The following is a 72,089-nucleotide window of genomic DNA, read 5'->3' as shown; positions in this document are numbered from 1 at the left end:
AGAGAGAGAGAGAGAGAGAGAGAGAGAAGGAGAGAGAGAGAAGGAGAGAGAGAGAGAGAGAGAGAGAGAGAGAGAGAGAGAGAGAGAGAGAGAAGGAGAGAGAGAGAGAGAGAGAGAGAGAGAGAGAGAGAGAGATAATTGCATTGTACTTTATTGACTGAAATGCTGTACCACTACACTGCTTTGGCAAAATCTACAAATTGTATTTCATGCCAATAAAGCAATCTGAATTTGAGAGAGGGAAGCTTAGCCCTTTCTACCCTATACCCAGTATGCCCTACCTTACCCACAGAGAGAGACTACACCAGACTATTTGGCCCTACCTATCCCAGAGACTAACCCAGTCCAGTCCACCCTAGCTCACCCAGAGAGAGAGCAATTTTTCCCTCAACAGTCACTTTCGACGAAATGTGTGCTACACACCTTTGTGTGTTTGGTGACAGTGAAGTTGTCACAACGTACTGCCAACAACCACCTTTTTCTGAGCTCTACATCGACTGGGAAACGACGGAAGCTCACAATACCATTACATTTTGAAGAAACTGAACACAGAGGCACTGAACAATGTTCATTAGCACCTCTTTTGCGGGGCTGTAATTTAAACGTAGTCATTTCAAACTATTTCAGTCAGAAATGCAAGGTTAGAAAGATGAATGAATGAGACAACATATACCATGTAAACTAGAGCAACCATTTCAGTAACAGGTGCAATAGATTGGATTAGTTTAGTTTTTCATGATAATGAGAAGCTTGGTTTTGCAGACCTCTCGGTCACTGGCATAGCACACCCCCTACGAGCTTTGGCCTTGTGTTTTAGGTTATAGTCCTGTTGAAAGGTGAATTCATCTCCCAGTGTCTGGTGCTTAGCTCCATTCCTTTACTTTTTTCCTGAAAAACTCCCCAGTCCTTAACGATTACAAGCACACCCATAACATGATCAAATCAAATGACATTGGTCACATACACATGGTTAGCAGATGTTATTGCGAGTGTAGCGAAATGCTGATGCTTGTAGTTCTGACAGTACAGTAATATCGAACAGGTAATATCTAACAAATTCCACAACAAATCCTAATACACACAATCTAGTAAAGGAATGGGATAAGAATATATAAATATAAAATATATGGATGAGCAGTGACAGAGCGGCTAAGATGCAATAGATAGTGTAGTATACAGTATATACTGTACATATGAGATAAGTCATGCGAGATATGTAAACATTCTTAACGTGGCATTATTAACGTGGCATTAAGTGAATAGTGTTCCGTTTATGGCCAATGATATCAAGTCTGCAGGTAGGCAGCCGCCTCTCTGGGGCAACAATCTGATGGCCTTGAGATAGAAGCTGTTTGTCAATCTCTCTGTGCCAGCTTTGTTGCACCTGTACTGACCTCACCTTCTGGATGGACGCAGGGCAAACAGGCAGTGACTCGGGTGGTTGTTGTCCTTGATTATCTTTTTTGCCTTCCTGTAACATTGGGTGGTGTAGGTGTCCTAAAGGGCAGGTAGTTGGCCCCCAGTGATGCGTTGTGCAGACCTCACTACCCTCTGGAGAGCCCTGCGGTTGTGGGCGGTGCAGTTGCCGTACCAGGCGGTGATAAAGCCCGACAGGATGCTCTCGATTGTGCATCTGTAGAAGTTAGTGAGGGTTTTCAGTGACAAGCACTGCTGCTCCTTCTTCACCACACTGTCTGTGTGCGTGGACCATTTCACCTTCCACTGCTGTTCCTTCGATGTGGATAGGGGGGTGCCCCCTTTGCTGTTTCCACGATCATCTCTATTGTTTTGCTGACATTGAGTGAGAGGTTGTTTTCCTGATACCACACTCCGAGGGCCCTCACCTCCTCCCTGTAGGCTGTCTCGTCGCTGTTGGTAATCAAGCCTACCACTGTTGTGTCATCTGCAAACTTGATGATTGAGTTGGAGGTGTGCATGGCCACGTAGTCGTGGGTGAACAGAGAGTACAGGAGAGGGCTGAGAATGCACCCTCGTGGGGCCCCAGTGTTGAGTATCAGCGGAGTGGAGATACATTCACCACCTGGGGGCGGCCCATCAAGAAGTCCAGGACCCAGTTGCACAGGGCAGGGTCAAGACCCAGGGACTCAAGCTTAACTTCTTATGGGCAGGTTGTACGGTAGCGTCCCACCTGGCCAACATCCGGTGAAATTGCTGAGCGCGAAACTACAGAATTATAAATATTTAACTTTCATAAAATCACAAGTGTAATACATCAAAATAAAGCTTAACTTCTTGTTAATCCAGCCACTGTGTCAGATTTCAAAAAGGCTTTACGGCGAAAGCACACCATGCGATTATGTGAGGACAGCACACCGCATACAAAACCATTAAAAACATATTTCAACCAGGCAGGTGCGACATGAAAGTCAGAAATAGCGATATAATAAATGCCTTACCTTTGATGATCTTCTTCTGTTGGCACTCCAAAAGGTCCCAGTTACATCACAAATGATCCTTTTCTTCGATAATGTTCTTCTTTATATCCATAAAAACTCAGTTTAGCTGGCGCGCTTCTGTCAGTAATCCACCCAGTGTCCCTCCATCAAAATGCATACAAAATGAATCCCAAATGTTACGAATACACTTTTCCAAACAAGTCAAACAACATTTATAATCAAACCTTAGGTACCCTAATACGTAAATAAATGCAACAATTTAAGACGGAGAATAGTTATTGTCTTTACCGGAGAAAAATACCAAAGAACGCGTTCTTATTCACGAGCTTAGAAACACTACAGCCAAAATGAGAGCCACCTAGATAAACTACCATTTCTGGCTCATTGTTCCAAAAACCAGCCTGAAACTCTTTCTAAAGACTGTTGACATCTAGTGGAAGCCCTAGGAACTGCAATCTGGGAGGACTTCGCCTTATAATAAAAGTGACAGCCATTGAAAATAGTGGTAGGCTGAATTTTTTTGTTGTTGGGGGGGGTGTTTTGTCCTTGTGTTTTCGCCTGCCAGTTCTGTTATACTCACAGACATTATTTTAACAGTTTTAGAAACTTTAGAGTTTTTTATCCAAATCTACCAATTAGCTTCTGTGGCTGAGTAACACTTTGCGCACGCTTTTCATCCGGACGTGAAAATACTGCCCCCTACCCAAGAGAGGTTAATGATAAGTTTGGAGGGTACTATGGTGTTTAACGCTGAGCTGTAAATGAACAGCATTCTTATATGTACATAGGTATTCCTCTTGTCCAGATGGGATAGGGCAGTGTGCAGTGTGATGGCGATTGCATCGTCTGTGGACCTATTGGGATGGTAAGCAAATTGAAGTGGGTCTAAGGTGACAGGTAGGGTGGAGTGGATTTGATCCTTGACTAGTCTCTCAAAGCACTTCATGATGATTGAAGTGAGTGCTACGGGTGCGATAGCCATTTAGTTAAGTTACCTTAGCTTTCTTGGGAACAGAAACAATGGTTGCCATCTTGCAGCATGTGGGGACAGCAGACTGGGATAGGGATTGATTGAATATGTCCGTAAAAACACAGAAGCCAGCTGATCTGCGCATGCTCTGAGGATGTGGCTAAGGATGTCGTCTGGGCCGGCAGCCTTGCGGGGGTTAACACGTTTAAATATTTTACTCACATTGGACATGGAGAAGGAGAGTCCACAGTCTTTGGTAGCGGTTCGAGTCGGTGGCACTGTATTGTTCTCAAAGCGCGCAAAGAAGATGTTTAATTTGTCTAGAAGCAAGACGTCGATGCCCTCGACTGGGCTGGTTTTCTTTTTGTAATCCGTGATTATCTGTAGATAATGTTTGAGCCGTTGGATACTGACACTTTGATGTTTGATTGCCTTACGGATGGAATTCTACACTGTTTGTATTTGGCCATATTCCCAATTGCCTTATCATGATTAAATGCGGTGGTACGTGCTTTCAGTTTTGTGCAAAACCTGCCATAAATCCATGGTTACTGGCTAGGGAATGTTTTAATAGTCACAGTGGGTACAACATCTCCTATACACTTCTTTATAAACTCGCTCACCGAGTCAGCTTATGTTGTTATCTGAGGCTACCTGGAACATATCCCAGTCCACGTGATCGAAGCAATTTTGAAGCGTGGAATCCGATTGGTAAGACCAGCGTTGGATAGACTTAAGCACCGACGTTTCCTGTTTTAGTTTCTGTCTTTAGGAGGAAAGCATCTAGACGGAGTCATGGTCAGATTTGCCAAAAGGAGGGCGGGGGAGGGCCTTGTATGCATTGCAGAAGTTAGAGTAGCAATTGTCGAGAGTGTTACTCGCTCATGTACTGCAATCGATAAGCTAATAGAATTTAGGTAGCCTTGTTCACAAATTAGCTTTGTTAAAATCCCCAGCTACAATAAATAAAGTATCAGGATATATGGTTTCTAGTTTGCACAAAGTCCAGTGAAGTTCCTTGATGGCCGTCTTGGTATCCGCTTGCGGGGGGATATTCACGGCTGTGACAATAACTGAGAAGAGCTCTCTTGGGAGATAATACGGTTGGCAATTGATTGTGAGAAATTCTAGGTCAGGTGAACAAAAGGACTTGAGTTCCTGTACATTGTTACAATTCCAATTGTCCCATTCAAAAAATGTAGAACCAGGAACAGATATAGCCCTTGGTTCAATCCAGACCTGACTGCCCTTGACCAGCACAAAAACATCCTGTGGCATACTGCATTAGCATCGAATAGCCCCCGCGATATACAACTTTTCAGGGAAGTTAGGAACCAATATACACAGGCAGTTAGAAAAGCAAAGGTTAGCTTTTTAAAACAGAAATTTGCATCCTCTAGCACAAACTCCAAAAAGTTCTAATTGATCATTTCAATAATCATTTCTCTACGGCTGGCCATGCTTTCCACCTGGCTACCCCTACCCTGGTCAACAGCTCTGCACCCCCTGCAGCAACTTGCCCAAGCCTCCCCATTTCTCTTTCACCCAAATCCAGATGGCTGCTAAATCTGGCCCCTTACAAATCAGCTAGGCTAGACAATCTGGACCCTCTCTTTCTAAAATTATCTGCCGAAATTTTGCAACCCCTACTACTAGCCTGTTCAAACTCTCTTTCATATCGTCTGAGATCCCCAAAGAATGGAAAGCTGCCGCAGTCATCCTCTTCAAAGGGGGAGACACTCTAGGACCAAACTGTTACAGACCTATATTAATCCTACCCTGCCTTTCTAAGGTATTCGAAAGCCAAGTTAACAAACAGATCACCGACCATTTCGAAACCCACCGTACCTTCTCCACTACGCAATCTGGTTTCCGAGCTGGTCATGGGTGCACCTCAGCCACGCTCAAGGTCCTAAATGATATCATAACCTCCATCGATAAAAGACAATACTGTGCAGCCGTATTCATCGACCTGGCCAAGGCTTTCGACTCTGTCAATCACCACATTCTTATTGGCAGACTCAACAGCCTTGGTTTCTCAAATGACTGCCTCGCCTGTTTCACCAACTACTTCTCAGACAGAGTTCAGTGTGTCAAATCAGAGGGCCTGTTGTCCGGACCTCTGGCAGTCTCTATGGGGGTGCCATAGGGTTCAATTCTCAGGCCGACTCTTTTCTCTGTATACATCAATGATATCGCTCTTGCTTCTGGTGATTCTCTGATCCACCTCTACGCAGACGACACCATTCTGTATACTTCTGGCCCTTCTTTGAACACTGTGTTAACTAACCTCCAGACGAGCTTCAATGCCATACAACTCTCCTTCCGTTGCCTCCAACTGCTCTTAAATGCAAGTAAAACTAAATGCATGATCTTCAACCGATCGCTGCACGCACCTGCCCTCCCTTCTAGCATCACTACTCTGGATGGTTCTGACTTAGAATACGTGGACAACTACAAATACCTAGGTGTCTGGTTAGACTGTAAACTCTCCTTCCAGACTCACAATAAGCATCTCCAATCCAAAATTATATTTAGAATCGGCTTCCTATTTCGCAAAAACAAATCATCCTTCACTCATGCTGCCAAACATACCCATGTAAAATTGACTATCCTACCGATCCTTGACTTCAGCGATGTCATTTACAAAACGGCCTCCAACACTCTACTCAGCAAATTGGATGCAGTCTATCACAGTGCCATCTGTTTTGTCAGCAAAGCCCCATATACTATCCACCACTGCCACCTGTATGCTCTCGTTGGATTGCCCTCACTTCATATTTGTCGCCAAACCCACTGGCTCCAGGTCATCTATAAGTCTTTGCTAGGTAAAGCCCTGCCTTATCTCAGCTCACTGGTCACCATAGCAGCACCCGTAGCATGCGCTCCAGCAGGTATATTTCATTGGTCACCCCCAAGTCCAATTCCTGCTTTGGCTGCCTTTCCTTCCAGTTCTCTGCTGCCAATGACTGGAACGAATTGCAAAAATCACTGAAGCTGGAGACTCATATCTCCCTCACTAACTTTAAGCATCAGCTGTCAGAGCAGCTTACAGGTCATTGCACCTGTACATAGCCCACCTGTAAATAACCCATCCAACTACCTCATCCCCATGTTATTTTTTCTCTCCTTTGCCCCCCAGTATTTCTACTTGCACAGTGTTTAATTTCTAAATTGTAAATACTTCACCAATACGGCCTATTTATTGCCTTACCTCCCTAATCTTACCTCATTTGCACACAATGTATGTAGACTTTTCTATTGTGTTATTGACTGTACGTTTGTTTATTCCATGTGTAACTCTGTGTTGTTGTTTGTGTCTCACTGCTTTGCTTTATCTTGGCCAGGTCACAGTTGTAAATGAGAACTTGTTCTCAACTGACCTTCCTAGTTAAATAAAGGTTATTAAAAACACCATGAGTCGTGAAACATACACCCCTGCCCTTCTTCTTACCGGAGAGATGTTTATTCCTGTCGGCGCGATGCACTCAAAATCGCATTGACTGTACTGACTCTGACAGCATGTCCCCAGCTAGCCATGTTTCTGTGAAACAGAGTATGTTAAAATCCCGGATATCTCTTTGGAATTTTGTCAACTTTGTTAACTAGGGACTGGACATTAGCGAGTAATATACTCTGAAGCGGTGGGTGGTGTGTGCATAACCAAAGCCTTATTAGAAGACCGCTCCGGCACCCTGTCCTCCGGCGGCGTTGTTTTGGGTCAGCCTCTGGCATCAGTTCGAATGCTCTAGGAGGTGCAGATGAAGGATCCTCTTTGGGAAAGTCGTATTCCTGGTCTTAGAGCTGGTAAGTTGATGTCTCTTTGATATCAAATAGTTATTCCCGGCTGTATGTAATAACGCTTAAGGTTTTCTGGGCTAACAATGTAAGAAATAATACATAAAAAACAAAATACTGCACAGTTTCCTAAGGACTAGAAGAGAAGCTGCCATCTCTATCGGCGCCGTCTTTGTTAAGTGATGCAACCACCACTGTGCTTGAAAATATGGAGAGTGGTACTCAGTAATAGTGTTGGATTGGATTTGCCCCGAACATAACACTGTATTCAGAACAAAAGTTAATTGCTTTGCCACCTTTTTTGTAGTGTTACTTTAGTGCCTTTCTGCAAAAAGGATGCATGTTTTGGAATATTTTTTATTCTGTACAGGCTTCCTTTTCACTCTGTCAATTAGGTTAGTGTTGTGCAGTAACTACAATGTTGATCCCTCCTCAATTTTCTCCTATCACAGCCATTAAACTCTGTAACTGGTTTAAAGTCACCTTTGGCCTCACTGTGAAATCCCGGAGTGCTTTCCTTCCTTTCCAGCAACTGAGTTTGGAAAGACACCTGTATCGTTGTAGTGACTGGGTGTATTGATACACCAAAGTGTAATTAATAACTTCACCATGCTCAAAGGGATATTCAATGTCTGCTCTGTTTTTTTTTTGCCATCTACCAATACTGTAGGTGCCCTTGTTTGTGAGGAACCAGATAATTGTATGTGTGTGGCACAGAGATGTAGGCATAAAAAATAAAGTTAAACACTATTATTGCACACAGTGAGTCTATGCAATTTATTACGTGACTTATAATGGCAAAATGTAGATTTCCACCTAAATAGACATACTTCAAAGTAAGTGCTATTCGTGTGTAATACATGATTCTGACATGCAAAAACATGGAACATTTGGAAAGAAAACATCTGGGAGATGAGGAAATGATCTGACAATAGTTTAGAATACACAAGATCAAGCACACACAAAAGTTACCTTTCATTGACAAGTTATTGGTGACTAGAGCTGGAAACACACAAGATGGCTTCCACAACATGTGAACAATATCAGAAAAAAATGGGATTGTTAGACCTAACAACTGGAAACGGGTAGATGTTTTAGGAAGTGGTGTCAGGCGTGGTCACGGGATGTTTCCAAGTGTCCCTTGGAAACAAGTGGCATATGTCTGTAAATTAGATCCTTCTAGTGCTATTACATATTTGCAATCCCTAACTCTTATTTGTTCAGTATTAAAAAAACAATTTATACCATATTAACCTCACTCAAACATTGTGGTGGTGTTATGGGGAATCCAGGGTACATTCAAGTGTCCTTTCAACATCTCCAGTTTTGCACACTGGATGTGCCTAAAAGTTATTATTCACTATAAAAACTAAATTCCTACAACACCAACCTCTCTCAAACATGCGGTGGTGTCGGAGGACATACAGGGGATATCCAAGTGTTTTTTCAACCTCTCCAAAGTGCCTGAAAGTTTAGCCTATGCATATCCAATATATTGGTCCCACAAACAAATAAACTGTTTCCAAAAACAATACAAAAGCAACAGAAATACAGTACCAGTCAAAGGTTTGGACACCTACTCAATCAAGGGTTTTTAACTATTTTCTACATTGTAGAATAACAGTTAAGACATCAAAACTATGAAAACACATATCATGTAGTAACCAAAAGTGTTTAAATGTATTTTTGATTTTTGATTCTTCAAAGTTGCCACTCTTTGCCTTGATGACAGCTTTGCACACTTTGGCATTCTCTTAACCAGCTTCACCTGGAATGGTCAGAATAGTTATGTATATGTAATATACATTTGCAAAATTTTCTAAACCTGTTTTTGCTTCGTCATTATGGGGTATTGTGTGTCAATTGATTAGGGGAAAAAAACAACTTAATACATTTTAGAATACGGCTGTAACGTAACAAAACGTGGAAAAAGTCAAGGGGTCTGAATACTTTCCAAATGCACTGTATTGTGTAGACCTGTGCTGGATTCATGACATTTTTTAATCATTCCTTTTTTCTATTTTACTTCAGGAACGAACCTTGAACCCCTGCTCGGATGAAACCTCTCTCCTGGATGAAACAATTGATCAGTCACTCTCCCAGTGGTGGAAAAGTACACAATTGTCAAAAGTAAAGATGCCTTAATAGAAAAAGACTAAAGTAAAAATGAAAGTCACCCAGTAAAATACTACTTGAGTAAAAGTCAAAAATGATTTAGTTTTAAATATACTTAAATAACAAATGTACATGTACAGTGGGGCAAAAAAGTATATAGTCAGCCACCAATTGTGCAAGTCCAGAAAATCACATTGTAGGATTTTTAATGAATTTATTTGCAAATTATGGTGGAAAATAAGTATTTGGTCACCTACAAACAAGCAAGATTTCTGGCTCTCACAGACCTGTAACTTCTTCTTTAAGAGGCTCCTCTGTCCTCCACTCGTTACCTGTATTAACGGCACCTGTTTGAACTTGTTATAAGTATAAAAAGACACCCGTCCACAACCTCAAACAGTCACCCTCCAAACTCCACTATGGCCAAGACCAAAGAGCTGTCAAAGGACACCAGAAACTAAATTGTAGACCTGCACCAGGCTGGGAAGACTGAATCTGCAATAGGTAAGCAGCTTGATTTGAAGAAATCAACTGTGGGAGCAATTATTAGGAAATGGAAGACATACAAGACCACTGATAATCTCCCTCGATCTGGGGCTCCACGCAAGATCTCACCCCGTGGGTTCAAAATGATCACAAGAACGGTGAGCAAAAATCCCTGCAGAAAGCTGGGACCAAAGTAACAAAGCCTACCATCAGTAACACACTACGCCGCCAGAGACTCAAATCCTGCAGTGCCAGACGTGTCCCCCTGCTTAAGCCAGTACATGTCCAGGCCCGTCTGAAGTTTGCTAGAGAGCATTTGGATGATCCAGAAGAAGATTGGGAGAATGTCATATGGTCAGATGAAACCAAAATATAACTTTTTGGTAAAAACTCAACTCGTCGTGTTTGGAGGACAAAGGATGCTGAGTTGCATCCAAAGAACACCATACCTACTGTGAAGCATGTGGGTGGAAACATCATGCTTTGGGGCTGTTTGTCTGCAAAGGGACCAGGACAACTGATCCGTGTAAAGGAAAGAATGAATGGGGCCATGTATCATGAGATTTTGAGTGAAAACCTCCTTCCATCAGCAAGGGCATTGAAGATGAAACGTGGCTGGGTCTTTCAGCATGACAATGATCCCAAACACACTGCCCGGGCAACGAAGGAGTGGCTTCGTAAGAAGCATTTCAAGGTCCTGGAGTGGCCTAGCCAGTCTTCAGATCTCAACCCCATAGAAAATCTTTGGAGGGAGTTGAAAGTACGTGTTGACCAGCAACAGCCCCAAAACATGCTCTAGAGGAGATCTGCATGGAGGAATGGGCCAAAATACCAGCAACCGTGTGTGAAAACCTTGTGAAGACTTACAGAAAACATTTGACCTCTGTCATTGCCAACAAAGGGCATATAACAAGTATTGAGATAAACTTTTGTTATTGACCCAATACTTATTTTCCACCATAATTTGCAAATAAATTCATTCTGGATATTTTTTTGTCATTTTGTCTTGTCATAGTTGAAGTGTACCTATGATGAAAATTACAGGCCTCTCATCTTTTTAAGTGGGAAAACTTGCACAATTGGTGGCTGACTAAATACTTTCTTGCCCCACTGTAATTTCCAAAATACACTTAAGTGTCAAAAGTAAAAAGTATAAATCATTTCAAATTCTTTGTATTACGCAAATCAGATGGCACCATTTTTTTATATATATTTTTTAAATGTATGGATATCCAGGAGCTCACTCCAACACTCCACCACTCCAACACTCCACCACTCCAACACTCCACCACTCCAACACTCCAACACTCCACCACTCCACCACTCCAACACTCCACCACTCCACCACTCCAACACTCCAACACTCCAACACTCCAACACTCCACCACTCCACCACTCCAACACTCCAACACTCCACCACTCCACCACTCCAACACTCCAACACTCCAACACTCCAACACTCCAACACTCCAACACTCCAACACTCCAACACTCCAACACTCCACCACTCCACCACTCCAACACTCCAACACTCCAACACTCCACCACTCCAACACTCCAACACTCCACCACTCCAACACTCCACCACTCCACCACTCCACCACTCCACCACTCCACCACTCCACCACTCCACCACTCCACCACTCCAACACTCCACCACTCCAACACTCCAACACTCCAACACTCCAACACTCCACCACTCCAACACTCCAACACTCCACCACTCCAACACTCCACCACTCCACCACTCCAACACTCCAACACTCCACCACTCCAACACTCCACCACTCCAACACTCCACCACTCCAACACTCCACCACTCCAACACTCCAACACTCCACCACTCCACCACTCCAACACTCCAACACTCCAACACTCCACCACTCCACCACTCCACCACTCCAACACTCCACCACTCCAACACTCCAACACTCCAACACTCCAACACTCCAACACCCAGACATCATTTACAAACAAAGCATGTGTGTTTACTGAGTCCACCAGATCAGAGGCAGTAGGGATGACCAGGGATGTTCTCTTGATAAGTGTGAATGGACCATTTTTCTGTCCTGCTAAGCATTCAATATGTAATGAGTAGTTTTGGGTGTCATGGAAAATGTATGGAGTAAAAAGTACATTATTTTATTAAGGAATGTAAGTGAAGTAAAAATAAGTCAAATATAAATAGTAAAGTACAGATACCCACCGCCCCGAAAACTACTTGAAAGTACAACTTAAGTACTTTACACCGCTGTACTCTTCCCCCATCCTCACCTCCATGAATTCCTGGCTGACCATGTTAGTGCTGCATAACCTATTGGAGCCAATGCAAACACAACACTATTTAGGATATCTAGTTTATTCAATTGGTATACTGACTTCCTTTTTGAAAGAAATCTTTAACATATTGCAAAGCAATTGTTGTCCCACAGGTACCCTGTTTATAGTGTCTGGAGGCTATCCAAGGCTTTAAAAGAACTCAAGACAACTACTAGACATTTACACAATTGTATTTATTTCACCTTTCATGCTACACAAAGATAAATAGAATAGATTTTTTCAAAACAAATTAAATCTGTTAGTTGGACTTATTGCATCCGTTACTGAAATGGTTGTTCTAATTTGGATGTTTTATGTAGTCTAATGTATTAATCTTTCTAACCCTGGCAGTCATTGTGAATGCAGATTGTGGGTGAATTAAAGTTATAATATTCAGATATCCCCAGTCAGGGTGGATTGCAATTGGAATCAGATATCACTTTGAAGGCCTGCATAATGTGACTTGATGCTGGTTTTGCAGGTAACCAGCATATATTGGTATGCTGGTGACTAGTTTGTGTGTCCAAAACACAGCGAAGGCTGGCCACCTGCAAAAATCCAACAAAGTCTGGCCACCAGCGAAAACACAACAAAGTCTGGCCACCTGCAAAAATCCAACAAAGTCTGGCCACCAGCAAAAACACAACAAAGTCTGGCCACCAGAGAAAACACAACAAAGTCTGGCCACCAGAGAAAACACAACAAAGTCTGGCCACCAGAGAAAACACAACAAAGTCTGGCCACCAGCGAAAACACAACAAAGTCTGGCCACCAGCGAAAACACAACAAAGTCTGGCCACCAGCGAAAACACAACAAAGTCTGGCCACCTGCAAAAATCCAACAAAGTCTGGCCACCAGCAAAAACACAACAAAGTCTGGCCACCAGCGAAACACAACAAAGTCTGGCCACCAGAGAAAACACAACAAAGTCTGGCCACCAGAGAAAACACAACAAAGTCTGGCCACCAGAGAAAACACAACAAAGTCTGGCCACCAGAGAAAACACAACAAAGTCTGGCCACCAGAGAAAACACAACAAAGTCTGGCCACCAGAGAAAACACAACAAAGTCTGGCCACCAGCGAAAACACAACAAAGTCTGGCCACCAGCGAAAACACAACAAAGTCTGGCCACCAGTGAAAACACAACAGTCTGGCCACCAGCGAAAACACAACAAAGTCTGGCCACCAGCGAAAACACAACAAAGTCTGGCCACCAGCGAAAACACAACAAAGTCTGGCCACCTGCAAAAATCCAACAAAGTCTGGCCACCAGCAAAAACACAACAAAGTCTGGCCACCAGCGAAACACAACAAAGTCTGGCCACCAGAGAAAACACAACAAAGTCTGGCCACCAGAGAAAACACAACAAAGTCTGGCCACCAGCGAAACACAACAAAGTCTGGCCACCAGAGAAAACACAACAAAGTCTGGCCACCAGAGAAAACACAACAAAGTCTGGCCACCAGAGAAAACACAACAAAGTCTGGCCACCAGAGAAAACACAACAAAGTCTGGCCACCAGCGAAAACACAACAAAGTCTGGCCACCAGTGAAAACACAACAGTCTGGCCACCAGCGAAAACACAACAAAGTCTGGCCACCAGCGAAAACACAAAAGGCTAGCCACAAGTGTAAACAATGAAAAAAACACAACAATGGCTGGCCACTAGCAAAAACACAAGAGCGAAAATACAACAAAGGCTGGTCACCAACAAAAACGCAACAAAGGCTGGCCACCATTGGAAACGCAACAAAGACTGGCCACCATTGAAAACGCAACAATGGCTGGCCACCAGCGAAAATGCAACAATGGCTGGCCACCAGCGAAAATGTAACAGAGGCTGGTCACCAGCGAAAAACGCAACAGAGGCTGGTCACCAGCGAAAAACGCAACAGAGGCTGGTCACCAGCGAAAAACGCAACAGAGGCTGGTCACCAGCGAAAAACGCAACAGAGGCTGGTCACCAGCGAAAAACGCAACAGAGGCTGGTCACCAGCGAAAAACGCAACAGAGGCTGGTCACCAGCGAAAAACGCAACAGAGGCTGGTCACCAGCGAAAAACGCAACAGAGGCTGGTCACCAGCAAAAAACGCAACAGAGGCTGGTCACCAGCAAAAAACGCAACAGAGGCTGGTCCCCAGCGAAAAACGCAACAGAGGCTGGTCACCAGCGAAAAACGCAACAGAGGCTGGTCACCAGCGAAAAACGCAACAGAGGCTGGTCACCAGCGAAAAACGCAACAGAGGCTGGTCACCAGCGAAAAACGCAACAGAGGCTGGTCACCAGCGAAAAACGCAACAGAGGCTGGTCACCAGCGAAAAACGCAACAGAGGCTGGTCACCAGCGAAAAACGCAACAAAGGCTGGTCACCAGCGAAAAACGCAACAGAGGCTGGTCACCAGCGAAAAACGCAACAGAGGCTGGTCACCAGCGAAAAACGCAACAGAGGCTGGTCACTAGCGAAAACGCAACAGAGGCTGGTCACTAGCGAAAACGCAACAGAGGCTGGTCACTAGCGAAAACGCAACAGAGGCTGGTCACTAGCGAAAACGCAACAGAGGCTGGTCACCAGCGAAAACGCAACAGAGGCTGGTCACCAGCGAAAACATAACAAAGGCCTGCGAAAACACAATGAAGGCTGGTCACCAGCGAAGACACACCAGCGAAAACACGACAACGGCTGGTCACCAGCAAAAGCACAACAAAGGCTGGTCACCAGCAAAAGCACAACAAAGGCTGGTCACCAGCAAAAGCACAACAAAGACTGGTCACCAGCGAAAACACAACAAAGGCTGGTCACCAGCAAAAACACAACAAAGGCTGGTCACCAGCGAAAACACAACAAAGGCTGGTCACCAGCAAAAGCACAACAAAGGCTGGTCACCAGCAAAAGCACAACAAAGACTGGTCACCAGCGAAAACACAACAAAGGCTGGTCACCAGCGAAAACACAACAAAGGCTGGTCACCAGCGAAAACACAATTAAGGCTAGTCACCAGCCTAGGCTGCTCTATGCTTTCCCCCCCAGCATGGTTATAGCCAAATCAAACACTAAGAGGAGATGTTACAGTAAGATGTTGATAGAGCACCCTCTCCTGGTAGTTCTGCTACAGTACACTGGAAATAATACTCTAACCCAGAGGTTCTTAAGCTTTTTCAGCTCGAGACTCAAATGAGAAATGTACCGTCTCCACACGACCCTAATTAAGAAACATAAATATTTACTCATAACTCAACCCACTTCTCACATGCTCAGGGCACACTTCGGGTCCCAAAACATAGTTTAAGAAACCCTGCTCTCAATTACAAATTATGCAAATATCCCACTTCTGATTTCTTATATTATCCCATGGGATCACATTTTCCTCAATTCCCAAACCCTTTCAGATTATATCATACAGACTAACTATCATATCATGTTTCAGCACATTCTATATATGAGCGGTCTTCTTCTAGCCTGGGTATCAATCTGTTGGTTGCATCAGGCTAAGGGAGTTAGGGAGTTGGAACGATAGCAAACAGGTCTGGGACCAGGCTACTCTTGTTCTACTTTCATCTAAATTCTGACCATTCTGAATGGGACAACCAGGAACATTTATTAATGGACCAGGTGGGTGTTGTTGTTTGGCTTATAGCCTACCTCCAGCGAGGTGAGAGCAGCTGTGATCTTTATGTTCTCAATGATAAATAAGGTTGTCTTCTGCTGTGAAGCCATGCTTAATTAACCCAGGTCCCTTCCTAGCGACATGGCTAATCTGTATCACAGCAGGCAGCAACTCAGTATGTAATCTGTGTGACAGCAGGCAGGAACTCAGTATGTAATCTGTGTCACAGCAGGCAGAAACTCAGTATGTAATCTGTGTCACAGCAGGCAGAAACTCAGTATGTAATCTGTGTCACAGCAGGCAGGAACTCAGTATGTAATCTGTGTCACAGCAGACAGCAACTGTATTCTCCCACCCTCAAGAAAACCAAGTCGATATATAGCACAAAATAATGGTTCACAGTGGCAGCTCATGGGTCTCCCAGTGTTGTCTGTCTGCACCCGAACCTGTCTGAGTGTCTGACGGCCTCGGTAATGGTGAAAGAGAAATCACCTTTAGATGGGATCTTTCTCAGCATGGACCACCTTCAACTCAACCATTTCTTAATAAGTCAACAGTCGTGGCAATAAAGATTTTATTCTGACCACGAAAACTACACAAGATCTTGACAAGGATTACATATCACTGGTATTTTTTACTTTTTTCATTGGTGTCAAAATGTACATTCTTTTATCATGTATACACATTCAGTAGCAGCAGCTTTTTCAATGGAAAAAGCCACGCAATGAAACTAGATGGCACATTTTTACATATCGTAAAGAAGTTTCAAATACAGTACATATACAACGAAGAAAATATATATATATTTTGAGGGCTCAGTCAATGCAAATGCAGATCTAAAAGGCAATTCTCCACAACTGTTACAATAAGTGTTCCAAAAGCATCCAAATCCAACATCCACCAGAGTCCAACCATTCAATAACACCTGCTTTGAGACACCATCCCATCATGTGCTTATGCTGTACAGTCTATCGAGCTCAGAGCAGCCATCGGAAAGAAAACAGACCTTTTCAGAAGATAGGCCTTTATTTTCCTTTTTTCTATTTTTGAAATTAAATTCATCCCAGCATAATAGTTCCTGAAAGTGTGCAGCACTGAATGAAGGAGCCTCCACCCCTCTGCTCTCCTCTCTCCGAGATGTGACAGAGCTGGCTTCCTGTGGACTGAACAGTAGCACTGTAGACGGAGAGAATGTGCTTATAAAATGGCATCCTATTACTTAGAACGTAGGCAGAGGCTTAGCATCTAGGACGCCTCGCACCCTTGGACGCCTTTTCCCCATATTCTAAATGTCCAATATAAGTGCACAACTTTTGCCCAGGGCCCATAGGGATCTAAGTGTACTATACTGGGAATAGTGCGCCATCTAAAAACAGCTAAGGTTCTGTAAATGCCCTCCACAGATAGATGAGCCTATCACTGTCTGAACACCAGCCACAGGCCATTGTCTGTGTCTCTCCTGAGTTCTCTCCCTCCTGAGGGACTAAACAGCAGCATCAGACTGAATCAGTACATGAAGCACTACCAGCTCTTACAGCTGGTGGGCGCTGTCCTGTGCTTTGAGTGGACTGGAGGGAGCAGTTCTGAACTGGGGGAGGTAGAGGGGGACACTCCTCATCCCTACCACCGACCCCTCGTCACTGTACTCACTAAACATAGAGTCCTGACTCCCGAGCAAAGGGATGGACTCAACGGACGAGCCCCCTCTCCCCAGAACCATCACCTCTTTGAGAAGCATAGCCCTTGTGTCTTCCTCCTCCTCCTCCTCCTCACTCTCCTCCTGACAGTCCATCCCCAGGTAATACAGGTCCTTCTCCTCAATTACCTCTATCCCCCCATCCCTCTCTCCTCCAATTGCCTCATCCTCCTGCTCTGAAGTCTCGGAAAACTCCTCGACAGAGTTGTAAGAGCAGGAACGCCGTGGGTCCAGGTCCGACTCTCCGGCTCCGGAATGGGAGATCTCCAGCTCCCACAGGCCTCCGGGGAAAGAGCCCGAGATGTCGGAGTTGTTGCCTGAGAAGTTGCCCTCGTCGCTGGAACTGCTGAGGCTGCCCTCTTGCTTGTAGAGGTGGTGGGGGTTGTCAGAGAGAAGCACGGTGGCGTAGGTCACTGATGGCTGGGCTGAGCTCTCCAAACTCCTGGGGAGATCTGGGAGTTGGAGGCTCTGCTCCTCCTCCTCTGGGAGCCCAGGCACCTCTGAGTCCACACAGAGAGCTGGGGAGGAGGCTGGGATCAGATCCTTGTCTGAGCCTGACGTAGGGGGCCCAGTCTTCTCCATGATGGTGGCCTGGGAGATGGTCTCTGAGACGAGGAGTAGTGGCCAGGCTGGTAGGCCCTCTGGGTGGCGGAACAACTGCTCCATAGTGTCAGCCTGGACAAGAAGATAGGAGAGTTAGGACTACAGCAAGGTGAACAAGCCTATGGATTAGATATTACTTTTTCAATACTGTGGCAAGCTGTCCTACACAGCACATGCATTTTTTGGTCTCTATGGTCTCTCACCGTTTTAGTAGCCTGCTATATCTTTAAGTGTGTTTTCATGGCTAAGTGTGTGTGGAGTAGGATTCCTATACACCTCACCTTCCCGAAGTCAATCCCCTGAGCCCAAGAACAGTTGTTGGGGTTGGGAACATCTTTCCACATAAACTTCTTCATGCTGGGATTCAGACAGAATAGAATTTAACAACAAGGTATGGAGCCTTTCAGTCTCCAATCCAACACTCTCACTCATATACATTTACAAAGCGTAGTGTGTTTGTGTATGGATGTGTGCTTCGGTGTAGCTAGGACTGAGGGCAGCATGTGTATGTGAAGTGAGCGCCTCACTCACTCACTCTCACCCCCTTTCTCCCTCGTTCTCAGAACACAGTCAGCCAATCACCATAGTAATTGAGCCCTGAGGACATTCTGTACATTGTTGAAATGTCACGTATAATCGAATTCCATTCCTAATCAATGTGTCTGACTGTGTTCCTCAGATCAATAACTACCTGGAATCACCATTTTAGTCTTAACCACCTGCACTGAGGCAAAAAACATTGATCCTCTCTTTCTAATGTCAGACACAGTCCAAAAGTACTTTCTGTAAATACACCACTGGTATAGAACAGAATACACCACTGGTATAGAACACACCACTGGTATAGAACAGAACACACCACTAGTATAGAACAGAATGCAACACTGCTATTGAATGTCTACAACTGAGCAAAAATCTGTTAGCAGTACATACAGTTCATTGTCAAATGATTAAACTTTAAATTATATTCAATAATGATGTGAAATATAATCTTACTGGTTTTGAGATATGACCAAGGTGACGAAGAGGACAATGGAGAGGAAGGCGATGATCATCAGAAGCATGTAGGCAGCAGGCCCAGCATCACTCCCCCTAAAGACTGGAGGACAGGACAACACCCTGTGTAAGTCTATCAGTCAATCAATCAATCCACATTGGATCATATTCCTATTGACAAGATGGCACCAGAGATCAACCAATTTTTTTTGTGTTAATTTCTTTGCGTTGTTTGTAACTTCTTTTTCAACTTATTTTGTACATAATGTTGCTGCTTACCGTCTCTTATGACCAAAAATAACTTCTGGGCATCAGAACTGCGATTACTCACCACGGACTGACAGAATACTTTTTTTCTTTTAATGAGTCCGATGTGAATGATATACTGCTTCCCGGGAACAGGCCCAGATCCCCGTCATTTGTGTGAAGAGAAGGCGGAGAAAAAGGGGCTAGATGGCGGGCTGCCTTCTGAGAATTCGTAGGCAAAGTGTCAACACAGGACTAAGATTGAATCGTACTACACCAGCTCTGACACTCGTTGGATGTGGCAGGGCTTGCAAACTATTACAGACTACAAAGGGAAGCACGAGAGCTGCCCAGTGACACAAGCCAACCAGACGAGCTAAAGTACTTCTGCGCTCGCTTCGAGGCAAATAACACTGAAACATGCATGAGAGCACCAGCTGTTCCGGAAGACTGTGATCACGCTCTCCACAGCTGATGTGAGTAAGACCTTTAGACAGGTCAACATTCACAAGGCCGCAGGGCCAGGCGGATTACCAGGATGTGTACTGTGAGCATGCGCTGACAAACTGGCAGGTGTCTTCACTGACATTTTCAACCTCTCCCTGTCTGAGTCTGTAATACAAACATATTTTAAGCAGACCACCAGAGTCCCTGTGCCCAAGAACACTAATGTACCCTGCCTAAATGACTACCGACACGTAGCACTCACGTCTGTAGCCATGAAGTGCTTTGAAAGGCTGGTCATGGCTCACATCAACACTATTATCCGAGAAACCCTAGACACACTACAATTTGCATACCGCCCTAACCGATCCACAGATGATGCAATCTCTATTGCACTCCACACTGCCCTTTCCCACATGGACAAAAGAAACACCTATGTGAGAATGCTATTCATTAACTACAGCTCAGTATTCAACACCATAGTGCCCTCAAAGCTCATCAATAAGCTAAGGACTAAACACCTCCCTCTGCAACTGGATTCTGGACTTCCTGGCGGGCCGCCCCCAGGTGGTGAGGGTAGGTAAGAACACATCCGCCATTCTGATCCTCAATTCAGGCGTGCGTGCTCAGTCCCCTCCTGTTCTCCCTTTTCACTCATGACTGCACGGCCAGGCATGACTCCAACATCATCATTAAGTTTGCCGATGACACAACAGTAGTAGGCCTGATCACCGACAAGACAGCGTATAGGGAGGAGGTCGGAGACCTGGCCGTGTGGTGCCAGGACAACAACCTCTCCCTCAACATGATCAAGACAAAGGAGAGGATTGTGGATTATAGGAAAAAGAGGACCGAGCATGCCCCCCCCCTCCCCATTCTCATCAACGGGGCTGTAGTGGACCAGGTTGAGAGCTTCAAGTTCCTTGGTGTCCACATCACCCACAAACTAACATGGTCCAAGCACACCATGAGTCGTGAAGCGGGCATGACAAAACCTATTCCCCCTCAGGAGACTGAAAAGATGGATCCTCAGATCCTCAAAAGGTTCTACAGCTGCACCATCGAGAGCATCTAGACTGGTTACATCACCAGGCGCCTGCTCGCATTCGACTGCAAGGCACTACAGAGAGTAGTGCATAAGGCCCAGTACATCACTGGGGCAAAGCTTCCTGCCATCCAGGACCTCTGGATGGCATATGAAGGAAGACCCTAAAAATTGTCAAAGACTCCAGCCACCCTAGTCGTAGACGGTTCTCTCTGCTACCGCACGGCAAGCTGTACCGGAGCACCAATTCTAGGTCCAAGAGGCTTCTAAACAGCTTCCACCTCAAGCCATGACTCCTGAACATCAAATCAAATGGATACCCAGACTATTTGCATTGCACCCCCCCTATTTTATACCACTGCTACTCTGTTATCATCTATGCATAGTCACTTTAATAACTCTACCTACATGTACATATTACCTCAACTAACCAGCACATGGACTCTGTACCAGTACCCCCTGTATATAGTCTCGCTATTGTTATTTTACTGCTGCTCTTTAATTACTTGTTACTTTTATTTCTTATTCTCACTCGTATTTTTTTTAAAACTGCATTGTGGTTTAGAGGCTCATAAGTAACCTGTTGTATTCGGTGCATGTGACTAATAACATTTGATTTGATGCCAATACATAACCTTAGAGGAACTGTGTTAAAACACTTCTAGAATTGACACTAAATGTAACATATGACTTACATTATAGATGCATCCATTTCAGTGCTTTAATATACAAAATAAACACAATCCATACTCATGTCAAATACATAGGCTGCGTTTACACAGTCAGCCCAATTTTGATCATTTGTCCAATTATTGTAGAAAGATCTGATTGGTCAAAAGATCCAAATTGGGCTACCAGTGTAAATGCGGCCATTGAGACACATTTTTGGCCTGTTGTATTGTATGTTCCTATCTTGAGGGAGGGCTTACCTTTAGTATACACTGGCTCTCCTTCTCCATCCGCGAACACTGGATACAAAATAAACTCGTACTCATCAGTGTCATAGAAATGACCTGGGAAATATAGTCAGAGGACAGAGAGCGGTTCAGATTAAAACAGATTGAACCATATAGTCACAGAGAACAGAGGCTCAGATTAGAATAGACTGAACCATATAGTCACAGAGAACAGAGGCTCAGATTAGAATAGACTGAACCATATAGTCACAGAGAACAGAGGCTCAGATTAGAATAGACTGAACCATATAGTCACAGAGAACAGAGGCTCAGATTAGAATAGACTGAACCATTTAGTCACAGAGAACAGAGGCTCAGATTAGAATAGACTGAACCATATAGTCACAGAGAACAGAGGCTCAGATTAGAATAGACTGAACCATTTAGTCAGAGAACAGAGGCTCAGATTAGAATAGACTGAACCATATAGTCACAGAGAACAGAGGCTCAGATTAGAATAGATTGAACCATTTAGTCAGAGAACAGAGGCTCAGATTAGAATAGACTGAACCATATAGTCACAGAGAACAGAGGCTCAGATTAGAATAGATTGAACCATATATAGTAACAGAGTAAAGAGAGGCAGTTTAGAACAGATTCAACCATTTCTATAAAAACTCACTAGAGGGCGCCAGAAGCTCACAGCCAACAACCTCTCAAACTGGAACTCCAAACGAATCAAAGTGCCACAGTTTGACCTAGACTTGAAGTGCCACTCTTGGACCTAGACTTGGTGCTCTGGAACCGCTTGCTGTGCAGTAGTAGAGAGAACAGTCTATGACTAGGGTGGCTGGTGTCTTAACATTTGTAGGGCCTTCCTCTGACACCACCTGGTATAGAAGTCCTGGATGACAGAAAGCTTGGCTGCAGTGATATAGTGCACCGTACGCACTACCCTCTGTAGCACTTTGTGGTCAGATGTCAAGCAGTTTCCATACCAAGCGGTGCAACCATGCAACCATGCTCTCGATGGTGTGGCTGTAGAACTTTTTGAGGATTTGAGGTCCCATGCCAAATCTTTTCAGTCTCCTGAGGGGGAATAGGCATTGTCGTGCCCTCTTCACGACTGTATTGGTGCGTTTGGACCTTGATGGTTTGTTAGTGATGTGGACGCAAAGGAACTTGAAGTGAATGGGGGTATGCTCAGCCCCACTTTTCCTGTTGTCCACAATCAGCTCTTTGTCTTGCTTACATTGAGGGAGAGGTTGTTGTCCTGGCACCACACTGCCAGGTCTCTGACCTCCTCCCTATAGGCTGTCTCGTTGTTGTTGGTGATCAGGCCTACCACCGTTGGGTTGTCAGCAAACTCAATGATGGTGTTGGAGTCGTGCTTGGCCATGCAGTCATGGGTGAATAGGGAGTACAAGAGGGAACTATTTTTAACTTGATTTCACCTTTATTTAACCAGGTAGGCTAGTTGAGAACAAGTTTTCATTTACAACTGTGACCTGGCCAAGATAAAGCAAAGCAGTGCAACAAACAACAACAGAGTTACACATGGAATAAAAAAGCTAAGAACGCACCCGAGGGCTCCCACGTTGAGGATCAGAGTGGCAGATGTTTTGTTGCCTACCCTTACCACCGGGGGGAGGCCTGTCAGGAAGTTCAGAATCCAGTTGCAGAGGGAGGTGTTTAGTTGCAGGGTCCTTAGCTTAGTGATGAGTTTTGTGGGCACAATGGTGTTGAACACTGACCTGTAGTGAACGAACAGCATTCTCACATAGGTGTTTATTTTGTCCAGGTGGGAAAGGGCAGTGTGGAGTACAATAGAGTTAGCATCATCTGTGGATCTGTTGGGGCGGTTTGCATATTGGAGTGGGTCTAGGGTTTCTGGGATGATGGTGTTGATGTGTGCCATGACAAGCCTTTCAAAGCACTTCATGGCTACAGACGTGAGTGCTACGGGTCAGTAGTCATGTAGACAGGCTACCTTGCGGATCTTGGGAACCGGGACTATGGTGGTCTGCTTGAAAATGTAGGTATTACAAACTCGGTCAGGGAAAGGTTGAAAATGTCAGTGAAGACACTTGCCAGTTGGTGAGCACATGCTCTGAGTATGCATCCTAGTAATCTGTCTGAATGTTGACCTGTTTAAAGGTCTTGCTCACAGCGGCTACGGAGAGTGTGATCACACAGTCATCTGGAACAGCTGGTGCTCTCATGCATGGTTTAGTGGGGCTTGCCTTGAAGCGAGCATAGAAGGCATTTAGCTCGTCTGGTAGGCTTGAGTCACTGGGCTGCTCACGGCTGCGTTTCCCTTTCTAACCCGTAGTAGTAACCCGTCAGAGCCGGTAAAGTAGGATTCGATCTTAGTTATGTATTGACGCTTTGCCTGTTTGATGGTTCGTCGGAGGGCACAGGGCAATTTCTTATTAGGGATTTTCTTGTCTAGCTCCTTGAAAGCGGCACCTCTAGCCTTTAGGTCAGTGCAGATGTTGCCTGTAATCCCCAGCTTCTGGTAGGGATATGTACGGTCACTTTAGGAATGATGTTATCGATGCATTTATTGATGAAGCCAGTGACTGATGTGGTATACTCCTTAATGCCATCGGATGAATCCTGGAACACATTCTGTAGTAGCAAAACAGTCCTGTAGCTTAGCATCCACATCATCAGACCACTTCCGTATTGAGAGAGTCATTGGTACTTCCTGCTTTAGTTTTTACTTGTAAGCAGGAATCAGGAGGATAGAATTATGGTCAGATTTGTCAAATGGAGGGTGAGGGAGAGCTTTGTATGCTTCTCTGTTTGTGAAGTAAAGTTGGACCAGAGTTTATCCTCTGGTTGCACATGTGACATGCTGGTAAAAATTAGGTAAAACAGATAAGTTTCCCCGCATTAAAGTCCCCGGCCACTAGGAGCACCGCTTCTGGGTGTGCATACTCTATATTGCTTATGGCCGTATGTTGAGTGTGGCCTTAGTGCCTGCATCGGTTTGTGGTGGTAAATATTGATGGAAACTCTCTTGGTAAATAGTTTATCATGGGGTACTCTACCTCAGACATACAAAACCGAAACTTCCTTAATATTAGAGATTGCGCATGAGCCGGACACAGACCACCACCCCTCATCTTACCGGAGGTAGCTGTTATCTTGCTGATGCACGGAAAACACAGCCAACTCTATATTATCCATTTCCTCGTTCAAACACGACTCGGTGAAACATAATATATTACAGTTCTAATGTCCAGCTGGTAAGATGGTCTCGAACAGATCTCTACCAGTTTATTCTCCAGTGATTGCACGTTCGCCAGTAGGACGGATGGTAAAGGAGGATTATCCAGTAGTCGACAAATTCTCACAAAGCACCCTGATCTGTGCCCGCTGTATCGGCGTCTCCTCTTTATGCGAATGACAGGGATTTGTGCCTGGTCCGAGAGGAGCCGTACATTTTTGGCCTTCAATTTGTTAAAGAAAGAGAATGAAAGAGAGAGAAAGAAAGAATGAGAGGGGAAATGAGACAGCAAGGTACAGGAAGTAAATGTACATACCATATAGGTAGAGGAGCTTGTCAGTAGGGGGAAACCTGGTCCACCTTTCCCTGCTCTCTGGGGTCTGGTCCGGCCTGTCCTGGTGGTTCTGACCCGACCACTCTACAACCAGGGACCACGGTACACTGCTGTTGGGCTGCAGAGACCACAACAGGACCACACAACTACTGTTCACACGGGACGCACTGAACGAACGCACACACTGACCTGGAGAGGGAGGGGCAGAAAAGGGAGGAAGAGAGAAAGTGGGGGAAGGAAAGGACAAGAGAGAGAAATAAAAATGAAGTTTATATTTTCTCTTCATGAAAAAACAGTTGGCCGGCATGCCCTCACGCGTGCGTCTGAGCGGTCGGCTGTGAATGCCCTCATCCGCTAGTATGATGACTGTGATTTGAGCTCTGACCCTCTACTGGATGTCCAGTAGGAACAATGCCGATACTCCTCCTTTCTGGGTTTTAATTTCCCTTTTCTCTTCATCATCAACACACACACACACACACACACACACTTAAGTGTAACTGTCACTAAGGAAGAGGGATAAATGCCCTCGAAGCCGGTGGTTGGAGGATATATTGGCACGGTTTGCCAGCCCACAACTTTTTCGGGCCTAACAACTCCCATGCCAATATATCCTCCAACCACCGGCTTCGAGGGCATTTATCCCTCTTTTATCACTTTTATCCAACGGGTTACCAACATATTCAAATAATGATCTACATATTTTAATTAAAAACATTATTTTTATTAATTCATTCGTAGTATTTCATCATTCCACAAGATATCGTCCCGACACAAATCTAGAGACACGACCCAGTCGTTCATTCTTTTGTTCTGTATCTATGGACGTGACCCAGTCTTTTTGTTCGTTCTAAATGCTCCATTGCCATACTGACTGGCAATGTTCTAATCCCTTGCTTGCTAGCCAACCAACTACGGCTAATTTACAGTCACGTGCAAAAAGTGCAGCCAGACTAACAGCATTTGCATTTGTTTAAGCTGTTTTCTAGTTTGATTTATTTGGATACATCCATAACAATGACATTATGATGCCTGGCAGAGAAAATGTTCTCTCATCAGGACACTGTTCAGACAAAAGAAAGAATCTATGACATTCATTTCAGCTGATTTTAATAAATGAAACCATACATTCTCTTTGTTACCCACCCCAGCTGACATAGCTATAGCTACTGATTGTATGTACCATTTATCTGTACATTCTCCTGGATTGTGCATTGGTTGAAATATCCATCTCAGTCCATGCTACTACTTCTGCTGCCTTGCTTCAGCCTTTAAGGTGTTGATGGTGCTGCAGTGTTCACTTTGTTTTGGGCCAGGATGTTGCTCCAGAGTTTACTGTTGGTTAGTGACGGACGCTAGTAGCTATGGAGCGAACCTTCGCACCCATGTCCACTCACTGACAATCTCCCTCGCTTCTAAACGAGCATTGGCCAGTTTCTGGACTGTCGTTGACCTGATGCTGTGATTAGTGTATGAAGTTGTTCCAGCTGCCCTACAGATCTTGGGTAAAAGTGCTGCCAGATACCTCACGCCCATCGGCTCTGACATGTACCAGATCGAGTCCCCGATACACTCTACTCTCCTTGGGTGGAGATAAAATGCAAGGGCGTTCTCCGGGCATTTCGATAGATATTGCCCTGGCTGCTCAAACATGAATCCCCTCTTGGACTTCCTGCCCCTCTCCCTTGGGTGCAAATGATTCTTTGTGGCCTTGTTATATGCGAGAGTGGCGTGTCTGAGTGAGAGAGAACGCATTGTTTTAATATTGTTGCCTAATTACGAGTGCAACTTGTAAAAAAATTTAAAAAAAGACATACCGTAGACCATTCTCGTCTGTTTTTACGAGGAATGAGTTGGGCTTTAGTTGTCTGTTCCCCTCTTTTCCTCTTTGTAACCAGATGTAACTAGAGGTTGAAGTAGACTTTCTGGACCAGACCCCTTGGTGTACCAGGATTCAGAGCCTGGGAGTTTGAGCTTTGGCCATTGTCCTCATCGGTGGATGTTTGTGATATATTTTCCTTGCCGCCTTAGCTGTTTGATGTTGCCCAGAAATACATGATTAGAGGTGGTAAATTCGGTGTCCTTCATATGGCACCAGCTGCGACCCGTGGGTGGATCATTTAGAAACCGGTTGAGCTCACTACAGAGTGCCAGGTAGCTACATATGCTGTATTGCTCCCCCTTTCCATTTCATACACATGTTGGAGAAGGATGTTAAACTCTTCCTTAGTGACAGTTGTCGTGTCTTTGGCTGTCGGATTAAGTGATATGACATGCTATTCTATAAAATAATTTCTCCGTAATTAATATTACCTGATTGAGCTAATCATGTAAATGTAATTAACTAGCGACTCGGGCACCACAAAATAATATTTATAGAGCTGTTATCTTCTGAATAAACTCTTGAAGACCTAGTAATATTTTACATCAATAGCAGTCGATATTAATCGTCATCTTAATTCAGTCTCATCTGAAAGTTGTAAATTATTTTAACTGCACAAACCCTGAATCAGCAATACAAAATTGGGTTTAATTATTTATTTACTAAATACCTAACTAATCACACATAATTACACATACACATAATTAAATCATAACTTGATTACAAATTACTTCATAAAGGAAAACGTCCCTAGCGGGCGGAACAGATATGACAGCTGGTTACACTAAAGAAAAGGGCTGGGTTTGAGTGAAAGAGCGGGAAGACTGAGGGACAAAGGGCGAAGCTGTGCTATCGTAAATACACTATCTTATGCATTCTAAATTACCGGCCATTTGGAAAAGGAAAATGCAATATTTACTCTGAGCTGCGCTTCGGTAGGTTGGTGGGAGATGGAAGGCCGTGTTGCCCAACCGAGTCCTTTGAAGTATGTCTCTGCTTGGAAATTGGATACGTTGTAGTAACGTCGGTGTGGTAGACGGGATACTCTGTCTGTTCCTTCCTAACCTGCGCTTGCAGCTGCTGTTGCTAACTCAAAGGCTAGGAAGTATCACTTCTGTAGTGAATAAGAGTTCAAAGTTCATACCATTCTCAACCAAAGCTCACGCTGATGTTGGCTTCGTTCTGTAGTTATTATCTGAACCATTCTAACATCGGACAGTCGTCCTCACACCCTCGGAACATGAGGTTATATTGTCGTCAAGGCTTTATATAGGAAGGGAGAGGAGGGCGTGTTTGAAAAGTTTTATAGCCCATGTCCCTTCACAGGGGCGGGCCACTGATTGAGCAGAGCCCTACCTTATGAAAACCCAAATCTCACATTTTAGAAGCTAAAATCCCATTTCATCCCATCACGAATAATTTAATATTCAAACATTTAAATTGAACAACAATTCCATGTGAATCTGATAACTCTGATGTGTAGACTTTCCACTGTAGAGTTTGTGTCATCTTGTCTCAGATGACAACCGAACTGACATCATATTCATTAAGTACCACCGCATATGTTCAATTGGTCAGATTTCCAGAATATAGACAATTTCCCCCCACCTTCTGATGTTCCCTGAATCTCTATGTTAACCAAGGGGTTTGCAAATGTAACATCAGTAGGGTAGAGAGGGGAAAAAGGGGGAAAGAGGAATTTATGACTGTCATAGACCTACCCCCAGGCCAACGTCATGACACAGTTTTGAAGTCAACAATTGTTTAATTCTCTGCAAGTCAACCCTTGAAGCAACGCACAGCCCAGTTTGTATTCTTAACAATGCAGTATCCCCCAAATCTGCATGCCTGGGGATTATTACCATCTCTTTTCCCCATTCATCCATTGGCATGCCGCCAAAAAGATAAAAATAAATGTTCCACTCATCCATTTTAGTTTTTCGCAACAAAGTATCGATTTGCCAGTCAACTGAAAAAAGTGTGTTGCTATGACAACCAGCTCAATTTGCTGCTTTACATGGGACGGTGAAGATCCCAATTCAATATCGAAAAAGGTCTGAGAGACAGACAGCAAAGTTTATACAAATCTCTGCTGTTGAAAACCAAATGCTAGTCTAAAAGAGATGGGAGATGATGTCTAAATGCTTTTTACAGTGGAGATCAAGATTTAGCAGGTGGTAACTTGTGAAATTGACACCAGCTGGAATGTGAATTTAACCAATCAGCATTCAGGATTAGACCCACCCATTGTATAAACACACTTCATTTATATACCATGGATCTTGACTGGGAACGGACCTTGATGGAATAATACAATTCCGAATGAATTGTGTTTCTATAACGCAAGAACATGCACAACATAAAAGTATCAGTAAAGTGTCATAATTAGGCTATATACACATGAATGAATAGCATATTACACTAATATAACACCGATATAAACAAGGCTATAAACATAGCAGAATAAACAATAACCTAAATGATAAACATCTTGTCGTAGAGAGAGAAACCAATTACTGACACTGACAAGAAATATTTATGTCACCCTCTCTCTCTGGCCCATAGCCACAGGAAGTAGGGGTGCTGAGGGTCCTGTAGCATGCCCTGAAAGATATGAAGTAGTGCACTTGTCCTTTTACATGCCTTGATAGCATGTATTATGCATCTATTTCATGTTGGATGCACTGTTCCACAAGTAGGCTAAATGAGTCAATGTAGCCTATGTGCATTCGGCAAGTATTTCTCACTTTTTGTTTTTAAACGTTACTACCTAAAACAAATCCTCTTCAATCTACACACAATACCCCATAATGGCAAAGCGGAAGCAGATTTTTAAATTATGATTTTTTTTTGCGCAAATGTTATTAAAAATAAATAACAAAAATACCTGAATACCTTAAGTATTCAGACCCTTTGCTATGAGACTCGAAAACTTATTGGAGTCCACCTATGGTAAATTAAGTTGATTGGACATGATTTGGAATTGCACACACCTTTCTATGTAACAGTTGACAGTGCATGTCAGAGCAAAAACCAAGCCATGAGGCCGAAGGAATTGTCCATAGAGCTCAGAGAGAGGATTGTGTCGAGGCACAGATCTGGGGAAGGGTACCAAAACATTTCTGCAGAATTGAAGGTCCCCAAGAACACAGTGGCCTCCAAGTTTGGAAACACCAACACTCTTCCTAGAGCTGGCCGTCCAGCCAAACTGAACAATTGGGGAAGAAGGACCTTGGTCAGGGAGGTGACCAAGAACCCGATGGTCACTCTGACAGAGCTCTAGAGTTCATTTGGGGAGATGGGAGACCCTTTCAGAAGGACATCTCTACAGCCCTCCATCTATCAGGCCTTTATGGTAGAGTGGCAAGACGGAAGACACTAGACAGAAGGACTTTCAGACCATGAGACTCTCAGACCATGAGAAACTAGATTTTCTGGTCTGATGAAACCAAGATTGAAGTCTTTGGCCTGAATGCCAAGTGTCAGGTCTGGAAGAAACTTCCACCATCCCTATGGTGAAGTATGGTAGTGGCAGCATCATGCTGTGGGGATGTTTATCAGCGGAAGGGACTGGGAGACTAGTCAGGAGTGAGGGAAAGACGAACGGTGAACAAAGTACATAGAGATCCTTGATGAAAACCTGCACCAGTGCGCTCAGAACCACAGACTGGGGGCGAAGGTTCACCTTCCAACAGGACAATGACCCTAAGCACACAGCCAAGACAATGTAGCGGTGGCTTCGGGACAAGTCTCTGAATGTTCTTGAGTGGCCCAGCCAGAGCCCAGACTTGAACCCGATCGAACATCTCTGGAGAGACCTGAATATAGCTGTACAGCGACGCTCTCCATCCAACCTGACAGAGCTTGAGAGGATCTGCAGATAAGAATGGGAGAAACTTTACAAATATAGGTGGCAAGCTTGTAGTGTCATACCCAGGATGACGAGGCTGTAATCGCTGCCAAAGGTGCTTTAGCAAAGTATCTGAATACTTACGTAATTGTAATATCGTTTTTTATTTGGTTTATCAATTTGCAAACATTTCTAAAAATCTGTTTTTGTTTGTCATTATAGGGTATTGTGTGTAGATTGAGGGAAAAAATAAATGAATTTGTTTTAGAATAAGGACGTAACGTAACAAAATGTGGAAAAAGTCAAGGGGTCCGAATACTTTCCCGAATGCACTATATGAGGAGGTTGAGTAGTACATTGTGGATGCCATTCCACAGACCTTTTAACCTAATATAAACCTAATGCTGAGGTGATAGCGTCTATGGGACATTTTTGTTTAAGTAAAAGTGCCGGTTTTAGCCAGCCGGCTAATTTTCAAGCGCTGTCCCTGGGTGGGTTATTCAAAACAATTACAATACAGACAAACAATGAGCAGTGAGCACATGCAGAGCAACATAGGAAGAGCAACACGTAGCACGCAGACAGGGCAGCAGCACAAAAAGCAACAAAGTGTTTCCAAATCTCACAAGCTACAGACAACAAATAACATGGACAGCAGCAATACACAGCGGCAATACACAGCTAGGGATAATGTTCACAAGTTTGATTGTCCTTTGCCATCCCACGTTTGTTTTTGCTGTTCTCCAAATAGCATTTTAGAGTTTTAAAATTGTGTCGAAGTATAAATGAGTTTCAACTGGTGGATGTATTTCTACACACTCCACTTTGCCATACCCCAGGCACAGATAGAACAATGAGACAGATATTTCACTGGATGTAAAAATATTAAGCATCCGCTTGGCATTTCCACTCACTACCAAATATATATATTTTTTTCATATATTTTTTTACATTTTACCTTTATTTAACTAGGCAAGTCAGTTAAGATATGGTAATGAGAGGAAGCCCAGTGGCGGGCAGAGGGAACGAAATGTTCTCAGATGAATCTCAATACAGTTCTGTTTCCAAAACAGGAAATTTGTTATAGACAGAGTGGACAAAGTTTTGTAGACTTTTGCCTTTGCAAAAGTTAAGAAATCGTGTTGTTTAGGAGTGCAAAGTTGAATTGAGTTATTGCACACGCGCATTTCACAGAGTAGGCGTTCCCTGACGGAAATATGCAGATGTCTGCTAGAACGGCCCAATAGGATCTCGCTAGCTCGTGCTTGGCTCTGCCCACTTCCTTACTTGTTCTGCCCACTATGACTCATCTGTTCGCATTGGAAACGACAGGCTGTGGTCTATCTTCGTTTAGTTAAAAAATCTTTGCCCTAGGTTTAGCTGAACGTCATCCCCAAACTACTTCCCGCTGCTATGCAGATTCTCGCTGGTGTGAGAATCTGCAAAGCTTATCTTATCGTATCTGCCGCAGCACCACAGGGTCATGAATTACTCTGCACATGCGGGAGCTCCATGACCTGTCTGGGAAGGTTCTAGAAGCTCGCAACAACCACTCTAACAAAGGCCACTATGGAAAGCGCAGTGGTAGCATGTGTATATGAAAAACTATGTTTACCAATACAACAGTGACACTTATGGTAACGGGGCATAATGCTACATACTATAAATGATATGCCAAACAGAATAGTAATAGCTGTACTATAGAACATTAGTTCCAAATTGATCATAGTTACTGAGTAATTTGTGGTTATTACCCATTACTACACAACTTACATTTCGATGCACGCACAACATTCATGTATTCTTGTTACTATCCAAAATAAAAATTGTCCTCAGAAAATGTGTCTTCTTTCTTCCTATGAGGAGTGAGGGATTACGAAAAAGGTAGGCTGCTGGGAATTAGCAAAACAAAGAGTGTTCCCCTCCTGTCCTTGACTAGAAAATAAACTGAACATCATATTTAATTTTTTTGGCCCATCCAGTACCTATTTTACTAATAATAACAGTACCAGCATCACAGTTAATGGTTTCCTCTCAGCCAACTAGCTATTCATGAAAATATGAATAACAGATGAAAACACACAACAAACATCCCGGTGTGTCACAAAGACGTGTGCCGAGAAGAGCTCCATTTTACAATGAATTCCAAGTCCATTATAATAATTATTAGACCTTGGTAGAGAACATACCAAGCCAGAGATAATGGTGTTTTATCCACTCTCAGGCTTTTAACTGACATCAACATGCCTAATCATTTATATTTGAGTCATTTAGCAGACACTCGTACCCAGCCAGCGACCTTTCGGTAAACCGGTCCAAAGTTTTTAACCTCCAGGCTACCTGCTGCTGTTCTCACCCTTCCTCTCCCTCTCTAGTGAAGCCACACCCCACTCTGGTCTTGAGGCAGTGAGCATGCCCAGTTGAGACCAACATGCCTGTTATCTCTCACTGATGACCATGAAGTCAGAAACATAGTATTTCAACTGACTATGACATGAAGCAAGAACACCAACTAAATATGTTATTTAAATTGGGAAAACAAACAAGCAGTTTTCAAATAACATTTTCTTTCTTCCCAGATATTTGTTTCTGAACGCAAACTTTTTTGACTGCTAGTAATCTGTTTATGCTAGTAATCTGTGTACTGGGTATAACAATCCTTCAGCCCTATACAAATACAGTATTTTTCAGCAGGGACTTACGTTTGGAGTGTCTATCCAGGGTCATGTGGGTGTTCCTAGTGGAAGAGCCCTGGCTGTTCTGAGCCTTGACCGTCACAGAGTGGACCTCCCCTCTCCACTCAAAGCTATAGGATGACACCAGGCCTATTCTCTCCTCAGTAACAGTGCCCCCAGAGCCCTGGTGCTGTACTACAAGTTCCTCCACACAGTAGGTTGGCTCCACAATGGGGGAATGCTATGGGGAAGAGTAGAGGGAAGAGTTGAGACTATCAAGGACTGTAATGAGGATTTGTTATCCAATGTGCTACTTCCTTAGATTCTCTGATCTGATCTGAGATAGGTAACTGAGTACTGCTGTATTGCACAGACTCATCTAGTATTTTCAGAATAAACTAAGAACAACGATGTAGTGAAAGGAGAGGAGGCACCTTCGTACACCTGTTCAATTTATCTAACTCTCTGATGTTGACATTTAAACCACATACTATGAAACATGTAATGTGTCCTCTGAAGGCTATGGACTGTACCTCGAAGAGAAGAGTGACGTTCGTCTGCGTACTTGCTGGATCCTCCTGAAACACTCGCCAGAAATCAGGACCCTGGTCAGGAGCTGAGAGAACAGAATATAGATGTTACAGCTGTGTGTGTGTGCACACACACACACACACACTGTATGACTGAGGCTTGTATTTTCTATCAGAAGGTTATTTTCCATTGGCAGCGGGCTACATGAAAATTGGAACAGCTGGATAGGGGAAACGTCTTGAGTCGCACAAAATGGAATAGAACGTTGCAGATAAAACTTTCAGGTCTTTAGAACTTTAAGTTCAATAAGGACATATTTGGGTGTTTTTGGAGCATTTGTTAATGTTTATTCGGACCCCCGTACTGTACAACGAGGATGAGGAAGCGAATCGCTGGTTGGGGTAGGTTTCTCAAAAACAAGTGAAATCACAAAAAGAAGTTTCTGGATCTTTTTATTTCTTTTTTATGACAATGACACTAACCTGTATAAATAAAAGTGAAATGACATGCATGAATTGATGAGGAAGTTATCCAGTACAATAATGTACCTCTGCTGTTGTGAGTGCTGGTGTAGAGCAAGTGACTCCAGTCACTCCAGGTCCCGGAGCCGTTGATGTGCATACAGCGGACCTGCACATTGTACACCCCACACACATCTGGTTCAAGGACCTCAGCCCACGACTCAGTCTGCAGAGCTAGGACCTGTGGAACATATCTCAATTAAATCACATATTTACAGCAAATAATTTATTTTTCAATGATAGCTTCAAAATAAATAAATATTTATCCATTAACTCATAAGCAACTGGATTTTGGGAAAATACACTACATGACCAAAGTTATGTGGAGACATGCTCTTCGAACATCTCATTCCAAAACCATGAGTGTTAATATGGAGTTGGTCCCCCCTTTGCTGCCATAACAGCCTCCACTCTTCTGGGAAGGAGTTCCACTAGATGCTGGAACATAGCTGCGGGGACTTTCTTCCATTCAGCCACAAGAGCATTAGTGAGGTTGGGCTTGCTGTAGCGTTAAGATTTCCCTTCACTGGAAATAAGGGGCCTGAACCATGAAAATCAGCCCCAGACTAATATTCCTCCTCATTTGACACTATGCATTGGGGCAGGTAGCATTCTCCTGGCATCCTCCAAACCCAGATTTGTCTGTCGGACTGCCAGATGGTGAAGAATGATTTATCACTCCAGAGAACATGTTTCCACTGCGCCAGAGTCCAATGTCCGCGAGCTTTACACCACTCCATCTGACGCTTGGCATAACGCTTGGTGATCTTATGCTTGTGTGTGGCTGCTCGGCCATGGAAACCCATTTCATGAAGCTCCCGACAAACAGTTATTATGCTGACATTGCTTACAGAGGCAGTTTGGAACTCGGTAGTGTTGCAACCTAGGATAGACGATTTTTACATGCTATGTGCTTCAGCACTCTGCGGTTCTGTTCTGTGAGCTTGTGTGGCCTACCACTTCGCGGCTGAGACGTTGTTGCTCCTAGATGTTTTTACTTCACAATAACAGCACTAACAGTTGACCGGGGCAGCTCTAGCAGGACAGAAAGTTGTCGAATTGACTTGTTGGAAAGATGGTGCTACGTTGAAAGTCACTGAGCCCTTCAGTAAAGCCATTCTACTGCCAATGTTTGTCTATGGAGACTGCATGGCTGTGTGCTCAATTTTATACACTTGTTAGCAACGAGTATGGCTGATATAGTCGAATCCACTCATTTTAAGTGTTGTCCATATACTTTTGTATATATAGTGTATACTGTATGTCTTAAAAGATATGAATGTTATGTGACCCAGCAAGAGAGGGAACATTTTGAATGGAGAAAAGATTTCCAAAATACCCATGTGCCCAGAGATAGTGGACATTTTCAAAATTAAAAATATTTTCATCTGCCCACCAAAAGTGTTAATCAAAGGTTTTATTAAAATGACGTATTCTGCTTCATGCCACAAGTCAGTGTTCCTCTACCAGTAAATGCCATGTATTTTAGGGCAAATAATGCCACTCCTAGATAGAGATAGAAAATAGAGACCAGCTGATACTCATGGCCAGGCAGTTGGAGCTAGATGAGCTCAAGGCCGCATCCGATATGGCCCCCTATTCAGGGTTCCCCAACTAGCGGCCCACTGGCCGAATTTCAGTCTACGAACCTGCCAGAATGGATGGGCCCTGCCAGTTGAGAGGGCATAGCGGACCTGGTACTGCATATCATAGATGGGCAGTTCTGGGGGCACCCACGCCAGCTTTAGAACCCCACTGGGCATGCTCACTGCCTCAAGGCCTGAGGGAGGATGGGGCTTCACTAGAGGAAGGGAGAGGACAGTCATTATGTAGCCTGGTCAAGCAGACTAAAAGCTATACATGTTTTAAAAATATAAACTAAATATTATTTACACATGCTGGTGCAGTAGGTTTCAAAAAGCCACAACATGTAAGAAAATAAATGTAACAAGACCAGAACTCCTATACTGGTCCTAACTCACCGTGATCCATAGGTGTGATGTAGACAGGATGTGACCTCGTGCTGTTGTCCGTCTTGGCCTCCATCCACAGCTTGTAGCAGGAAGTCACTCTTATTGGCTGCAGATTGCAGCTCTTCACTCCCCTATAGCCGCTGGACTCACACTTCGCCTGCCTGACCACACCCACTGGCACACCCACCCTCTCCGCCTCTTCCATGACGTCACAGGACAGGTCGGCCACCCTGGAGAATTTAACGGACACACACACACAAAGAACGTCAGGGTGAAAACACCTTTACCACTTCTGGGTATGTATGAACCATGTCATAGTCAATGGTATGCAACAAGTAAACTTCTACACTGCCTGAGTTTTGAAATCACGGCAATAATTCACAAATTATCACACACACAGTCATTTACATTTTGCTTGACAACCTGGACTCAGGGGTAGATGTAACATAGTAAACGTAAATCTGTCTCCCCTCATTTAGGTGGGCCTAGCCCTGACACAGATGCCATGGTTGTCCTTAGTTTAAAGATGGACAAAACACCTGTCTCTGGATTACATCTCTTTAGCTATCATACTCCATCCATCCATCCCACTGATTTCAAAACTCAGTCCTCCAGGAAATGGAGAGCAACACTTATGCAGTTCTACTAAGCAATATATATATTTTTAAAGCAGTGTTAGACAGGATTACCTACACATGCTAACCAGCTCAAATGCTCAAATAGACAGAAGCGTGCTATGTGGCAGACCAATCCGAACTCATCTCTCGGCATGTCCAGCCACTCATTATCTCAGCTAATCATGGTTAGCAGGAAGGTTGCTCACTTTTCTTTGGCGAAACCAACTAGGCTCATAATATAACAATTTTATTCGCATTTACAGACGGCATACAAGTTTGTTATTAAGGCACATGAAAGTTCACATTGCAGAAGGCATTTCTGGTCAAAAACTCAATTTGATAAAAAAAAAAGAAAAGAAAGAAGATTAGGCTCTCGTGTGAAGTAGTGACCCGCGACATACTGTACACCTAGTTTCCTGAAACGGGTCACAAATAGCTAAAAAGTAGTACTGTAAGTAGTTGCTAGAGTTGACCGTGATGATATTCAAACACGCAACCTTTGGGTTGCTAGACATTCAAGTTATACACCCCCCATCCCCCTGACCAAGGACCTTACGTAACATACGGTCTCATGAACCATACCACACTGCGTGAATCAGGCCTTCATGGTTGAATTGCTGCAAAGAAACCACTACTAAAGGATACCAATAAGAAGAAGAGACTTGCTTGGCTGAAGAAACACGAGCAATGGATATTAGACCGGGGGAAATCTGTCCTTTGGTCTGAGGAGTCCAAATTTGAGATTTTTGGTTCCAACTGGCATGTCTTTGTGAGATGCAGAGTAGGTGAACGGATGATATCCGCAGGTGTGGTTCCCACCGTGAAGCATGGAGGAGGAAGGTGTGATGGTGCTTTGCTGGGGACACTGATTTATTTAGAATTTAAGGCACACTTAACCAGTATGCTTACCACAGCATTCTGCAGCGATATACCATCCCATCTGGTTTGCACTTAATGCGACTATCATTTTTTTCAACAGAACGATGACCCAACACACCGCCAGGCTGTGTAAGGGCTATTTGACCAAGAAGGAGAGTGATGGAGTGCTGCATCAGATGACCTGGCCTCCACAATCACCGACCTCAACCCAGTTCAGATGGTATGGGATGAGTTGGAGCGCAGAGGGAAGGAAAAGCAGCCAACAAGTGCTCAGCATATGTGGGAACTCCAAGACTGTTGGAAAAGCATTCCAGGTGCAGCTGTTTGAGAGAATGGTAAGAGTGTGTAAAGCTGTCATCAAGGCAAAGGGTGGCTAATTTGAAGAATCTCAAATATATTTTGATTTGTTTAACACTTTTTTGGTTACTACATGACTCCATATGTGCTATTTCATAGTTTTGATGTTTTCACTAGTATTCGACAATCTAGAAAACAGTACAAATAAAGAAAAACCCTTGAATGAGTAGGTGTGTCCAAACTTTTGACTGGTACTGTACGTGACCAGTTTCAGGACGGTAGGCATATGGTCACTACTTCACAGGAGGCATTTGATACTTATCAACATGTGTATTTTTGGGCCAGAAATACCTAATGTTAGATAGCTAGCTAACATTGAACCTAGTTGGTTAGCTTTAGCTACCTGCAGATTCATACTACAGTATTTCATGCATGGTGGCTAGCTATGACAATCCTTTTGTAGTGTTTGTAGTATTGTATGAGTTGGGATTATTGTTTAGCTAGCTCAAAAGCATTTCTTTAACATGACCCATCAACATGCGTGTCTGGGTAAGCATCATCTAAGAATTAGAAAATATGTATAAAATAATTGTATTGCTACTATGTAAATATGCAAGTATTTCACAGTACCATTTACACCTTCTGTATCCTGTGCATGTGACACACACATAGATTTCATTTGATATGGGGTGTGTTTACCAGAGATGGTAATGTGAATAACAACGAGACCTGCACCAAAGTCAGAATAGTATATAGGCCAAGGACTAGATAGTGTATTTTTCCCTGTAGTTATTCTTTATTATAGGCTACTACCTTTCCCACTTTTAGTTTTGAAATCGTTGGTTGTTTACTACACTACCTTACTCACTCTATTTAGCACATAAAACCGAATGGAGGTGGTCGGTCACATATCATACTAATTTCAGTGTCCCGGATTTACATTTACTATGTTACACTTAGACACCAGGCTGCGCTTGAGGGGGTTAAATCTGTTCTGTATTGTTCTATGATCCTGAACCAACTCGCATCCCATATTTCTTAGGAATATATCAGAGACATCAAGCAGTGACAGTGAAAAGGTGTCATATGTAAACTTTTTGGGCGACCAGACCAAATTCACATAGAAATGTGACTTATAGATCTGTCACTCTCATTGAAAGCCAGTCTAACAGGCTGACTACAGCATTGTAAAATAAATTTTGAAATCTATATAATTAAATGATTGCGCCAACGACCGTCTGCATTGCCAAGGGCTAAAATAGAATAGTCCTGCCTCTCCCATCTCCTCATTGGTTTATAGAAGCAGGTACCCACGTGCCATCTCCTCATTGGTTATACCCGCGTGGGTGACTGAAAGACGAACGAGGTCGGTGGCGGTAATGCACCTAATTTATGAAAGTTGCCAATCGCAATATAAAGTCAAGAGAAGAAAAAGCCTAGAAGGAGGACAGTTGACTAGAAACGAGTAGGTTGACCATTTTATGTGTGGATTAATTGTCAGAGTAGAGGACCTTATGCATTTTAGGTAAAATAACATCTCAATGTTTATATCCCAGGACAAATTAGCTCGCAACAGCAAGCTAGCTAAATAGGACAAATTAGCTAGCAAGTGCAAGCTAGCTAGCTAAATTGCCATAAAGGTTTAATGCTTTCGACCTGTCCCCGAATTCATGTAAATGGTTCAGAGTTTGTTAAGATATTTTAACCTACATGTCAGGATCGCATTTGGTGTGGGGGGACAAAATATTTTATGCACAATGGCGCACGCGCAGCCGGTTTGGGTTCCGTGTTAGAAACAGTAGATCTGTTCTATGTACGCTATTGCATGGTGGCTAGCTATGACAATCCGTTTGTAGCGCTAGTAGTATTGTATGGGTTGGGATTATGGTTAATTGTTTAGCTAATTAATTAATTATATATACACATTGTTTAGTAAGCTCAAACCATTAAAATTGTAGCAACCAGGAAATGGCAGAGCGATTTATGTACAATACATCTAACAAAGAGCCAAATGTAAGATCCTCCAGTATTTCAAATGCTCTAATAGACTGATCTTAATCATAAGATAACCAATAGTCACTTTAACTATATGTGTACAGGTGTATGTGTAGGTTTTACAGGTGTTTGTGTAAGTTGTAAAGGTTTTTGTGTAGGTTGTACAAATGCTGTAAGTAGTGTTTACCTGGACATGAAGTTGATTCCACCTATAGGTAGGTTGTTCCACCTACAGGTCATACTGTCCAGATCCCCACTGGTCACACAGCTGATATCAATGACCGGATCTAAAACACACATAATCTACATCAAATAAATACATTTCCACCAGAGACTCTGGGTTCGCGCCCAGGCTCTGTCGCAGCCGGCCGCGACCGGGAGGTCCGTGGGGCGTCGCACAATTGGCCTAGCGTCGTCCAGGTTAGGGAGGGTTTGGCCGGTAGGGATATCCTACCGGCAAAAAGGGATATCCTTGTCTCGTCGCCGGGCTAACCAGGTGCACGGTGTTTCCTCCGACACATTGGTGCGGCTGGCTTCCGTGTTGGATGCGTGCTGTGTTAAGAAGCAGTGCGGGTTTTGTTTCGGAGGATGCATGGCTTTCGACCCTCGTCTCTCCCGAGCCCGTACGGGAGTTGTAGCGATGAGACAAGATAGTAACTACTAACAATTGGATACCACGAAATTGGGGAGAAAGTGGGGTAAAAATACAAAATAAATCAATATTTTTTTCCCCTGATGTTAAACATTTTCATGAATGTTTAACCCAATCCAAATCTTAACCATCCATCCCAGCACACCTTTAATGTAGATCGTTGAGTAGTGGTAGTTACAGCTATACGTCTCCCCAAAAGGCTGGCAGCAATGCAGGGTGTCAGACAGTCTCTGCTCCGATGGTCGAACCGTTATCTTACTGACACGGTCGTTGACTGCAGCGTACTGACTCTTAGGAAGGCGGTCACGGGAGTTCAGAATCCAGACCATGGTGCTGGCGTTCACCCGGAGGTCATTGCACACGCAATAGACGGTCACGCTGTCTCCAAAGCTGGCCACCACTCTCTCAGGGAGATATGTCACATCTGAAACAAAGCAAAGTGAACTCAGTCAGAAAAACTGTACAACAGGCTAATAGCCACATCACATAAAACCTTCAAACTTTTTAAAACTTTATTAGGGTAATGTCAAAAGTATGTCAAGCCATTGTTTATAGGGAAAATCTGAGGTGGAAGATATCGCAGCAAACACAACATTACAGTTGGAACTTAATTTGGCCAAAGTAAATGACACTTGCAAACTAGTTTAAACCTTCACAGAAGTTTTGAACAGGTTATATTGCAGCAATTACCAATAATCTTAAACTAAACATGTGAGCCACTTGTATTTTCATGAATGTTTAATATGACTATTTATGTAGAGATCACCATATGTTGTCGAATTTCAGCCTGCTATCTCGGGTTCCGTGCGCAGAGAGGTTAAGAACACATTCTTATTTTTAATGACGTCCTAGGAACAGTGGGTTAATTGCCTGTTCAGGGGCAAAACAACAGATTTGTACATTGTCAGCTTGGGGACTTGAACTTGCAACCTTCCGGTTACTAGTACAACACTCTAACCACTAGGCTACCCTGCCGCCCCATATATGGAAAACCAGCCACGTGTTGGACACCAACGTCTTGCTTCCAGACAAACTAAACACCTTCTTCGCCCACTTTGAGGATAACACAGCGCCACCGACGCGGCCCGCTACCAAGGACTGTGGGCTCTCCTTCTCTGTGGCCGACATGAGTAAGACATTTAAAAGTGTGTAAACCCTTGCAAAGCTGCTGGCCCAGACGGCATCCATAGCCTCGTCCTCAGAGCATGCGCAGACCAGCTGGCTGGTGTGTTTACAGACCTATTCAATCTCTCCCTATCCCACTCTGCTGTCCCCACATGCTTCAAGATGGCCACCATTGTTCCTGTACCCAAGAAAGCAAAGGTATCTGAAATGAATGACTATCACCCCGTAGCACTCACTTCTGTCATCATGAAGTGCTTTGAGAGACTAGTCAAGGATCATATCACCTCTACATTACCTGTCGCCCTATACCCACTTCAATTTGCTTACCGCCCCAATAGGTCCACAGACGATGCAATCGCCATCACACTGCCCTATCCAATTTGCACAAGATGAATACATACGTAAGAATGCTGTTCATTGACTATATCTCAGCATTCAACGCCATAGTACCCTCCAAGCTCATCATTAACGCGAGGCCCTGGGTCTTGACACCGTCTGTACTCCCATGACTGCGTAGTCAAGCACGCCTCCTACTCAAATCATCAAGTTCGCAGACGACACAACAGAAGTAGGCTTGATTACCAACAATGACGAGACAGCCTACAGAGAGGAAGTGAGGGCTCTGGGAGTGTGGTGCCAGGAAAATAACCTCTCACTCAATGTCAACAAAACAAATGAGATGATCGTGGACTTCAGGAAACAGCAGAGGGAGCACCCCCCCTATCCACATCAACGGGACCACAGTGGACAAGGTGGAAAGCTTCACATTTCTCAGCGTACACATCACTGACAAACTGAAATGGTCCAAACACACAGAGATCGTGGTAAAGAAGGCACAACAGTGCCTGTTCGACCTCAGGAGGCTGAAGAAATGTAAGTTGGCAACTAAAACCCTCACAAAAGCTTAGCGATGCACAATTGAGAACATCCTGTCGGGCTGTATTACCGCCTGGTACAGCAACTGCACCGCCCATAACCACAAGGCTCTCCAGAGCGTGGTGCGGTCTGCCCAACGCATCACTGGGGGCAAACTACCTAGCCTCCAGGACACCTACAGCACCCGATGTTACAGGAAGGCCAAAAACATCAACAAGGACAAACTCACTGCCTGTTCACCCCACTATCATCCAGAAGTAGAGGTGCATCAAAGCTGGGACAGAGAGACTGAAAAGCATCTATCTCAAGGCCACCAGACTGTTAAATAACCATCACTAGCACATTAGAGGCTGCTGCCTACATACATACGACTTGAAATCACTGGCCACTTTAATAAATGGAACACTAGTCAATTTAATAATGTTTACATATTTTGCATTACTCATCTCATATGCTCACTAGTGGTCAAAACTTTCAGAACTACTCATTCAAGTGTTTTTATTTGGACTATTTTCTACATTGTAAAATTTTAACTATTGAGTAATAGTGAAGACATCAAAACTATGAAATAACACATAAGGAGTCATGTTGTAACCAAAACAAGTGTTAAACCAATCAAAACATATTTGAGATTCTTCAAATAGCCACCCCTTGCCTTAATGACAGCTTTGTACACTCTTCCAGTTTAAAAGTTATTTTCTGTTTATGGAGGTACACAAAATCAAATCTATTGACTGAAAGCTAAAAGGGACATAGCCTATGTGATTAGTTGCATGTAATGATCTTGCTCTTAGCAATGAGACCTCTCAAGTGTAATAAAGAGAGGACATGAAATAAAGAAAGGAGTGAGTGTGTGAGGGAAAACATCCTGGAGCCTCTCCAGGCTCTGCGTGTGTGTACGTGTGTGTCTGTATGTTTGTCTTGACCAATATAAATATCATTACAGTTGAAGTCGGAAGTTTACATACACCTTAGCCAAATACATTTAAACTCAGTTTCACAATTCCTGACATTTAATCCTATTAAAAATTCCCTGTCGTAGGTCAGTTATGATCACTACTTGTTTTTAAGAATGTGAAATGTCAGAATAATAGTAGAGAGAAAGATTTATTTAAGCTTTATTTCTTTCATCAAGTAAGAAGTTTACATGCACTCAATTAGTATTTGGTAGAATTGACTTTAAATTGTTTGACTTGTGTCAAACATTTCAGGTAGCCTTCCACAAGCTTTTGGCCCATTCCTCCTGACAGAGCTGCTGTAACTGAGTCAGGTTTGTAGGCCTCCTTGCTCGCATGCTCTTTTTCAGTTATGCCCACAAATTTTCTATCGGATTGAGGTCAGGGCATTGTGATGGCCACTCCAATACCTTGACTTTGTCTTTAAGCCATTTTGCCACAACTTTGGAAGTATACTTGGGGTCATTGTCCATTTGAAAGACCCATTTGCAACATCTTGAGATGTTGCTTCAATATATCCACATAATTTCTCTCACATGATGCCATCTATTTTGTGAAGTGCACCAGTCCCTCCTGCAGCAAAGCACCCCCACATGACGCGGCCACCCCCGTGCTTCACGGTTGGGATGCTGTTCTTCGGCTTGCAAGCCTCCCCCGTTTTCCTCCAAACATAACGATGCTCATTATGGCCAAACAGTTATATTTTGTTTTCATCAGACCAGAATACATTTCTCCAAAAAGGTACGATCTTTGTCCCCATGTGCAGTTGCAAACCGTAGTCTGGCTGTTTTTAAATGGCGGTTTTGGAGCAGTGGCTTCTTCCTTGCTGAGCGGCCTTTCAGGTTATGTCGATATAGTCCTTGTTTTACTGTGGATATATATACTTTTGTAGCTGTTTCTTCCAGCATCTTCACAAGGTACTTTGCTTTGTTCTGGGATTGATTTGCACTTTTCGCACCAAAGTATGTTCATCTCTAGGAGACAGAACGCGTCTCCTTCCTGAGCGGTATGACGGCGTGGTCCAATATTGGTTATACTTGCCTACTATTGTTTGTACAGATGAACGTGGTACCTTCAGGCATTTGGAAATTGCTCCCAAGGATGAACCAGACTTGGAGGCCTACAATTTTTTCCTGAGGCAAAGAGTTTGAAGCTAGGCCTTGAAATACATCCACAGGAACACCTCCAATTGACTCAAATGATGTCAATTAGCCTATCAGAAGCTTCTAAAGCCATGACATAATTTTCTGGAATTTTCCAGGCTGTTTAAAAGGCACAGTCAACGGAGTGTTTGTAAACTTCTGACCCGCTGGAATTGTGATACAGTGTCAAATAATCTGTCTGTAAACAATTGTTGGTAACATTACTTGTGTCATGCTTGAAGTAGATGTCCTAACCGACTTGCCAAAACTACAGTTTGTTAACAAGAAATGTGTGTAGTGGTTGAAAAACGAGTTTTAAATGTCTCCAAGCAAAGTGTATGTAAACTTCTGACTTCAACTGTATATTTCCATGGTCCTGGTCTCTTCTGTGTGTGTTTTCAATAATCACTTCTACACTGGGGCAGAATCCCTCAGTGGTCCCCATCTTTCATACTGTGTGTGTGTTTTCAATAATCACTTCTACACTGGAGCAGAATCCCTCAGTGGTCCCCATCTTTCATTCTGTGTGTGTGTTTTCAATAATCACTTCTACACTGGAGCAGAATCCCTCAGTGGTCCCCATCTTTCATTCTGTGTCTTTGTCCTTTATGAAGAGCCTTCATCATGTGAGTCAGAGAGGGCTGACAGATTAATCTACAGCTCTGCAGTAAAGCTATAGGAAGAGAGGTTGGACATAAACAGGCAACCTCCGAAAACCAACTCTCTACATGATGTAGTCATCACAGAGAGAGGGAGAGAGGGACAGAGAGATAGATAGATGAGAAGAGGGGCAGGGAGGGAGAGAGAGGGTGAGAGAGACAAAGGGAAGAATAAGCTAATAAACTCATATCTACTGGGTGAAATCCCACAGTGTGCATCACAGCAGCAAGATGTGTGACCTGTTGCCACAAGAAAAGGGCAACTAGTGAAGAACAAACACCATTGTAAATACAACACATATTTATTTATTTTCCCTTTTGTACTTGAACTATTTGCACATCTTTACAACACTGTATATAGACATAATATCACATTTGAAATTGTCTTTATTCTTTTGGAAATTCTGTGAGTGTAAAGTTTACTGTCATTTGTATTGTTTATTATCTTGGTAATGTTAAAGCAAGTGAAGTAGATAATCAACAATAAAAATTAATAAAGCGCTTAAATTAAATATGTCATAATTAAATATGAGAGAGTGAGTGTGAGAGAGAATGAGATCAACTAGACTAAAATGTTATTTTGATGAAGATAATAATAAAACAATCTCCACCTTCATATTCCAAATCTAATATTGTCTTTATTAATCCATCCAGCTCCCTAATTGCCACCTTGTTCCTGTCCCCATATTTGACATTACATCTGACAACTTGAGACAACTTCACAATTTCCAAAACAAATATGTTAGCCAAGTTACCCAATGTATACTGTATCGGCTGCAAGTGTATGTAATGCATATTTCTGAATCATCGTGTCTCTAACAGTAGTGTGCAGCAGTTAGACCCATCCCAGTCTCCTCATCCAGGGGTTCCAAACCAAATAGGTTTGCTAAGTTACCCAAATATGTTTGCTAAGTTACCCAATGTATACAGTATTGACTGCATGGAAATGCAATGCATATCTATGAATCCTCGAGTCTCTAACAGTGTAGTATGCAGCAGGTACAGACCAGTCTCCCCATGTGTGTGTGTTTGTGTGGGCAAAATCTATCAACCACAGATGATTTGTGACAGTGTGCTAGGAAAATAGCTTCTCCTTTCTCTGTTGCTCATTGTGAAAAAAACTGATTTCAGTCTTGGGGGTGTGGTTCAATGTGGCAGTTACTGAAGCTTGTCCCACATGAGCCACCATAGGAACAGAGCCAGAATTAATTACTGAACTAATCTAAGATAACTCAAAAGAAGGCTGTAATTTTTCCGTACGTTTTTGCAGAGGTTTTAGTCATGCAGTTTTACATCCAGCTAAAGTGTTTTTCCATAGGAAAACAGTATTTTTCACACCGGGTGCCTTTCCTTCGCTGGGCAGGCCGTTTGGGAACTTTTAGGCAAAATTAGAATATACCCGCTTCTCCAGGCACCACTACACCACTGCATAGGGCTGATGGAAAGACAGCAGTCACACACAGCATGATGTTAAATTCCATAAACTTATAATAAGCCAGTAGGTCCCAATAATAAGAATACAAAAACACAACCATTAAGCATTACCCAATCGAAATGTTCAACGATCAGTTCTAATTTAAACATGTTTTTCTTCTCTATGCTACCTGTATGTAGCATGATCTATTTTGCCTGCGCGCATGACAGACAGTCGTTGATCGGAGCACGTCTCAGGAGTCACCGGAGGAGCACTTATTAATCCTGCAGTAGAATTTATTTCGGCCAGCAGGCCAAACGAACGACTAAAATGAACGAGTTACGCAGAAAAACTAATCATGAGTAAGAAGATGAGTAAAAGATGAGTAAAAAGAGTTGTTCAAAAAGAACGAATCATTGGCAAACTGCACATAACTAAAGCATATGTGTACATTGCTGTGTAACCAGAGGTTTTTTTGTGCAGGTATACAGTATGTGAGGGGACTTTATCTGACTGTATATTTAATGTGTGTAAGTAGGGCAAGGCAGAGGTCTTACTGTGCAGGAAGAAGTCAAGCGAGTATGATAAGTTAACTGTGTGTTTATGATGTGTATGTTTCTGTGCAGACAGAGAGAGAGGTCTCACTTTCCAGACGGATAAGATGTTGCTGGCTCCAGTCACTCCACAGGTGAGGCAGAGCAGGGTGGTGAGACCGGATCTGGAGAGTGTATTGCAGACCAGGCCTCAGTCCAGTCAGAGACACCCACTGGGCTCCAGACACGTCCACGTGCTGGAACAGAGGAATAGGGGAGAGAAACACAAGATGTCATACAGAAGTTACTCCATCTGCAAAATGCAGTGACAATTTGACACAAATACAAAATGGCATTGTGATGACTGAGAACATAACTGAAAATGATATCTACATCTAAGAAAACCATGAGTGACATTAAGACTCTTCAACATCCTCTATGCGTTTGCTCTTGTTTTCTGTTAAAGAAAATAAAGCTAAAGCCAATAATAATTTAAGACCTGTACTGATGTTGTGTTTGCTCGGAGGCCAGTGTGTTCTTACCAGCCAGTTGGGGTGAGAGGTACTTTGGGAGGTATTGTATCGGACCTCATAGCTCAGTTGGACAGGGCTGGCATGGGGCTGTGGGTCGCTCCAGCTCAGAATCAACTCTCCCTCTGTGGTCTGGGTGTGTGTTAGGTTCAGTGGTGGGCTTGGTTTCCCTGTACAACAAAAGCAAATCATAAACATCATCATCCTCCAAACTATGAAACACCATTATCGTCGTCATTATGGGCAGCAGGTTGCCTAGTGGTTAGAGGCAGGTAGCCTAGTGGTTAGAGGGGGGTGGCAGGTTGCCTAGTGGTTAGAGGGGGGGTGGCAGGTTGCCTAGTGGTTAGAGGGGGGGTGGCAGGTTGCCTAGTGGTTAGAGGGGGGTGGCAGGTTGCCTAGTGGTTAGAGGGGGGGTGGCAGGTTGCCTAGTGGTTAGAGAGGGGGTGGCAGGTTGCCTAGTGGTTAGAGGGGGGGTGGCAGGTTGCCTAGTGGTTAGAGGCAGGTAGCCTAGTGGTTAGAGAGGGGGCAGCAGGTTGCCTAGTGGTTAGAGGCAGGTAGCCTAGTGGTTAGAGGCAGGTAGCCTAGTGGTTAGAGAGGGGGCAGCAGGTTGCCTAGTGGTTAGAGGCAGGTAGCCTAGTGGTTAGAGAGGGGGCAGCAGGTTGCCTAGTGGTTAGAGGCAGGTAGCCTAGTGGTTAGAGGTAGGTAGCCTAGTGGTTAGAGAGGGGGCAGCAGGTTGCCTAGTGGTTAGAGAGGGGGCAGCAGGTTGCCTAGTGGTTAGAGGCAGGTAGCCTAGTGGTTAGAGGGGGGTGGCAGGTTGCCTAGTGGTTAGAGAGGGGGCAGCAGGTTGCCTAGTGGTTAGAGGCAGGTAGCCTAGTGGTTAGAGAGGGGGCAGCAGGTTGCCTAGTGGTTAGAGGCAGGTAGCCTAGTGGTTAGAGAGGGGGCAGCAGGTTGCCTAGTGGTTAGAGAGGGGGCAGCAGGTTGCCTAGTGGTTAGAGGCAGGTAGCCTAGTGGTTAGAGGGGGGTGGCAGGTTGCCTAGTGGTTAGAGGGGGGGTGGCAGGTAGCCTAGTGGTTAGAGGGGGGTGGCAGGTTGCCTAGTGGTTAGAGGGGGGGTGGCAGGTTGCCTAGTGGTTAGAGGCAGGTAGCCTAGTGGTTAGAGGGGGGTGGCAGGTTGCCTAGTGGTTAGAGAGGGGGTGGCAGGTAGCTTAGTGGTTAGAGGCAGGTAGCCAAGTGGTTAGAGAGGGGGTGGCAGGTTGCCTAGTGGTTAGAGGGGGGGTGGCAGGTTGCCTAGTGGTTAGAGGGGGGGGTGGCAGGTTGCCTAGTGGTTAGAGGCAGGTAGCCTAGTGGTTAGAGAGGGGATGGCAGGTTGCCTAGTGGTTAGAGGCAGGTAGCCTAGTGGTTAGAGGGGGGGTGGCAGGTTGCCTAGTGGTTAGAGGCAGGTAGCCTAGTGGTTAGAGGGGGGGTGGCAGGTTGCCTAGTGGTTAGAGGCAGGTAGCCTAGTGGTTAGAGAGGGGATGGCAGGTTGCCTAGTGGTTAGAGGCAGGTAGCCTAGTGGTTAGAGGGGGGGTGGCAGGTTGCCTAGTGGTTAGAGGCAGGTAGCCTAGTGGTTAGAGGGGGGGTGGCAGGTTGCCTAGTGGTTAGAGAGGGGGTGGCAGGTTGCCTAGTGGTTAGAGAGGGGGGTGGCAGGTTGCCTAGTGGTTAGAGGCAGGTAGCCTAGTGGTTAGAGGCAGGTAGCCTAGTGGTTAGAGGGGGGGTGGCAGGTTGTCTAGTGGTTAGAGAGGGGGTGGCAGGTAGCTTAGTGGTTAGAGGCAGGTAGCCTAGTGGTTAGAGGGGGGGTGGCAGGTTGCCTAGTGGTTAGAGGCAGGTAGCCTAGTGGTTAGAGAGGGGATGGCAGGTTGCCTAGTGGTTAGAGGCAGGTAGCCTAGTGGTTAGAGGGGGGGTGGCAGGTTGCCTAGTGGTTAGAGAGGGGGTGGCAGGTTGCCTAGTGGTTAGAGAGGGGGTGGCAGGTTGCCTAGTGGTTAGAGGCAGGTAGCCTAGTGGTTAGAGAGGGGGTGGCAGGTTGCCTAGTGGTTAGAGAGGGGGTGGCAGGTTGCCTAGTGGTTAGAGAGGGGGTGGCAGGTTGCCTAGTGGTTAGAGAGGGGGTGGCAGGTTGCCTAGTGGTTAGAGAGGGGGTGGCAGGTTGCCTAGTGGTTAGAGGCAGGTAGCCTAGTGGTTAGAGGGGGGTGGCAGGTTGCCTAGTGGTTAGAGGCAGGTAGCCTAGTGGTTAAAGGGGGGTGGCAGGTTGCCTAGTGGTTAGAGAGGGGGTGGCAGGTAGCTTAGTGGTTAGAGGCAGGTAGCCAAGTGGTTAGAGAGGGGGTGGCAGGTTGCCTAGTGGTTAGAGGGGGGGTGGCAGGTTGCCTAGTGGTTAGAGGGGGGGGTGGCAGGTTGCCTAGTGGTTAGAGGCAGGTAGCCTAGTGGTTAGAGAGGGGATGGCAGGTTGCCTAGTGGTTAGAGGCAGGTAGCCTAGTGGTTAGAGGGGGGGTGGCAGGTTGCCTAGTGGTTAGAGGCAGGTAGCCTAGTGGTTAGAGGGGGGATGGCAGGTTGCCTAGTGGTTAGAGGCAGGTAGCCTAGTGGTTAGAGAGGGGATGGCAGGTTGCCTAGTGGTTAGAGGCAGGTAGCCTAGTGGTTAGAGGGGGGGTGGCAGGTTGCCTAGTGGTTAGAGGCAGGTAGCCTAGTGGTTAGAGGGGGGGTGGCAGGTTGCCTAGTGGTTAGAGAGGGGGTGGCAGGTTGCCTAGTGGTTAGAGGCAGGTAGCCTAGTGGTTAGAGGGGGGGGTGGCAGGTTGTCTAGTGGTTAGAGAGGGGGTGGCAGGTAGCTTAGTGGTTAGAGGCAGGTAGCCTAGTGGTTAGAGGGGGGGTGGCAGGTTGCCTAGTGGTTAGAGGCAGGTAGCCTAGTGGTTAGAGAGGGGATGGCAGGTTGCCTAGTGGTTAGAGGCAGGTAGCCTAGTGGTTAGAGGGGGGGTGGCAGGTTGCCTAGTGGTTAGAGGCAGGTAGCCTAGTGGTTAGAGGGGGGGGTGGCAGGTTGCCTAGTGGTTAGAGAGGGGGTGGCAGGTTGCCTAGTGGTTAGAGAGGGGGTGGCAGGTTGCCTAGTGGTTAGAGGCAGGTAGCCTAGTGGTTAGAGAGGGGGGTGGCAGGTTGCCTAGTGGTTAGAGAGGGGGTGGCAGGTTGCCTAGTGGTTAGAGAGGGGGTGGCAGGTTGCCTAGTGGTTAGAGGCAGGTAGCCTAGTGGTTAGAGGGGGGTGGCAGGTTGCCTAGTGGTTAGAGGGGGGGTGGCAGGTTGCCTAGTGGTTAGAGGCAGGTAGCCTAGTGGTTAGAGAGGGGGTGGCAGGTAGCTTAGTGGTTAGAGGCAGGTAGCCAAGTGGTTAGAGAGGGGGTGGCAGGTTGCCTAGTGGTTAGAGGGGGGGTGGCAGGTTGCCTAGTGGTTAGAGGGGGGGGTGGCAGGTTGCCTAGTGGTTAGAGGCAGGTAGCCTAGTGGTTAGAGAGGGGATGGCAGGTTGCCTAGTGGTTAGAGGCAGGTAGCCTAGTGGTTAGAGGGGGGGTGGCAGGTTGCCTAGTGGTTAGAGGCAGGTAGCCTAGTGGTTAGAGGGGGGGTGGCAGGTTGCCTAGTGGTTAGAGGCAGGTAGCCTAGTGGTTAGAGAGGGGATGGCAGGTTGCCTAGTGGTTAGAGGCAGGTAGCCTAGTGGTTAGAGGGGGGGTGGCAGGTTGCCTAGTGGTTAGAGGCATGTAGCCTAGTGGTTAGAGAGGGGGTGGCAGGTTGCCTAGTGGTTAGAGGCAGGTAGCCTAGTGGTTAGAGGGGGGGTGGCAGGTTGTCTAGTGGTTAGAGAGGGGGTGGCAGGTAGCTTAGTGGTTAGAGGCAGGTAGCCTAGTGGTTAGAGGGGGGGTGGCAGGTTGCCTAGTGGTTAGAGGCAGGTAGCCTAGTGGTTAGAGAGGGGATGGCAGGTTGCCTAGTGGTTAGAGGCAGGTAGCCTAGTGGTTAGAGGGGGGGTGGCAGGTTGCCTAGTGGTTAGAGGCAGGTAGCCTAGTGGTTAGAGGGGGGGTGGCAGGTTGCCTAGTGGTTAGAGAGGGGGTGGCAGGTTGCCTAGTGGTTAGAGGCAGGTAGCCTAGTGGTTAGAGGGGGGGTGGCAGGTTGTCTAGTGGTTAGAGAGGGGGTGGCAGGTAGCTTAGTGGTTAGAGGGGGTGGCAGGTAGCTTAGTGGTTAGAGGCAGGTAGCCAAGTGGTTAGAGAGGGGGCAGCAGGTTGCCTAGTGGTTAGAGAGGGGGTGGCAGGTAGCTTAGTGGTTAGAGGCAGGTAGCCAAGTGGTTAGAGAGGGGGCAGCAGGTTGCCTAGTGGTTAGAGAGGTGGTGGCAGGTAGCCTAGAATTTGTTCTTAGCTGACTTAGTTAAATAAAAAGGTAAACAAAATAAATTATTAATAATCGTCATAATGGCACCCAATGTCGGATCTTAATTTGACCAGTATATTGTAGCAACATGATTTGAAAGTTTAGTCCATAATGTTGCTTGATCGGTGGTTAGGCTATTAGCTGGACAAAAGTAGGCTACATGAAAAGTGCAATACTGTTAATACACTGAACTAAAATATAAACGCAACATGTAAATTGTTAGTCCTATGTTTCATGAGCTGAAATAAAAGATCACAGATATGTTCCATATGGACAAAACGCTTATTTCACTCAAATTTCATGCACACATTTGTTTATATCCCTGTTAGTGAGCATTTCTCCTTTGCCAAGATAATTCATCCAATTGACAGGTGGGATTAAACAGTATGATCATTAAACAGGTGCACCTGGGGACAATAAAAGGCCACCCTAAACTGTGCAGTTTTATCACACAACACAATTCCAGAGGTCTCAAGTTGAGGGAACGTGCAATTGGCATGCTGCCTGTAGGAATGTCCACCAGAGCTGTTGCCAGAGAAGTGAATGTTAATTTCTCTACCATAAGCCGCCTCCAATGTCATTTTAGAGAATTTGGGAGTACGTCCAACCATCCTCACAACCGCAGACCACGTGTGTCGGTGTCATGTGGGCGAGCGGTTTACTGATATCAACGTTGTGAAAAGAGTGCCCCTCTATTTCTTTGTTGGCCGGGTATGGTTCCCAATCCTGAGGCAGCTGTCTATCGTTCTCTGATTGGGAATCATACTTAGGCAGCCTGTATTCTTCCTGGTATTTAAACTGCTTTGTTCATTTTGAGGTTCGTGTTTACCAGTGATTAACTTGACAGGGGCGTTATTTATAACCCATCTTATAAAACAGAAAAGTGTGATAATTATAGGGCTGTCCCCGACAAAAAAAATATCTTAGTCAACCGAAAGTCATCTGTTTTTTCGACCTATTTTTCCATATAGAGATACACCCTATGTGTTTGAAGAAAAATCAACTATATGCATTGAGCTTATGGTTTGATGAAGTAAGACAAACGTCTCAAGAGGTGGCCAGAGATCTAGATAACCAGAAGAAATAAACCTGACCCAATTATTTTCCTCCCGCTCCTGCTAGCTTTCGCAGATTCTGCCATTACTCTCTTGAAGTTGCCGGTAATAGGCTACATGAGGAGTCGGCAATCTTTCTCGGTTGACGGTGCGCATGTCAGAGCAAAAATTAAGCCATGAGGTCAAAGGAATTGTCTATAGAGCTCCGAGATAGGATGGTGTTGAAGCACAGATCTGGGGAAGGAAAAAAATACAAATTCTGCAGCATTTAAGCATTTAAGAACACAGTGGCCTCCATTATTAAATGGAAGAAGTTTGGAACCACCAAGACTCTTCCTCGAGCTGGCCACCCGGCTAAACTGAGCAATCGGGGGAGAAGGGCCTTGGTCAGGGAGGTGATCAAGTGTGCTAAAATCTTCCTAGAAGTCAGAGGATGTACAGAGCATGTCAAAACACTGAATTTTGGCCCTTTAGCAAGTCTTTATTCATATTAAAAAAAGCTGACTTATAATGTTCCATGTGATCTAAATTAAATGACACTTCAATTAATTTAAGGCTTTTAAAACTCAATATTTGCACAATTTCTACTTGCATCAAACCAATGTTCCATTGACCAACAAGGCCGCAAAGAGCTTTGATTGAGCAAACAAGGTATGCGTTTCCCATCAGTGGAGAGATCTCCAGCTCATCACCATGGTTCCTGGGACCAGAGTAAACAGTAATCTTGGCCTGCCTGGAAGTCCCAAAGGGCAGCTGGTATCAGAAGCAGAAACTGAAGCTGCCCGTTACACTCACTATACTATACAGGTGTGTATGTGGTCTTTAAGCCTAAACAAATAACTCCCCAGTTTCCTCATGGTAGAAATGGCTCCCTAGATACCGCTAGCCTACATAATAAACAGTGCCAGCTCGCTGGTACTTGGTAAATGTTAAGTGATATCCATCAGAATATGAAGACCAGATAGATAAGCCATTAAAGCAATTGACATCCTCTAACATCTTCAGAACAGAGGTTGAGAGGGAGATCAGGTACATTCACACTCCTTACAGAGACGCTGAGACATCCTTGGAGGGACGCTGAGCATCACCAGGGGACCTGCTGTGGTGTTGGACACATTGGCTGTCACCACGACGATACTGCTGACCACATGGAGAGCAATAGAACAGGTGATGGAATCCTCTCCCACACAGTCAGTCCCATGTGTGGAGTTAACCTCAATGTCAGGCAGTGTTCTGAAATAGACAAGAGACATTTATGCACTTCGCCAGATGAGGACATGGACTGCTTCCCTCCATATGTACCACGTTTAGCCCTGTGTCCTAGTCGAAAACCCAGCTTAAATAAATATACTTTCATTCAGTAAAGATAAGAGGCTAGTGTAGTGTGCTAATCATAGACTAAGCACAGGTCAGGTTGCAACCTAGCCTGGTCCCAGATCTGTTTGTGCTATCAACTCCTTGTCATGCCATGTTTGAAAGGATCACAAACATCTAGGACCAGGCTAGGTGCAATCCACATGAAAGTAATGAAAACAACAAGTAAAAACACTATTGTGATATTTTGCCTAATTATTTGCTAAATATTTAATGCGATGGGCCAAAAGGCCAATTATCACAGTCTCAGCCTGCTCCATACGCTCTGCCAGTCACATTGCAAGCACAGACAGGCACGGACACACATACACCTCAGACCCCCACCTGAGCTCTTACTGCCTCAGGCACATCTTTGAGCCAACACCAGACAAGAATAACAAACAGGATGGGAGAGGAGAGGACAGACTCTAGACAATAGCAGCAGGTTGAATTGAACTTGATACTCACGTTAAGTGCTGCAAGCTAAGTGCCACTGACCCAGGAATGGAGGTGTCTGAGGAAGTGGCTGGGTGCTTTAGATCACATATTACATTATCCCAGGTCTCATCAACACGGCACAGGATGTCCCAACAGGTGGCTGGAGAGAAGTTAATTTAGCATATTAGCATCAACACAGGCACATACTCTGTCTGTTCGGTCACTGTAAACCCTAATATATGAACTCACCAACCCCACACACACACACCTAGCTGAATAAACCCACAACTAATTAGGACAGTCATAGCAAGCCCTGGAACATATCCTGAAAAAGAAGCCCTAGAATCTGGCCAACGTCATTGCTTATCATCCATTCCCCCTCTTACTCACACTTAGGACCTCAGGTCTACCTGAGCTGAATCACCATGTCATTGGAGAAGAAAACACAACACCCACTCACACCATTTTACCTCTGCACAGTTATTGTCAACGATTCATGAGACCGTTTTCAAAACGTCCCCTCTTTAAATGCCAGAGCCATCGGCTGTGGGTAGCGTCATCTAATATCCATCGATTAGCACACGTCAGAGGCTACCACCAAGCTATCGATCTCATGAATAAATCCTTCACCCTGAGCCTTTGCTTCCTGTTGTTAAAACACACATATTCACGGATGCAGGCGCACACACAGATCTTTAGTTTGTGTTACCACCTCCCACTTCCACCGCCACCTCCAAACTGAGAAGAACACCACACTCAAGTGCACAGAGGCCATCTTATCACTCCAGTTAATTGGCCCCTATTCAATTGAATGAGCCTCAATGTTCTCTTCCTCAGTGCAGTTAAGTGGTCACAGGCTGTTTTATTACGCACCATTCAGAGAAATGAAAACACATTTATCCAGCTGTCCAAGGCCAGTATATACAAATTGTCTCAGAATAGGAGTGCTGATCTAGAATCAATTCCTTGCTCTTTTTCATTATGATTTAAAAAGGTATTTGATCCTCAGTCAGCATCTTGCTTTGTGAATATGGTCCCAGGGCAGTAGTAAGACAGAACTCTCACCCAGTAAATATCATGCACAGGAGGTTGGTGGCACCTTAATTAGGGAGAACAGGCTGGTGGTAATGACTGGAGCAGAATCAATAGAGTGGTAAATACATCAAACAAATTGTTTCCAGCCTTCTGTGATGTCATGTCAGTAAAACAGAGCAGGACGCTTACCTCTGCTGGGTTCAGTCTCCGGGTGAGGTCCTAGTGTGCTTGTGAAGTTCCTGAAGAGGCACTGAAGGGTGTGTGGGTGCCCTGTATCAGATGGTGCAGACCCCCTGTCTTCTTCCTCTCCTCCGTGGTGAAGTTGGGCTGGGGTTGACGAACAGCAGAGCTCTGTCTGCCAGGGGAGGTCTAGAAGGTCTCCATGGGGGGATACTTCCACAGGCTCCACCAACACAGCACCTGAGGCAAAAACAGGAAGTAAACATGGTTGACAGGAAATGACATCAGACACTGGACAGAAGTTGTGGCTGGGGTATAATGATGCTGGTAATACCATAGTTGTGGGTTTGATTCTCAGCATGGTATTCAAAGACGACATTGATATGAATTCAATTAGTACATTAATTTCAGACCGAATTGTGAAGATTTCAAGAGATGTTCATGAAGTTGGTAAAAGTATTATAAAAAGGCTACAATATTGTTCAGAGACCTTTACTAGAATGAACTCTGGTAACCTCAGCCTATACCAGAGGACTTCTACCAGTTCAAGGATTCATACTGTACATGCTTCTTTGTCAACCAGGTAAAACAATGTGACAAGACGATGGTTCATTCCACCTATTAGTCACCCATCCACCCTCCCAGTCTCCCCATAGCATGCTGGCTTGGGATAGATATTACATGTCTGTTGTATACTGATTCCCAAAGACGGAGTGTTCTCAATTACACAAACACGCTTGCCCACATGTACACACAAAGGATTGCTACTTTACCTGACAAAGATCCACTTCTAGGATCAATTTGTTGTCTAACTAGCCGAATTAAAAGGCATGTGGTGCAGCAATCATGTGTGCGGTTCCAATTTCATTTCTACTTTTCATGGGGGAAATATATTTGTGTGTCTATTTGGTTCAATATGGGCCATTTTTGTGGTCAGGAGACATTATGCCCTGCTGAACGATCTATTCTGTGTTTCACTTGTGTGGTAGAAGGATTATTGCCAAACACATTGGATGATGTCCAACATTACAAAGACAGCTAACCACAGAGACCGGCATACTTCTATTTAGATCACTCAGTGTCACACCAATGAAATGCAACACTCAATGGCCCTTTTTATTTTGCCAATAATGGACTGTATTGTAAGTAGGGGCGTGATTGTATGGGAAGATGACCTTTGTTTCTGTATATATGCGTATGAGTCTACTGTTCTGTACGTTCTGGCACGTGAAGGTTCCAGAAAATTGCTGCCGGATGTAATTACATGTGGCATTGCTGCTGAAATTTTTGCTATTCATTATTTTAGTCTAAAGGAAAGCTTTCCTGGGGAGAGTGAAGTTGTGTGACTACAGGCAGAGCCACATGGGAGGTAAATGTGGATGGATGCAGTGAGATAGAAGAATCTGAACTAACGGGAAAGGAACTCAACTCACTGTGGGAGATGATGAGAATATGCACCAGGAATGTCAACATTGCAGACAGGATCCTGCAGAGATAGAGAAAGAGAGGGAAGGAGGGAGAGAGTGAAAGAGGGAGCGACAGAGAGGTACGGGTAGATGAAGAGAGAACCCGTAGAGAGCTAGAAACAGATAAAGAGAGAAAGATATGTAAAACACATACAGTCTATGCAATCTTAACTTAATCCAACACTGAAAACTCATTTGACAGGAGAACAGAGGGTTTTACTGAACTTTGTCAGAGCCTTTAGTAATAGTCACCACACCATGACCACAGTATTCTGCTGTAATGGCCTGGGTGTTGTCTGCTCATCTGCAGGCACAGGCTTGACTGATCTCTACACCACAGAAACTTCCTCATGCAAGATTAGAATGGATGATACTGTACTGTTTAACGAGCCTGCAGCTGTACAAAGGTTTGTCAGCTTCTGAATGTACAATTGCTGAGTAATTTAAAAAAAAGTACAATTCCCTTCCACATTCACACTTAAATTTCCATTATGACTATAGCATTCATATCATAAACCACTATATAGTCCAACCCCAACCCTCCTTTGACGACATAGGCAGTACAGTAAATAACATTAACACAGAATAAACACTAACCTACATTACATGCTGTATAAACATGGTGCCTGCCTGCGTTTTAAATCACACGTGCTAAAGTTCAATCCCATGCCACATTAATCCCATTTCATATTCAAGATCACCACCATCAATCATACTTACATTGTCTTCATGAGTGAGAGTTGGTGCACATGGCCTCTGAGTGAGAACGCTCACTGGGGAGGGAACAGAGAGAGAGAGAACCTTAGGGACCAGTTAGGAAGACAACAACGAGATACAATGTGTAGAAAACATCATGAACACCTGCTCTTTCCCTGAAAGACTGACCAGGTGAAAGCTATGATCCCTTATTGATGTCCCTTGGTAAATCAGTGTAGAGGAAGTGGAGGAGACAGGTTAAAGAAGGATTTTTAAGACAATTTATAAAAAAACATTTTTTTTTAATTAGGCAAGTCAGTTAAGAACAAATTCTTATTTTCAATGAAGGCCTAGGAACAGTGGGTTAACTGCCTGTTCAGGGCCAGAACGACAGATTTGTACCTTGTCAGCTTGGGGATTTGAACTTGCAACCTTTCAGTTACTAGTCCAACGCGCTAACCACTAGGCTACATGGATTGTGTATGTGTGCCATTCAGAGGGTGAATGGGAAAGACAAAAGATTTAATTGCCTTAGAATGGGGTTTGGTAATAGGTGCCTGGCGCACAGGTTTGTGTCAAGAATGGCAATCCTGCTGAGTTTCACTCTCAACAGTTTTCCGTGTGCATCAAGAATGGTCCCACCACTCAAAGGACATCCAGCCAATTTGAGACAACTGATGGAAGCATTGGAGTCAACATGGGCCAACATCCCTGTGGAATGCTTCGACACCTTGTAGAGTCCATGCTCCAACGAATTGAGGGCAAAGGGGGGTGGGGGGTGCTATCTAGAACCTAAAAAGATTATTTGGCTGTCCCCATAGGAGAACCCTATGAAGAACTATTTTTGGATCCAGGTAGAACTCTTCAGTTCTATAGAACCCTTTCCACAAAGGGTTCTACATGAAACCCAAAAGGGTTCTACCTGGAATGAAAAAGGGTTTTCCTATGGGGACAGCTGAAGAACAGTTTTGGAACCCTTTTTTCTAAGAGTGTAGATAGAGATGTTTCATCTCTACTCTGAAGAAATTATTGAAACTGCTCCAAGTCATCTCACCATCCAGATCCCAATCTCCCACTACTAAATGTTAATGTATATAAAAATATACTACCAAGGTAAATGAAATTCAAGCGGGGACCATTTCTTCCAAATTGCTCTGAGAGCCCCATATATAGTAACCCGCCATACACTTATTCATTTCATTTTCAGTCCCTAGATCTTTGATTAAATGATTTCACTGGAGGATTTCTGACTATCACAAGTCTTGAAAAATGTGATATTGGTCCGTTCTTTAATAAACGATCTCTCCTTGAAGTAGCAGCTAATTTGCATATATTGAAGACAAGGCCTTGACGTGTCTGACAACATAGAAATAGAACGACAGGACTAGAGTCTATGTCTACTTAGCTGACTGACAGACAGGTCCCTGCTGCCTCTGCCACTCAGATAATACATTTGCTTTCAATTGATTACCACAACAATAGTCTGAGGGAAAGGCATCTTCCATTTTAGTTTATAACGTTAATGCCAGTGTGGAAGGGTACTGTGTCTCACAGCCACGGGGAGGTTATAGGTAGGCACATGACATTATTTTCAATAGGCCTACAGGATTTATTGCATAAAGAGAGTAATCATTGTTTCAAGTTAATGTCACATGGCCAAGTACAGTGAAATACATTTCTTGTAAATTCAAAACCCAGCAATTCAGTAACCAATAACAAATCAGTGGAGGCTGCTGAGGGGAGGATGGCTCAAAATAACGGTCGGAACGGAGCGACTGGAAAGGCATCAAACAAATGGAAACAGCGTGTGATGTATTTGATACCATTCGACTGATATCGCTCCAGCCATTACCAAGAGCCCAATCTCCCCAATTAAGGTACCACCAACATCCTGTGATAACAATGTAATACTAGAAAACACACGAGAAAAAAGAATAATATGAAGAACACAATAAGTAAGCATAACGTATACAAGGTCAGTTCAGTACCATATTTACAATGTGCAGGGATACTGGAGTAATGGGGGTATATACAGTTGAAGTCGGAAGTTGACATCATTAAAACTTGTTTTTCAACCACTCCACAAATTTCTTGTTAACAAACTATAGTTTTGGCAAGTCGGTTAGGACATCTACTTTGTGCATGAGAGTATTTTTTTCAACAATTGTTTACAGACAGATTATTTCACTGTATCACAATTCCAGTGGGTCAGAAGTTTACATACACTCAGTTGACTGTGCCTATAAACAGCTTGGAAAATTCCAGAAAATGATGTCATGGCTCGAGGAGCTTCTGATAGGCTAATTGACATAATTTGAGTCAATTGGAGGTGTACCTTTGGATGTATTTCAAGGCCTACCTTCAAACGCAGTGCCTCTTTGCTTGACATCATGGGAAAATCAAAAGAAATCAGCCAAGAACTCAAAAACAATTGTAGCCCTCCACAAGTCAGGTTCATCCTTGGTTGCAATTTCCAAACGCCTGAAGGTACCACGTTCATCTATACAAACAATAGTACACAGGTACAAACACCATGGGACCGCGCAGCCTTCATTCCGCTCAGGAAGGAGACACGTTCTGTCTCCTAGAGATGAACGTACTTTGGTGTGAAAGGTGCAAATCAATCCCAGAACAAAAGCAAAGGACCTTGTGAAGATGCTGGAGGAAACAGGTACAAAAGTATCTATATCCACAGTAGAACGAGTCTTATATCGACATTTCATGAAAGGCCGCTCAGCAAGGAAGCAGCCACTGCTCCAAAACCGCATAAAAAAGCTAGACTACGGTTTGCAACTGCACGTGGGGACAAATATCGTACTTTTTGGAGAAATGTCCTCTGGTCTGATGAAACAAAAATACAACTGTTTGGCCATAATGACCATCATTATGTTTGGAGGAAAAAGGGAGAGGTTTGCAAGCAAAAGAAAACCATCCCAACCGTGAAGCATGGGGGTGGCAGCATCATGTTGTGGAGGTGCTTTGCTGCAGGAGGGACTGGTGCACTTCACAAAATAGACGGCATCATGAGGTAAGAAAATTATGTGGATATATTGAAGCAACACCTCAAGACATCAGTTAAAGCTTGGTCGCAAATGGGTCTTCCAAATAGACAATGAAACCAAGCAAACTTCCAAAGTTGTGGCAAAATGGCTTAAGGACAACAAAGTCAAGGTATTGGAGTGGCCATCACAAAGCCCTGACCTCAATCCCATAGAAAATGTGTGGGCAGAACTGAAAATGCGTGTTTGAGCAAGGAGGCCTACAAACCTGACTCCGTTACACCAGCTCTGTCAGGAGGAATGGGCCAAAATTCACCCAACTTATTGTGGGAAGCTTGTGCAAGGCTACCTGAAACGTTTGACCCAAGTTAAACTATTTAAAGGCAATGCTACCAAATACTAGTTGAGTGTATGTAAACTTCTGACCCACTGGGAATGTGATGAAAGAAATAAAAGCTGAAATAAATCATCTCTACTATTATTCGGACATTTCACATTATTAAAATAAAGGGGTGATCCTAACTGACCTAAGACTGGGAATCTTTACTAGGATTAAATGTCAGGAATTGTGAAAAACTGAGTTTACATTTATTTGGCGTAGGTGTATGTAAACTTCCGACTTCAACTGTATGTAAGGGGACTAGGCAACAGGATAACAAGACAAACAGAGTAACAGCAGCTTGCATGTGAGTGGGTGTGCGTAGAGTCAGTATAAATGTATGTGCATATTATGTGTGAGTGAGCAGTGTGTGTGTGTGTGTGTGTGTGTGTGTGTGTGTGTCAGTACAAAACTCAAATTTAAAAAATGTCAATAAAGATACAAGGTTAACTCCCTCCATGTAGCTATTTTGTTAGCCATTTATCAGTCGTATTGCTTCTGGATAGAAGCTGTTCAAGAGCCTGTTGGGGTAAGACGATGCACCGGTACCGCTTGTCGTGAGGAAGCAGAGAGAAAATTATATGGCTTGGATTCTAATGATTTTCCAGGCCTTCCTTCCACACCGCCTGATATTATCATGACATAAGGCAGATGGTTGGAGTCTTACAATATTTATTAATCCAATAGGGGAAGGCAAGAGAATGATCGTGGACAGGCAAAATGGTCAAAACCAGTTCAAAAGGTACCGAAGGGCAGGTAGAATCAAGGTCAGGGCAGGCAGGATGATCAGGCAGGAGGGAAACATGCAAGATGAACTGGCACAGGGAGACAGGAAACACAGGGATAAATACACTGGGGAAAACAAGATGAACTGGTACAGAGAGACAGGAAACACAGGGATAAATACACTGGGGGAAACAAGATGAACTGGTACAGAGAGACAGGAAACACAGGGATAAATACACTGGGGAAAACAAGATGAACTGGCACAGAGAGACAGGAAACACAGGGATAAATACACTGGGGAAAATAAGCAACACCTGGAGGGGGTAGAGAATCACAGGAACAGGTGAAACAGATCAGGGTGTGACAGATATAGACTTCCTGGATGGCAGGGAGCTCAGCCCCAGTGATGTACTGGGCTGGATTTGAGGGCCCATGCCAAACTTTTTCAACCCCCTGAACCTTCTTCACAACTGTGCGCATGTGTTTGGACCATTTTAAGTATTAAGTGATTTGGACACTGAGGAACTTTAAGCTCTCTACATGCTCCACTACAGCCCCGTCGATGTGGGCGTGCTCGCCCACATGCTTCACAGTAGGTATGGTGTTCTTTGGATGAAACTCAGCATTCTTTGTCCTCCAAACACGACGAGTTGAGTTTTTACCAAAAAGTTATATTTTGGTTTCATCTGACCATATGACATTCTCCCAATCTTCTTCTGGATCATCCAAATGCTCTCTAGCAAACTTCAGACGGGCCTGGACATGTACTGGCTTAAGCAGGGGGACACGTCTGGCACTGCAGGATTTGAGTCCCTGGCGGCGTAGTGTGTTACTGATGGTAGGCTTTGTTACTTTGGTCCCAGCTCTCTGCAGGTCATTCACTAGGTCCCACCCATGTGATTCTGGGATTTTTGCTCACCGTTCTTGTGATCATTTTGACCCCACGGGGTGAGATCTTGCGTGGAGCCCCAGATCGAGGGAGATTATCAGTGGTCTTGTATGTCTTCCATTTCCTAATAATTGATCCCACAGTTGATTTCTTCAAACCAAGCTGCTTACCTATTGCAGATTCAGTCTTCCCAGCCTGGTGCAGGTCTACAATTTTGTTGCTGGTGTCCTTTGACAGCTCTTTGGTCTTGGCCATAGTGGAGTTTGGAGTGTGACTGTTTGAGGTTGTGGACAGGTGTCTTTTATGCGGAAAACAAATTCAAACAGGTGCCATTAATACAGGTACCGAGTGGAGGACAGAGGAGCCTCTTAAAGAAGAAGTTACAGGTCTGTGAGAGCCAGAAATCTTGCATGTTTGTAGGTGACCAAATACTTATTTTCCACCATAATTTGCAAGTAAATTCATAAAAAAATCAACAATGTGATTTTCTCATTTTTTCTGTCATAGTTGAAGTGTACCTATGATGAAAATCACAGGCCTCATCTTTTTAAGTGGGAGAACTTGCACAATTGGTGGCTGACTAAATACTTTTTTGCCCCACTGTAAGTCAGTGGTCATATAAGTAGGCATGAAGCCTTAGAGTTCTTGGGGACAGGAATGATGGTGGTAATCTTAAAACAGACTGGGACAAGGAGGTTGTAATTGACTGAATATGCCAGCTATTCTGCGTATGCTCTGAGAACGCGCCCTGGAATACCGTCGGGCCCCGCGGCCTTTGGCCTGATTAAAGACCTTTCTCACATCTGCCTCGGAGAGCGAGATCGCTCATCCTCTTGGTCGGTGACGTCCGTCAAACTCGTCATGATGATGTTGTTGTTGTTGTCATTAAAGGGGCATAAAATGTGGCTGGGTCCTTCTTCATAATCGGTAATGGTCTGTAGCCCCTGCCACATGCGGCAGGCGTCAGAGCCTGTGTAACATGATTCCACCTTATTCCTATAGTGTGCTTTTGCTTGTTAACTCTGCTTGATAACTCTGCGGAGGTCGTTGCAGGAATTATTGTACTTATTCTTGACCGCAACTGTAGTCTCAGGGTTGTATACGATAGCTCTGGGTGAGGTAGCCCTCTCCTTTAGTTTAGCAACAACCTCTGTGTTAATCCAGGGCTTTTGATTGGGGAAGGAGCGAACTCTCACCGTGGGGACAATATCGCTGACGCAGTTTCTAATGAAGCCGGTGACGGAGGTGTTTAGCTCGGACTCAGCGGACTCTCTAAACATATTCCAATCAGCGCTAGCAAAGCAGTCTTGTGGCATAATCTCGGATTCTCATTTCTCAACAGAGCAAGTCACGGCTACTTCCCGTTTGAGTTTATGCTTGTAAACAGCAAGCAGGAGTAGGGAGTCATGATCTGATTTGCCGATTGGCAGACGAGGGAGGGCCTTGTATGCTTGCAGGTAGAATAACAGTGGTCTAGGACTTTAAATCACCTCTAGTGGTGTTGGAGACGTGTTGATGATGTTCGGCATCACATGCCTTAGTTAGTAGAATTAAAATTGCCGGCGACCAGAAAAGTAGCCTCTGGATGTAGGTTCTTGCTCGTTTATTGCCTTGTACAGTTAAGTGCCAGTTCATTATTTTTCTTGTCCTGAGGTGGAAATTATACAACAGTCACGATAACGGCTGAAAACTCCCTTTTATCAGCTAACCACATCATATGTTAAAGCAATGTTTCAGCCGATGACACAGTCAATGAAGAGGCACGCAACCATTGGTTGACGCATGCAACATCTGAGCAGGGGAAAGCCACCATTACAAGCATTCCTGGTTGTGACTATATGTTACACAGCTATGGACGGAAGTTACTTTTTGTAGCAGGTTAGGAGATCATTTTATCTAACCCTAACCCTTTTCCTAACCTTAACCTAATTCTCCTAACCTGCAACATTAAATTCTGTTAACACGCTGCGTAAGTTCTCCTAACCAGCTACGAAAAGTCCCTTCCATCCATAGACAAAACCAAAGGTCAGCTGTCAACCCTGGAAAACATGGGAGGGATAGGCAGACAAACACATTTCTCAAATAGTGTAATGATTACTAATAATATAACTTTAAAATGATTCCTCAAAGGCAGTCAAAATAAAGGCAGCAATGTTACTAAACTCAGCAAAAAAAGAAACGTTCTCTCACTGTCAACTGCGTTTATTTTCAGTAAACTTAACATGTGTAAATATTTGTATCAACTTAACAATATTCAACAACAGACACTGAACAGGTTCCACACACATGTGACTATCAGAAATTGAATAATGTGTCCCTGAACAAAGGGGGGTCAAAATCAAAAGTAACAGTCAGTATCTGGTGTGGCCACCAGCTGCATTAAGTACTGCAGTGCATCGCCTCCTCATGGACTGCACCAGATTTGCCAGCTCTTGCTGTGAGATGTTACCCCACTCTTCCAACAAGGCACCTGCAAGTTCCCAGACATTTCTAGGGGGGGGGGGGGGGGGGGGGGACAAGCAGTATGATAAGCAGTATGGCTGGTGGCATTGTCATGCTGGAGGGTCATGTCAGTATGAGCCTGCAGGAAGTGTACCACACGAGGGAGGAGGATGTCTTCCCTGTAACGCACAGCGTTGAGATTGCCTGCAATGACAACAAGCACAGTCCGATGATGCTGTGACACACCACCCCAGACCATGACGGACCCTCCACCTCCAAATCAATCCCGCTCCAGAGTACAGGCCTCGGTGTAATGCTCATTCCTTTGACAATAAACGCGAATCCGACCATCACCCCTGGTGAGACAAAACCGTGACTCGTCAGTGAAGAGCACTTTTTCCAGTCCTGTCTGGTCCAACGACAGTGGGTTTGTGCCCATAGGCGACGTTGTTGTCTGTGATGTAAGGCAGGTCCTCACCAGACAACAGGCCTACAAGCCCTCAGTCCAGCCTCTCTCAGCCCATTGCAGACAGTCTGAGCACTGATGGAGGGATTGTGTGTTCCTGGTGTAACTCGGGCAGTTGTTGCCATCCTGTACCTGTCCCGCAGGTGTGATTTTTTAATGTACCGATCCTGTGCAGGTGTTATTACACATGGTCTGCCACTGCGAGGACGATCAGCTGTCCGTCCTGTCCTTCTGTAGCTCTGTCTTAGGCGTCTCACAGTACGGACATTGCAATTTATTGCCCTGGCCACATCTGCAGTCCTCATGCCTCCTTGCAGCATTCCTAAGGCACGTTCACGCAGATGAGCAGGGACCCTGGGCATCTTTATTTTGGTGTTTTTCCAGAGTCAGTAGAAAGGCCTCTTTAGTGTCCTAAGTTTTCATAACTGTGCCTACCGTCTGTAAACTGTTAGTGTCTGAACGACCGTTCCACAGGTGCATGTTCATTAATTGTTTATGGTTCATTGAACAAGCATGGGAAACTGTGTTTAAACCCTTTACAATGAAGATCTGTGAAGTTATTTGGATTTTTATGAATTCTCTTTAAAAAAGACATGGTCCTGAAAAAGGGACGTTTCTTTTTTTTCTGAGTTCATAATGAGCTACAGTGGACTTGACTGAGCCATGAATATGTTCATGGCTCTGGGATTCTAACTAGCAACCTTTCGTTTACTGGCCCAATGCTCTAACTGCTAGGCTACCTGCTGCCCTATTTGACTCACTCAGTAATGAGAAAGTGTTTTACCTAGTCTGGGAACTTGATACCCACACCAAACATCAATATCTTACCCTTTGCAAGCATTACTCCAAACAAATACAGATCAATGACTGCATCCATTAATTCATTGGTTCTCTTGTTCAAAACAATAACATCCCAGGTTACAATAAAGTACCATGGATGGACAGCTACTCAGCCAAGTGGCCACCTGCAGCTGAGAGACCTATTCCTAGACAATCCATAGGGAGGAGTTAGGCCACTGAGCAATAACAACTGGACTAGGTGTTATTCAATGTGATGTAACAACCTCTGTGTGTGTGGGTGTTATCAAACTGCTATCAATATAATGATGAGAAGGAAGCATTGGGCATGATCGGCCCTAAATGAAGAAAAATAAAATGAGTAAAGTGTATCCTCTCCATCACAGCCCGTGCTGGTACACACATGCCTCATATTCATTAGGTCACATATCAAAACAAGTTGTACTCTGCCAATGACAATAACAACATATGGTGGTAGGCGTATCACAAATTTCAAATGACCAGAAAATAAATTAATGTTAATCACTAGTCAAATGGAAAACCATCAAGATTTGATAAACAAATGTGGTCCAGATTTGATAAAGCACCTAATGGGTATTCACATAGATCAGTGGCCAAATCAAATCGCTCATCTCATTTTGAGTACCGCTTGAATTTCAGCAGGTTGACACATTGTCACGAGCAGAACTGAGCGACTTTCCCCTTAGACAGGCCAGCTGCAAATTAAAAATGTACTATATTGTAAAAATGTATGAATACAAAAAGGTGCTTTTCGGTCTTCATTTAAGGTTAGGGTTAGGCATTTGGGTTATCAGTGTGGTTAGGGTTAGGTTTCTAATCCGATTGTATAACTGTGGCAGTCAGCTAGTGACCACCCACATGTCAGTTCAACATCTAGGTTTGATTTACATTTGGTTGAGTTGTCAACTAAAGTGAATTAAAAGATTAAAAGTCCCCTTTTAACCTACGAAATTCCCTTATGTTGATGCCTTCTTCAAATCCAACCATTTTCCCACGTTGATTCAACGTCATGATATTTAATTGTTGTTGGTGAAATGACGTGGAAATGCAGAGCTGCCTTCAGAGCAAGATTCATGAGGAAAAACGCCTACCTGCTGAATTTCATCCATAGCTTGAACATCAATGTAGATTAATTATCCTATAAAAAAGGTGTGAAGTCTGTTTTTGACACCCAAATCTCAGTCCTTCGATTACATGCCTCTGGGAGTATTGCCTAACAACCTACTCTACGAAGCCACCGACGCAATGTGAGTCACAGCGTTGAACCAGTTCCAAACTGGGCGCGCTGGGGCTTGCATCACCGGGAGGAAATCCTGGTTGATTTCTTTAGAGACGCAGTTGCACAGATTACTCTAGAGGGCCTTCCAATACATTATTTATGCATGCCAGAATTGCTCAAATATGGCTATAAGAGTTTTTATTTCTCTTTTATTAATTTTTTTAACTTGCAATATTTAACTAAAAACAAATATGCATATAAGCTATACAGCCTGGATGGAAAAAATAACAAATAAGGCAAAAATATATATACACAGTTTTTTCACTTAGAAAGAAAGACATGCAGCAAACATATCTGGCCAGGTGACACACAGACGCTGTGTCTGTATTTATACTGTATGTCGACTATGTGTGCCGTTTTAAAATGCATTTCGTTTTGTGCTTGAGCTGTTCTTGTTTATTCATGTTCTGTTTAGTCATGTTTTATGTGGACTCCAGGAATCCCCATAAAATACCACAAAAATTTGCCCCTTGAGTTATTACACATGGACTAAAAATATTCTAGAATGTTGCACTTATCTTGAAAGCGCGTACTGCTCTAAATAGTAAGCTATAATTCAAACATTTAGAAGAGAACTTTAATTAACTGTGCCTTACTTGATCTTTTGGTTCCTCTCCAAGTCGCCGATTTCCCAGTAGCCGATAGTTATCAGTCAGTGAATTACTATGCAACAAATACCGAAGTTTTGAGGACTCAATATGCTAGCCAATAGTTTGCCTAATTCCTTCACAAATTCAGGTGCGGATCATAAGCTACTGTTGTAGACCATACTGTTATAGCAATGTCGTTGAAGTCCAGTATGTTTCCCAGCGCTGTCTCTTCTCCCCCACATGTAGCTAACTGAACCGCGCTCTTCACTAGCAGTCCTCCAGGTTTGGAGAAGGGAGTGGCGTAGGTTATGCATGAGACAATGTCGTCACGGGAACTACCGCCTACCAAATAATAACACTTTTCTAATAACCATTAAAAACACAATTATAATAAAAATGTCTCCAACACAATATAACATGGTTGACAATGCACAATTAAATACGCACTATGCATAAATCGCTCTGCCATTTCCTGGTTGCAAAAATGTTGCTTAAATTTCAGTTTATGTGACAAAACAAGCAAGTATAGTGTAGATCATCATTGTACCATCTAAACCACTGTCAAATATATGTTCCACAACACAAAATATTGTATTTTCAGCTTGTTTGAAGCTGGTGTACAAAAAGTAAAAGACACAAAAATGAAATGGGAAGCATAGAAATAGCTACATAGTACATATCTACCAGATCTATATTTCACATTTCTATGTACATTTGATTGATCACCCAAAAAGTTATATATTGCAGCTTTAATTAGTAATTAGTCTAATAAAAAGTATTTATTAATTGTCTTTAGTCCCAGAGGCATTAATAATAACATATTCATAATGGGAAAATTATCATGACATTGCTTTGGAGGACAATGTGAAATTATTGAAGTTGAAAAAAGGAGTGAACTCATAGTCGACATACAGTATAAATACAGACACAGCTGTATGTGTGTCACCTGGCCAGATATGTTTGCTGCATGTTTTTCTTTAAGTGAAAAAACAACTAATGTGTATATATATATTTGCCTTCTTATTTGTTATTTTTTTCATCCAAGCTGTATAGCTTATATGCATATACAGTGGGGCAAAAAAGTATTTAGTCAGCCACCAATTGTGCAAGTTCTCCCACTTAAAAAGATCAGAGAGGCCTGTAATTTTCATCATAGGTACACTTCAACTATGACAGACGAAATGAGAAGGAATAAAATCCAGAAAATCACATTGTAGGATTTTTTATGAATTTATTTGCAAATTATGGTGAAAAATAAGTATTTGGTCACCTACAAACAAGCAAGATTTCTGGCTCTCACAGACCTGTAACTTATTTAAGAGGCTCCTCTGTCCTCCACTCATTACCTGTATTAATGGCACCTGTTTGAACTTGTTATCAGTATAAAAGACACCTGTCCACAACCTCAAACAGTCACACTCCAAACTCCACTATGGCCAAGACCAAAGAGCTGTCAAAGGACACCAGAAACAAAATTGTAGACCTGCACCAGGCTGGGAAGACTACATCTGCAATAGGTAAGCAGCTTGGTTTGAAGAAATCAACTGTGGAAGCAATTATTAGGAAATGGAAGACAACTGATAATCTCCCTCGATCTGGTGCTCCACGTAAGATCTCACCCCGTGGGGTCAAAATGATCACAAGAACGGTGAGCAAAAATCCCAGAACCACATGGGGGACCTGGTGAATGACCTGCAGAGAACTGGGACCAAAGTAACAAAGCCTACCATCAGTAAACACTACGCCGCCAGGGATCCTGCAGTGCCAGACGTGTCCCCCTGCTTAAGCCAGTACATGTCCAGTGTCACGAACCTTGCCGAAGACGGTGCCTCTTCCTGTTCGGGCGGTGCTCGGCGGTCGTCGTCGCCGGCCTATTAGCTGCCATCGATTTCCTTTCCGTTTGTTTTTGGTTATTGGGTAATTGGGTACACCTGTTTTTGTATTAGGTTTGTTTGTATGGTATTTAAGGGCACTAGGCCTGCTGGGTATTTGTGCGGGCTTGTTTGTGTTACTCAGTGTTTGATGGTGTGAGTTAATTGTACATTTATTCTCCGGACTATTTTGTCCTGTTGTTTGGACCGGCAACCTATTATACGCCCTGTGTGTTGGCGTGACTGTTTTGTTGCACTGGGGAATAAATTTGAAGGAAAGACTGAACCCTGCTCTCTGCGCCTGATTCCACCCACCACCACTCCTAATTGATTGTAACATCCAGGCCGTCTGAAGTTTGCTAGAGAGCATTTGGATGATCCAGAAGAAGATTGGGAGAATGTCATATGGTCAGATGAAACCAAAATATTACTTTTTGGTAAACTCAACTCGTCGTGTTTGGAGGACAAAGAATGCTGAGTTGCATCCAAAGAACACCATACCTACTGTGAAGCATGGGGGTGGAAACATCATGCTTTGGGCTGTTTTTCTGCAAAGGGACCAGGACGACTGATCCGTGTAAAGGAAAGAATGAATGGGGCCATGTATCGGGAGATTTTGAGTGAAAACCTCCTTCCATCAGCAAGGGCATTGAAGATGAAACATGGCTGGGTCTT

At 44.1% G+C, this 72,089-nt stretch overlaps 1 protein-coding gene across 2 annotated transcripts; it reads right to left on the bottom strand.

Annotated features, from left to right (window-relative positions):
* Positions 1–15,007: 15,007 nt before the first annotated feature.
* LOC109902844 (leptin receptor) lies at positions 15,008–69,840 on the bottom strand. Of its 2 annotated transcripts, none has more exons than XM_020499516.2 (20): positions 69,550–69,840; positions 58,979–59,031; positions 58,226–58,278; positions 56,802–57,032; positions 55,608–55,737; positions 54,835–55,019; positions 48,330–48,487; positions 47,900–48,044; positions 41,228–41,506; positions 40,618–40,717; positions 36,652–36,872; positions 36,319–36,470; positions 34,697–34,850; positions 34,151–34,233; positions 33,645–33,858; positions 25,193–25,399; positions 21,675–21,758; positions 19,011–19,113; positions 18,296–18,371; positions 15,008–18,086 (listed from the first exon to the last, which is right to left on the bottom strand). In XM_020499516.2, exons 2-20 carry the CDS (start codon positions 58,987–58,989, stop codon positions 17,247–17,249), a joined length of 3,426 nt encoding a protein of 1,141 aa, XP_020355105.1. In that variant the 5' UTR covers positions 58,990–59,031; positions 69,550–69,840; the 3' UTR covers positions 15,008–17,246. The 2 variants fall into 2 exon arrangements, with proteins under 2 accessions (XP_020355105.1, XP_031641504.1); XM_031785644.1 differs by having other exon boundaries at positions 15,009–18,086; positions 58,226–58,371.
* Positions 69,841–72,089: the final 2,249 nt, after the last annotated feature.

This window comes from Oncorhynchus kisutch, linkage group LG13 (assembly GCF_002021735.2).
Source record: "Oncorhynchus kisutch isolate 150728-3 linkage group LG13, Okis_V2, whole genome shotgun sequence".
Lineage (NCBI taxonomy): Eukaryota > Metazoa > Chordata > Actinopteri > Salmoniformes > Salmonidae > Oncorhynchus > Oncorhynchus kisutch.
This window is presented reverse-complemented; position numbering and strand designations above follow the sequence as displayed.

Coding starts and splice junctions, on each gene's coding strand:
- LOC109902844 (XM_031785644.1), bottom strand. Junction 41,507..47,899: donor ACATCTTATCCGTCTGGAAA/GTGAGACCTCTC, acceptor GCTTTGTTTCAG/ATGTGACATATCTCCCTGAG. Junction 21,759..25,192: donor CAAGCTCCTCTACCTATATG/GTATGTACATTT, acceptor TATATTTCCCAG/GTCATTTCTATGACACTGAT.